Genomic DNA, 72,089 nt, shown 5'->3' with positions numbered 1-72,089 from the left:
CAGAATTTGGTTGTATTTCTATACACCAATAATGAAGCAACTGAAAGAGAAATCAAGGAATCAGTCCCATTGACAATTGCACCAAACCCATAAGACATTCACAAGTAAACTTCAAAAAAGTGGTGAAAGGCTTGTATTCTGAAAACTATAAAACACTAATGGAAGAAATTAAAGATGACACAAAGAAATGGAAAGAGGTTCCATGCTCATGGATTAAAAGAACAAATATTGTTAAAATGTCTATACTACCCATATCAATCTACACATTTAATGTAATCTCTATCAAAATAACACCAGCGTTTTTCACAGAGGTAGAACAAACAATCCTAAAATTTGTATGAGACCATAAAAGACCCCAAATAGCCTAACCAATCTTGAAAAAGAAAAGCAAAGCTGGAGCAATCACAGTTCTGGACTTCAAGTTATATAAAAAGCGGTGATAATTTAAAAAGTCTGGTACTGACAGAAAACCAGACTAATAGATAAAATGGAACAGAATAGAAAACCTAGGAAAGAACCCACAACTATATGATAAACTAATCTTTGACAAAGTAGGAAAAAATATCCAATGGAAAATGTCTCATCAACAAATCCAGTTGGGAAAACTGGACTTCAAAATGCAGAAGAATGAAACTGAATCACTTCTTATACCACATACACACACACAGACACACAAAATTCAAAACGTATGAAAGACCTAAGTCTTTGAGACAGGAAACCCTCAAAACCCTACAGAAGAACAAAGGCAGTAATCTCTTTGACACAGGCTGCAGCAACTTCTTTTTTTAATTTTTTAATATTTATTTAGTTTTGGGGGGCAGGGGAGAGGGGCAGAGAGAGAGAGAGAGAGAGGAATCACAGAGCGTGAAACAGGCTCTACACTCTAAGCTGTCAGCACAGAGGCCCGCATGGGGCTCAAACTTAGGAATGGAGAGATCATGACCTAGACCAAAATCAGACACTTAACCAACTGAGCTACCCAGGCGCTCCAGCAACTTCTTATTAGATATGTCTCCTGAGGCAAAGGAAACAAAAAGAAAAATAAACTCTTGGAACTACATCAAAAAACATTTCTGCACAGAGAAGGAAATAATCAATTAAACTAGAAGGCAACCTACTAAATGGGAGAAGCTATTTGCAAATGACATATTCAATAAAGGTTTAATATCCAAAATATATAAAGAACCGACACAACTCAACACTGAAATAACAAATAATCCAATTAAAAAAGTATAATGGGCAGAAGACATGAATACACATTTCTCCAGAGAAGACATCCAGATGGCCAAGAGACACAAGGAAAGATACTTAATGTCAATCATCATCAGAGAAATACAAATCAAAACTATAATGAGATATCACCTCACAGGAGTCAGAATGGCTAAGACTAACAACACAGGAAACAATAGCTTTTGGTGAGAATGTGGAGAAAGGGGATCCCTTTTACATTGTTGATGGGAATGTAAACTGGTGTAGTCACTCTGGAAAACAGTATGGAGGCTCCTCAAAAAGTTAAAAATAGAACTACCCTAAGATCCAGCAATTGCACTACTGAGTGTGTACTCAAAGGAGACAAGAATCCCAAATACAAGAACCCCTGGTTTGAAGGGATACATGCACCCCAAATTTTATACTAGCATTATAAATAATAGCCATAATGTAAATAATCCAGGAACCATGGACTGATAAATGAATAAAGAAGAAGTGGTGGTGATGGCTGTGGTGTGTGTGTGTGTATAAATGCAATGGAATGTAATTCAGCCATAAAAAAAACAAAGAATGAAATCTTGCCATTTGCAACAACATGATTGGAGTTAGAGAGTATTATGCTAAATGAAATGTCAGAGAAAGAGAAATATCATATGATTTCACTTATATGTGTAATTTAAGAAATAAAATAGATGTACATAGGGGAAAATAGAGGTAAATGAAGAAACAGACTCTTCATAATGGAGAACAGTGTGAGGGTTACTGGAGGCCAGGTGAATGGGGGCATTATAAATATGTGATGTGTATTTGGAGGGCACTTGTGATGAGCTCTGGGTGTTGTATGCAAGTGATGAATCACTAAACTCTATACTTGAAACTAATATTACCCTGTGTGTTAACTAACTGCATTTAAATAAAAACTTTATTGAAGGCAAGGGAAGCAAAAGAAAAAATGAACTATTGGGACCGCCTCAAAATAAAAAGCTTTTGTACAGCGAAGTAAACAATCAGCAAAACTAAAAGGCAACTGACAGAATGGAAGAAGATATTTGCAAGCAACATATCAGATAAAGGGTTAGTACCTAAAATCTATAAAGGAGTTATCAAATTCAACACCCAAAAAGCAAATAATCTAGTGAAGAAAAGGACTAAAGACATGAAGAGACCCTTCTCCAAAGAAGACATCCAGAGGGCCAACAGTCACATGAAACAATGCTCAATGTCACACACCATCAGGGAAATAGAAATCAAAACCACAATGAGATACCTCCTCACACCCATCAGAATGGCTAACATTAACAACTCAGGCAACAACAGATATTGGTGAAGATGTGAAGAAAGAGGGTCTCTTTTGCGCTATGGGTGGGAATGCGAACTGCTGCAGCCACTCTGGAAAACAGTATGGAGTTTCCTAAAAAAAAACTAAAAATAGAACTACCCTACGACCCAGCAATTGCACTACTAGGTATTTATCCAAGGGATATAGGCATATTGTTTCAAAGGGGCACATACACCCCAATGTTTATAGCAGCACTATCAACAATAGCCAAAGTATAGAAAGAACCCAAATGTCCATCAATGGATGATTGGATGAAGAAGATGTAGTACATATACACAATGGAGTATTACTCAGCAATCAAATGGAAGGAAATCTTGCTATTTGCATCTATGTGTACGGAACTAGAGGGTATTATGCTACACAAAATTAGTCAGAGAAAGACAAATATCATATGACTTCACTCATATGAGGACCTTAAGATACAAGGCAGATGAACATAAGGGAAGGGAAGCAAAATTAATATAAAAACAGGGAGGGGGACAAAAACATAAGAGGCTCGTAAATATAGAGAACAAACAGAGGGTTACTAGAGGGAGTGGGGAAGGGGGGGATGGGCTAAAAGGATAAGGGACATTAAAGAATCTACTCCTAAAATCATTATTGCACTATATGCTAACTAACTTGGATGTAAATTAAAAAACTTTTTTAAATAAATAAATAAAAATTTAAAAAAAAGAAATATACAGTCAAAATCAGATTATCCTAATACTGCAAAAATGGTGTATAATTTAATTTTATGTCTAGTTTAAAAAGTTGAAAAACAATAATATTTAAAATAACTATACTTCAATAATTTTTAATAATACATAATATAAAAAGATATAGTATAATATCACTGGCATTAAATGTGGAAAAAGAAGAACTAAAAGTTTAAGCTTTTGTTTGTGATTGAAGATCAATTGTTATCAGCTTATAATAGACTGTCTTCTATACCCAATGCTTTATGTAAGCTTCATGGTAACAGCAAAAAAAAACACATAGTAGTTACATAAAATATAAATAGAAAGGAATCAAAGAATACCACTGGGGAAAAAACACAAACAGAGGAAGACAATAAGAGAGGAAGAAAAGAATTCAGGAACTTTTAAAGAGGACAACTAATGAAATTATAGTAGTATGTCTTAACTATCAATAAGGATTTTAAATCAAAATTAACTAAATTTTTCAATCAAAAAACATAAACTGGCTAAATGTGTAAAGCAAACAAACCAAGATCTAACAATATTGACTGCCTACAAGAGATTTACTTTCATGTTCAGGGCACATATAGGTAGAAAGTGAGGTGATACAAAAAGACTTTCCAGACAAATGGTAACCACAATGGAATAATGGTGGCTATACTTATCTCAGGTAAAGTAGACTTTCCATCAAGATCAGTTACAAAAGACAATGAAGGTCACTACAAAGTATTAAAGGAGTCAATTCAACAAGAGGATATGGGGCACCTGAGTGGCTCAGTCATGGCTCAGGTCATGATCTCATGGTTTGTGGGTTCGTGGGTTCAAGCCCCAAGTCAGGCTCTGTGCTGACAGTTAGCTCAGAGCCTGGAGACTGTTTTCAGATTGTGTGTCTCCCTCTCTCTCTTACCCTCCCCTGCTCATGCTGTCTCTCTCTCTCTCTCAGAAATAAATAAAAACATTAAAAAAATATTTAAAAAAAACAAGAGGGTATAGCAATAGTAAATGTACACATACCCAGCAATGAAGCCCCTAATATTAATGCAAATATTAACAGACCAGAAGGGAAAAATGAACAGCAATAGGTTAATAGTAGGATAATTCAATATGCCACTTTCAATACTGGATAAAAAATCGAGACAAAATTAATAAGAGAAGAGCAGTTATCCTAAAGCCATCTATAGATTCAATGTAATTCTTATCAAAATATCACTGGCATTTTTCACACAAATAGAAAAATAATTATAAAATTCATGTGGAAGCACAAAAGATCCCAAAGAGCCAAAACAATCTTGAGAAACAAACAAAAAAACAAGCAAAGCTAGAGGCATCACACTCCTGGTTTTAAACTATACTATAGAGCTACAATAATCAAAAGAGAGGTGCCTAGGTGGCTCAGTGCATTAAGCGACCAACTTGGCTCAGGTCATGATCTCATGGTTCATGAGTACAAGCCCCACATTGGCTCCTACTGACAGCTTAGAGCCTGGAGCCTGCTTCAGATTCTCTCTCTCTCTCTCTCTCTCTCTCTCTCTCTCTCCCCCCGCTCTCTCTCTCTCTCTCGCTGCTCCTCCCCCGCTCACATTGTGTCTCTCTCTCAAAAATAAAAATTAAACTTAAAAATTTTTCTAAAAAAAAAAAGAATACGCTACTGACGTAAAAATATCATCAACGAATAGAATAGAATAGAGAGCCCAGATATAAATCCATGTTTATGTAGTCAACCAAATTTTGACAAGGAAGCCAAGAATACTCAGTGGGGTAGCATCTAGATGGCTTAGTCAGTTAAGCATCTGACTTCTGCTCAGGTCATGATCTCATGGTTCATGGGTTTGAGCCCTGCATTGGGCTCTGTGCTGACAGCTTAGAGCCTGGAGCCTGCTTTGGATTCTGTGTCTCCCTCTCCCTCTGCCCCTCTCTGGCTCATGCTCTGTCTCTCTGAAAAGCAAACATAAAAAATTTAAAAAAATACTCAGTGGGGAAAAGATAGTTTTCCAGTTTGGAAAAAGTTGATATTCACATGCAAAACTATAGAATTTGACTCCTATCTTATATCACCCACCAAAATTAACTTGAAATGGATTAAAGGCTTACATATAAGACCTGAAACTGTAAAATTTTTAGAAGAAAACACAAGGGAGAAAAAGTCCTTGGCATTGGTCTTGGCAATGATTTTTTGGATATAACATCAAAAGTAAATGCTATAAAGCCAACAACTGGGACTACATCAAGCTTAAAGGTTTCTGCACAACAAAAGAAACAATCAACAGGATGAAGAGGTATCTACAGAATGGGAGAAAATATTTTCAAACCATATATCCCATTGGGTTTAATATCCAAAATATATAAATAATTCAAACACTTACTATAATAATAATAATTTTATTTTTAAAACAGGCAGAATATTTGAATAGACATTTTTTTCCAAAGAAGATGTACACATGACCAACAGGTAAATGAAGATATACTCAACACTATTAATCATAAGGGACATGCAAATAAAAATTACAATAACATATCACTTCACCAGTATCATAAAATGTAATACTCTTCTTAAAAATTTTTCCAACATTTAACTTTTAAAGATATTCTGATACGTGTAGCTCCTCTTTATCTAACTACTATGTAATTTTACATTTTATAAGCAAATCACAAACTTATTTATTTATATCTCTATTGAAGGACAATCTCCCTCCAACACACACTTTTTAAATATTTTAACCATCACCATTATGAACATACTTCCTGTTTACTTATGTTCAACTTTTTCTGCAAATTAAATTATAGCAACATTTATGCTTGGTGTTAAAAGACCATTTTAATTAATCTTATGGCACTTTAATTTTTATTTCTCTGAAACTAGTGAGATCTAGTATTTATTTATTATTTATTTATTCATTCATTCATTCATTCATTTAATTTCCCACTCAAAGTTATTCTTCCATGAATTTATATTGCTTATCCTATTTTTTCTTTTTATTATTGATTATAAGTATTTTTGTATATTTATGATACTAATTCTATGTCATTTATTTCACTGCAAGCATCTGCTACTATCTGTTGTTTCTTTATTCTGCAGGATGATCATGATTACTCTGTGTTTGAGAAAGAAAAGTCTGCCACTTCATGGGTAATAATAATTGGGAAGCAAAAGTGGAGTTGTTTGGCTGAGTCTGCCCTGCAGATGAGTCATATAAATACAGATCTTTGTTGGTAGAATGACCATGGTTTGACTGGTTAGAAAGCATTCAAGTTAGCAAGTTCTCAAATCAAACTCAAATGCATCATCTTTTCCAATTTAACAATTTGGTTACCCAAATCTGAGGCAGAGTTAAATCAACCATATTTCATAATTCTTAGCAAAGCACTTGCTACCTTTTTATTTTTTTTTTAGTTGCAGCAGATGAAATGATTATTTATCTCATTCAAATAAATGCATTATGCCTATTTTCAGTGAGGTTTCCAGTAGCCGTTAAGGAAGGATATTATCTTTGATTGATACTCCTATGGGTATTCTCACATACATCTTCTCCCTAGAAGACCCAGACATGAATTTGCCCCTATCCAGTAGATTAATATGCAACTACTTTGTCAAATAGCTTTACAAATATGGCTATTCTCAGGTGCTAATACTATTTTTTCTATTGATCTACAAGTAATCACATTAAAACAGATATTGAAAATTTTGCTTATTTTGTTGCCTTCAATGTTTAGTGACTGTATCATCTAATTTATACATGTCACTTAACTTTTCTAAATGGTTTCTCTCACCTCAAAAAGCCTTTGAAATACTTCTAAAACCAAGCCTACTTAATGCCCGTGCCTTCAAATTGGATCCACAAACCAGGCTTTTAAAAGAAAAGCAGCTTTAAAAAATTATTTGGCTTTATATACTGAAGAAAATCCTCAAAAGGAGCTGTTATGATCCAAGCAATAGTATTTAGTCCCCAAGAACACATGTACACTATTTGATGATGTGCTATTTTGCAAAGAAATAGAACACTTTAGTTGTCTGGAAAAAAATAACTTTGTGTGTTATTTGAAGTGATGGAAGTCATCTGAATGAGAACTTACATTTAAAGGAAAAATTTGCTAAATCGTGCAGCTGAAGAGGAGAATAATTTGGAATGAAACAGAAAACTATTAGGGGAGGCACAGGAATTTAAGGGCTAGTTATTGCTAGAAAGAATGGTAATAGAGTTACTAGCACAAGAAAGAGGGGGGTTGAAATATTATGGCCTAGAAAACATGAACCTCCCATGTAAAACAAAATAAAACAAACAAAAAAAATGTTTGAGATTATGCCAATTGTGGCGCTAATCTGTGAGAAAGTGGATGATACATACATGACAAAGTCATTTCCCAAGTTTCCCTAATATATACCCAACTACCCATTTATTTTGTGAATATTGCAATCTTCCTCAAGGAAGTTGATAGCCTTGTTGAGAACATATACTGGAACTCCACGAAGCTGCTGGAGGACCCTTTAGAAGACCATACAAAGAGTGTGAATCAAAATTTTACAAACTCTGCATGGGGGGGGGGGTATAACAAAGAAATGATCAGAGTGCTTCCTTGAATAAAAGCTTCATAAGAGGCAAAATGAGTCAACAGAGGTGCTCAGATATTGGCGATCAAATACTGGGGGCTAATAAAATGAGACTGTTAGAAATGTCTATTTTCCAAAGTATTTCTTTCCGGGAAAATATTTCCACTGGAGTTAAAATTTGTGGACTGTGCTAGCGGGAGGATTCTTAAGCATTGGCAGTCAAGTGAACAGACGGGACACAACTTTAATCAGGTTATGTAGAAGAAATGTTTTAAAGATGCAGCGAAGCACAAATTCAAATGACACAGCACAACTGTGTGCTATAGGGCAGCAACAGCTGCAGCCAGACCTCCTGGCAGTTACTTATGGTTCCTGTCAAGCAGTTGCTATCAGACAAATTTGATTTGTTGCAGTTAAATGATGGTGTCAAAAAGAAAGCAAAGGTGGCTGGGGAGCTAACAAGGCTAAAGGCAAAGTTCATTCAGAAGCAAAGCTGTTTTTTTTTTTCCCTTTACATACGCATACCCTTTATATAAACTTCCTTAAATTTTTGACTTGTGTTACACCTACATCTTTTCTCTACTGAGATTTCTTTCGTGAAGTAAAATGACTTAATTTATTATTAATGAGAAGAACTAATTATTGCTGCCTCACTTTTTCAACTGATCTACCTTGAACATTGTTTTTGAAATGGCTCATCTACTGTTTCAATTCTCCTGTGCTCTCATTAGTCCACCACATTTTTGGAGGTAAGAATTGAAGTGTCCTCTCTCATAGTGAAATCAAATATTCCCTTTTATACTTTAAGAAATCTATAATAGCCACTGATATTTTTTCTAAATAAACATTTGGAAATACATTATCTTAAGGATTCCGCAAGCAACATGTTAAAATATAAAGAAATGTAATACCTACACATTTATATTGCATAATTTACACAAATCATATTTATTCCAGTGAAAGAGATGCATTTGTGGGTGACGTCTTAACAGTTCACATTCTTACATAAGCCAAGGATTTATTTCTGATAGTCTAAGCCAGTGTTTGACCATTAAAAACTCTCAAGATGTTGCTATGTTTGATTTATGGTTGCTCTGTCTCTAAAAAGGTCTTAATAAATTCTAGACAAAGCACTCAGAGTGATCATTTCAATACTTAAGTCAAAAGATTCTATTCCTCTACTCAGAATCTCAGAACCAATGGCTTCCATCTCATTCCATTATGAGGCTCATCCAATCTTGTCTCCAGTTAATTCCCTAAGTCCAACTCTTGCCATTCTTTCCTTCCATTGTAGCTATACTGGCTTTCTCAGTGTTATGGCAGTGTACTACATATATCCCTGCCATGGGACATTTGAGTTCTTCTCCCCTCCACTAGCATACTTCATTACAGACATTTTGCATGTCTTGCTTGCTTCCTTTAACTTCAAGTTTGTCCTCAAATGGCACCTTCACAGTTCAGCCTTCTCTAACTACACTGTTTAAAATTACAGCCTTCACCCCCACCCCACACTTCTTCATTCTATCTTCATATTATTTTCCCCCATTAATTTTAACAACTTCTGGTATATGATAATTCATAGTTAATGCTCTTCATGTATATTGGCTATCAATATTGGATAGGTATGGCTACAGGAATGTCTATAGAGATTTTGTTGGCATTTTTAGCCACAGGCTAGATAATTACATGATCAGAGAGATTTATGTTGCTAAATTCTAAAATCTTTCAAAAGAAAGAAACCTGGTAAAGTATCCAATTTAATCCCTTTATTTGACATCTAAACCTAAACCGAATAGGTGAAATGACTAGCCAAGGTAGCTATAGATGGATCTATTAGAAATAGCACCAAAAGTTGAGAGAGTTTTGGTTATAATATTGCTGATAAAGAAATTCTAACCAGTATAATTATGTCATAATGTTATTTCCTCTGAGGATATGCAGTCACAAGAATAAAACTCAGTATTAAAGCAAGGATAACTCTTTATATAAGTTTTGTCTAAAAGACCAATAATACTGCAGACATATGTTTTATCATCTCTACAAATAAAAAAAAAGTAAAGCTTGCAACAACATAATTTTATTCCAAGGACAATGAGACATGCAATTTCTTCTCAGATTATATAGCTAAATGTGAATGATTGGAAACATAATTTTTATTATTAGACAGTATTTTAAAAGTTTTAAGAATTTGGAGAGATTGTTATTTATTCACCTTTTAATATAACAAACATGTCAGATAAATATGAGACTTGCAGATTAAGTTTCCAAAATTAACTGATACCAGGGGAAGTTAATGAGTATTTTACAAGTCATGTTCACTGTACTACTTGGCTGATAAAGGATGTTCCTTAGAAGCCAAACTAGAATCTGAGAGATTGGCTATTTTATGACTTATACATCTAACTATAGATTTTCAGCTCAGTGCTTCAGTGCCCTTGATGGAGGGGCAAAATACTACCACATGTACAGTTCTATTTAAATGGACCTTGAAAGGTAACCCCCACTGACATTAGCTCTTTTAATCTTCTTTGACCTAGGCAAATGTTGCACAAGGCAGCAATTCTATAAACAGGGATTCCCATCATGATTCCAGTGAATACCACTTTGATCAGAACATGTGGCTTAAGAGATATATGCCCTCAAGTCAGAATTCATACTGTCAGCAAGAAACACACCACATGGGGTTTCAATTACTCTAACTATTACCTTATTGAGCTCAACTAGTTGTTGTTGAATATAACATGGAAATGTCTTGAATCAACTATGGGTAAAATTCTGGAAGAAAATCTTAAGTTTAAAGACCTAGAAATATTCTAAAGATTTTCTATTAGAGTCAGCTGAAGTGCAACTGATATACTTTCTGTTACACACAGTATTTCAGATAACAGACATTCCAGCTCTTTCAGCAACTATAAAAGATCCAGTGACACATAAAATCCTAGATTGCAATGCCACTGATTCCTACTATTTACAAAGTGCAGCTTAGATGTTGAGAATCAACAAGAATGATGTGTCTCATCTCTAGGACACACAGATTTACTGTATTTTATATTCCATAGTAGGAAGCACATATTCTTAAGCTACAACATATATTTGACTTTTATGTACATATATTTAATATATAATACAGGAGACCATTTGTAATCCCATGTTTCAATGTCAAATAGTTTGCTTTTTATATTGCTTCTAGTTTCTTTTATATTTTGATCTCTGTTAAAAATATTAAAGTAAACTTATTTATGAGGGCACATTGAAATGATAGGGCTCTAAAGATGGTATGAAGTAGACACATAAATCGTTCAGTCCCTATAAAATACCTACTTTGCTCTGTAAAGTATAGCTATAAGAGGAAATGTGGTAAAAAAAAAAAAAAAGAATGTGGTGGACATTGAATCAGACAAGTATGGGATCATAATCTCCATTTGGATCTTTGTGACCTTAGGTGAGTTCCTTAACTTGTCCATATGTGTCATCAATCAGTCATTGTTTGTGGGTTCCAAAGCGGGTATACTTTCAGATGAGGCAGCTCCCTTCAGATATGGGCAATTTCTGAGGAAGGAGGTGACACAAGTCTGTAGCAGGCAGCACTCACTGTGGACAGTAGAGTGAGTACCTATATTCTGAAACAAGATCTAAGCAAAGCACCACAGCATCAGGATTGTCAATGAATTCTCTCTTTCAAATATTTTAGCTTAATTCAAATATTTTTGCCCAAAATTATCAGCTTTCCTCTCTAAATCTTACAGATCACATCTGCACAAAAATTGTCCTCCTTTATTGTGATTATTTTACACTGCTTTCTAATCATTGTCTTCTTGCAGAGGACAATATAGTAAAATAGAAAAACAATGGCTGAGCAGTTAAGAGTGTTGGATTTGGGTCTAAACCGTCTGGATTCATGCCTTAGTTCCCCCAATTACCAGCCATAAGAAATTAGTGACAGTGTATCCCTCTGGCCTTGGTTTCCTAATCCACAAAGTGGTGATAATACTAGCACTTCATAGGTGGTGAGGTTCAGATGAGTTGAATAACATGTGGAAAGCTCTTACCAGCTCTTGGCATAAAATAACCATTATGTGTAAGCTTTTATTACTATTTTATTTATTTATATGTCTCAGTATTTATCACCAAAGTTTGCATGTTTTATTGTAATAGAAGAAAATGAATTCAAACTCCACTATTGTCACTGAGTTTTATAACTTTCTTTCTTTCTTTTTTTAATTCCTTTTTTTTAATGTTTTTATTTATTTCTGAGAGAGAGAGGCAGCGTGAGTAGGGGAGGGTCAGAGAGAGAGGGAGACAGAATCTGAAGCGGGCTCCAGGCTCTAAGTGGTCAGCACAGAGCCCGACGTGGGGCTCAAACCCATGAACCATGAGATCATGAACTGAGCCGAAGTCAGATGCTTAACCGACTTAGCCACCCAGGCACCCCTATAACTTTCAAATCCCTCCCGGAGTTATTTTATTACATGAAAAATGTGGGAAGTGGAGAACACCTGTGAGACCTAAATCTAACTGACTCCATTTTAGGAAAAGCCTCCATCTTGAGGGTGAACTAGGCTCGAACCCAGTCCCAGTAAAAACAGCAGGAAGTACTTAGGTAGCCTGCCCTTAGTTACTTCCCTAGCAACAGCAACAGCCAATCAGTTTAAAAGAGGCACCTATGTCCCAAGATGTTCCTGTTGGCAGTTTGCGGTTAGGCCAGATGGGACGAGCCAATCGGGTACTGACAAGACAGCCTGTACTAAAAATCAGCCTATCCGGGACTGCCACGCTGGAAAGCCCCCGAATCCCACTGTAACCGCAGTAAGAAGCCCTGCGACCCTGAGTTCAGGGCTCCATCGCTGGGGTGCGTTAGAGTGCCTGCTGGAGCTTGAAAAAAGACCCTCCTGTGTTTGCATCGGAATTGGTTCCTTGGTGTTCTTTGGGGTCTCGCGACCCGGGCATAACACACCCTTTCTGCCTGGTGAGTTTATTTTGAAAAACACATACGATGATATATGTGAAAACATCCCAACCTGCAGCCAAGAAATTTAAATGTTCCTAATATGCCCTGCTTTCTCATGTCACAGATCTTTGGCATGAAAGCCAGTCTGCCTAGAGTTTTACCTTGTCTCTCTCTTTGACATGTACTTGCTCATCAGGTTTCTGGTTCCTCCTTCCCTATCAAAGTTTTTTATGGCTCCTGATAAACACCCACCCACCCCCGCGTTCCCCTGACACAGGTAGCTAACAACAACGTCGCTTTCATCCCACTTTTTTTTGTAATGTTCTGCTTTGTTAGGAGCTTTTATTGTTTTTTAGCTGCCTTGGCAAGATCGTTCTTCTAAATGAAGATTTTATTCATTGTTCTGGTATTTCCAAGCATAGCCCAGCATTTGGATCACTTATTAATGAGTAGAGCAGGACAGGGTGGGACAGAATGGAATGGGAGGGGTTTATGGACTGAACTGAATCTTCCACAAACAGTTGGATCTCAGGAAAAGATTTTAGGTAACTAGCAAAATATTCATTTCAACTTTACAAGTAGAAATTGATCTCACTTTTCCGCCAAAATTACCACAACTAATTTTTCCTAGATTGAATTTGTCAACCCTACTTCAAAATTATTTCTATTGTTTGGCTTTGTAGCTCAACACAGATTGAGGCAAATTCCCCTTTGTATCTCTAACGATCTTCTTTCAAAATATCTTCACGGTGCAGGTGATTTTTTGAATGTTTCTTATTAAACATGACAAGAAAATACTTAAAGGTAAGAAGAAGACCACCTGAAGTGACTTAGTGTTTTCTATAAATTACGTCTTCTTAGCTGGAAATGCACACAGACATATCTCACAGGTGATAATATCAATGGTGATTAAAGTTCTTATTTTTATGTGTTGTGAGAGTGACTGAAAAATTCTGGCAGATCTGTTCTTTCTTACATTGTATTCATGTTTATAGATGAAACTGTGGAATTTGGTTCACCTCATTTCCTGAGGACGGCACCAGAGTGAAAATCGGAGAGTAGGACACAAAAGCATTATAGATGATAGATGTCTCAGCATTAAGGAACCAGAGTCATACTTAGAAATAACTATATTAGTCAATCAGTATTTGTTTGCAGTGGGGGGAAAAAAAGACTGTTTTGGAAGTAGGCTCTGCTTGTATTATAATAGCTATGTCTCGTCCTTTCAGGGTTTCCCTCCTAACTTTATGGTGATCATTTTTGGGTTATATGGCTACTACAGTAATTTTTAATTAATAATGCCTTTGACGTTACATCTATTGTAAAAAAGATTGAAATATGATAATATGAAGTGCAAGAAAAAATAAAACCCACTAATGGACCAATTAATGGATAGTAATGCATTCTTTCCCTTCCTTTTACCTTTTGTTGACTTTGCAGAATGTAGAACAGTGCTTCTGGGTCAAGTAAAGTTTCACATGCAAGGTTGGGCAAGTTTCATTCCCATTTAAACCTTCATTAAACCCCCAAAGTTAGCTATGCTCTTCTAGATTCCAGTGGTCTATGCTTTAATAAGTAAGGGTAGCAATACTGCTTAGTGACCCACACATGTTTTCACAGAAATATAGGGATAATGATGTTGCCCCTTACTTTCAGTGATACGGAGTTCACTGTCAATTATCTAGGACTGATTGTCCATTTTGCTCATTATTTCTAACCTTTACTTCTTCTTTTTCCCCTGTCCTAATATTTTTGGACTTTGCATTGTGCCAGCAGAAAATGAAGAGAAAAAAGGATGAAATCCAGAATACAAATGAATATTGTGTTGTCATTAAAAAAAAAAAAGTAATTACATCAATTTTTGATCACTTGGCTTGCTTTTGTGGACTTTTCCTTGCATTGTCACCAAAAGAAATATCTGAGTAAATTAACAGGAAGAAGATTCCAAAGGAAACAATTAAACATACCTAGTAGGAGAAACATAATAATTTTAGCACATCAATTATTTATATTATTTATATGAAACAATAGATTTCTAATAATTACAAATTAGATATGTATCAATTAAATCATTCCCTACAGAGTGTCTTTGTGAAATCATTTATTAGACAAATTTAAGTTACTACATAAAGCTAGAATCAATTAAATTTATGTAATTTACAATTATGAAATTTCCTATTTTATATTTGAATTCCTCTCCAATTATTTTGAATTTATGATTTTTTCCAATGCAGTTTAAGCATATTAACCATTCAGTTACTATCCTTTATCCATATGCAGCATAATGACAATTTCTTTGTCCCTCCTACACCAAAATAAATTGCATACTGATGCAAAGCCAAATTCCCTCAAGTGTTCTTTCAAAGAAAAGTCATACGTAGTCACTATGTTTTATGCCTGAAACTAATTTAACATTGTGCATCCATTTTACTCAAAAAATAATGGAAAAAATGTCATATGCATTTCAATCTCAGATCAGTAGAATGTGGTCCTGACATCTCTGTCAAACCATGCTTCCCACTCTTGTCTGATCTCTATATCCTGTACTTTTTTAAAAAAATAATGTTTGTTTATTTTTGAGAAACAGATCACAGGCAGGGGAGGAATAGAGAGACACAGAATCTGACATAGGCCCCAACCTCTAAGCTGTCAGCACAGAGCCTGACATGGGGTTTGAACTCACAAACCATGAGATCATGACCTGAGCTGAAGACACTTAACCAACTGAGCCACTCAGGTACCCTTATATTCTGTACTATTTAGACCACTTTCCTCACTTTCTTACAAATATACCATGAAGTTTTAAAATCCATATTCTGACATAGTTTTCATCATCAGTAATAGACTTGCTTCAGTTCTGTGTCTTTCTTCCGAAAGTACATAATTATGAAGCCAGATAGACATGGTTGCCTATAATAAAAAGTCATTGTGATAAAAAACTATGATATCAATAGAAAGTAAACACATATAGTAATTACAGCAAATAGTGTTTTTTGTACATTGTCTCATTTAGCTCCTCACCACAACCCTATTGTGAAGTACATATTACTATTATTATATAGATTTAATTCCCAGGATGTTAATTAAGGTCTAGTGGTTGACAGCCTTGCCCAAGGTCACAAATCTAGTAGCTGAAGGATGTTGGAATCTTTTTTTAATTTTTTGTAATGTTTATTTATTTTTGAGAGAGAGGAGAGAAAGAGCATCATTGTTGGAGGGGCAGAGAGAAAGGGAGACACAGAATCCAAAACATTTCCAGGGTCTAGCTACTAGCACAGAGCCGGACACAGGGCTTGAACTACAGACTGCAAGATTATGACCTGAATTGAAGTTGGACACTTAACTGACTGACCCATCCAGGTGCCCCAAGATATTGGGATCTTAACCCAAACAGCCTGATGTAATGTTTCTCTTTGAACCAGAAATCTGTGCTCTTGACACTTATTTGCTTGTGACTTTGTGTAAGTAATAAAACCTCTCTGATCCTTTATTTCTTCCTTTTAAAAAGGAATCTGTATTTGTGTGCATATTTTATATCAATCATTCTCCAAGGAACACTAGAAAACGGTATATTAGAAAACAAGATTTGTGGGCTAGGTAGGTTCAATGTATCAGTATTTCTTAACTTCCAAGTGCTCTAGGCAGATAGAGCTAGAAAACGTACACACAAACATCTAATCTGCTTCTATATCTATATCTAGCAATTCTATTACAGCCTACAAGTTTGTGCAGATCCCTTCAATGTGTATCACACACTGGACTATATTCTAGTCCTCTCCCTTTCCATATTTGTAACTACTTTCTCCAATGTTTGTGAATTCCAATTTAAGTGTATGTCAGCCTATTATTAGTTGTGAAGACTGATATATAATTAACTTCTATTCAAGTAGCAATGAGATTACTATCTGTTTTAACCTGGTATGATTAACGTCACATTTTGGGAAAGGTATTTTGAATATTTTGAATATTCAATATTTTTAACTTTTTCAAATATATTCAGCTTTTGAATATTTACTGTTGAATTTTAGATTTGTGCTTGCTTTTGGTCAACATGACCACATGAGAATTTCATTATTATTAGATTTAAATTAAAGTTGAGAATGCAAGAATAATCTACACAAAGCAACAAGTTGAGTGCATGTTAAATATTTGAGCTTAATTCTGGAATTTTACTTGGGTAGTGGAAGAAGAGATTCAGCATTTTAGACAAATGTATTTTCCCTCTTATTTTAAAATTTAAATTCCAGTTAGTTAACAAACAGTGTAATATTACTTTCAGATATAACATTTAGGGATTCAAATGTTTTTTTTTCCATTATGTGTTTAAAAACATTATTCCTAATCCTAAGACTTACTTAGGATCATATAAATATCTGGTAGGTTTATCAGATCTAGGGCCTACATATTGCATTTTAGAGTCACCATAGAGCACACATTTGTGATCCATGTTTAAGAAATGAGAAAATACCAATTAGGCCCATCAAATAGACAAGCACTATTCCCATGTCTATGTACCTTTGTTAACAGTGTGACCCAAGGTTTTTCAAATTCAGTCTAGTTCTCAAAGGTCCTAAATGCAGAGGTTATTAAATTTACACAACCTCAGATACAGCCCAACCTTAACTAATGGGATTTAACAAATATTTTCAGGGCTGGGGACACAAGAAGAGCAGATTTATAGCTGGAATGGTAAAGGTCTATCTTTATATCTAGAGATGCCTAACTTTTTGACCCTTGTCTCAGATAAAGGGAATAGGTTTTATGATGTGCTGTATAAAGCCCAAAATTGTCCTAGTGATCTTGTCCTATACATGATTAGCTTCTTTACAGAGCGCTCAACTGGTTCAAACAGTTTGAGGAGGCTGGCTCCACCATGTGAGGAACTACCTAAAGTTGTTTTTTTTTTTTTTTTTTTTTTCCTAGGCTGCTCCTTTGAAGCTAAGATGCCTCATACAAACTTGGCGGTGTAGCCAGAGACTGAATCTCAAGTGCACAAAGACTGTCTCTCAGACCTCTGATGGTTGCCTGAATTCTACTTCTATTGATGTTCCGTATGTTTTACATTTAAATGAAATCTATGCATGAATATACTCTAGAGGGTCTGTTAGGACTATTAAATATCCAAAGGGGGTAATACAACACAGCACCACACTTCTCCAAATAATATTGGAATATTATTTCAGGCAATCCTAATATGGATTGAAGCTGTGAAAAAGTTGGTAAGCAGCTCCAACCTGGTTGAATGAAACTCCAAAAAGTAAGATCCAACATTGGATAAGTAACTCAGAACAAACCAAACACATGGCTCTTTTCCTCCCTGAAGGTAAAAGTCTTTGCAAGATTCAGAGAGCTATTCTGATTCAGCTGAAGGAAAACCTGGTGTGATCCTCATTCTCTTTTAGTTGGGAAAAGTTATATGGTCCCCATGATGCCTGATTCTGCTGCTTTTCCTGAAGGAAAGTTGATCCCTGTAGGGAATATTTGTTTCAATACTGATTCTGGTAACTGGAATAATAATGTTATCTCTGTATTTTCACTTACTTGTTGCTTCTCACCAATGTGCTAATTGTAGTAGGTCCAGGAACATTTGTAGAGAGGGGATGATTCAGAGCTCAACTTCCATCTCTAACAGTAGCTAAATGATCTTTTGTTATATTATAGTCCTTACCTATAAAATGTAAGGCATTAATACAGTGCTGGCTTATAGTACTGGCTTACAGTGCTGGTGTTAATAATTGTAAGCTTATTCAATATATCTAGTCACACACCTCGACAATCTAAATCTTCCCCACAAAGTTTGGCTAAACAGACAAAATTTAGCACTAAGTTAATGTTAAGAATACCTAGTCCATGTGCTCAGACTATCTAGTCCATAAGTCATAGTTAATGAACTAAATTTAACATATGTAGTACCATCAAATTCCAGGTAGGTCTAAAACGAATGATGCTTGCATTAAACATCAGTAGGACCCAGGCCAACTGTGTACCTGGTGTCAGAAAATGTCTTTATGACCATCCAGCTTCCTTTTTTTTTTTTTTTTAAGAAGGAATTCTCCAGCAAAATGGTATTCCCAGTCCCATTCAGACATTACTGGCTGCTCTTTCTGAACTGTAGAATGTAGTGTTTGTGTATGTACTCTTTGCAATATTTGAGCTAAAATTATTGTAATTCAAATTTTAAAGGGATTCTTTTCTCCTAAGGTGAACACTTGAATAATGCTTTGCATTTTATATGTTGTCACTCCCATACCTCTTGAAAATTTCTGGGGAAAGGAAATAAAAATAAAACTACTTATAGAATTAATAACAAATATAGAGGTTCTAATCTGAAATGTTCACTAAGTTTCCATTTGACTTTGAAATCAGACATCAGAACACTACAAATACTCAGTTGCTATAACAAAATAAATAAAATGGCTACATTTGCTTTAGAGTTAGAAAACATAACTGTACAGCAAAAGATTTAAGTATGCCTGACCTGTGTTGTTCATTTTAAAATACTTCTTTGTGTTAAAAAAGGAGGGCATTCCACATGATTATTAGCTTCAGAGCCATTTAAAGTACTTGAAAAGAATTGCATTATTTGAGAATAGGACATAAAAAAAGACTGTCAGGATGGTGAAATTTTATTAATGACTCAGGTGATTTAATAAAACATTCTACCTACTGAAAGCTCAGATGTTTGGTAAGAATGATATTTTAAATTGACAATTAGATATTTCTCAGGTGATTTTGCCTTTTGAAAGAAATAGTAGAAGAAACTCTACCTACCTTTCAATATTAAATTAATGTCACCAAAGTCACTAGTACCTTCAGTTTCTTTGCAGAAAATCCAAATAATTGGAATTGTAAGAACTTTGTAAATTAAAAAAATAAATAAATAATGGAATTTATGTGTGAGATACAAAATTTGAGAGAAATCTGACAATCACAAAAATGTAGTAGGGCAGGCATATATTAAAATGAATAGCTATTTTTTTAAACCTAAGTGGAATAAAAACTTGGTTTCATCTCCTATATAATCTATAATAATGATAAAGTTTTATGAAAAGTGAGGTAGGAAGGATTCTAAAATTATTTTTTAATGTTTATTTTTGAGAGAAAGACAGAGCATGAGTGGGGTGGGGGCAGGGGGACAGAGAGAGAGGGAGGCCCAGAATCCGAAGAAGGATCCAGGCTCAGAGCTGTCAGCACAGAGCCCGATGCGGGACTTGAACTCATGAACTCTGAGAGCATGACCTGAGCAGAAGTTGGTCACTTAACCAACTGAGCCACCCTCCCCCCCCACAAGGAAAGATTCTAACATGATTGCCACGATTCCCACCCTCCTGGTGAATGGATCCCGTATAATCCCTTCCTGTTGAATATGGGCAGAGCAGTAATCTTGATAAGATATAACTCTTATGATTTTGTTCCAATCATTTGCTCATAAGACATGCCGGTTTTTTTCTCTCTTACTTCTCTTCTTTAAAATATGGACATTGTAGTGATCCATTCTTGACTAAGACTGCTGACTAAATGAAGGATTAACATAGGACAAATTTTATTCCTTTCAATATCTTGCAATCTGCTGCTAAGAACAAAACAAACAATTCAAGCCAACATGTAATCAAAGTTGTGTAGACATGAATATACTGAATGACAGAACATTACCAATAAATTCATCAGAAAGGTACTATTAGCTCCATAATACATGTACACTAGAATATCCAAATGAACTGTATGTATTTTAGAAATATTCTATTAAGAATACCAAAGCAATGAGTTGTTTAGTTAACTTCAGTTTACCAGACAATTAGTAGAACATTTTGATTAATTATGGGTTTGTAACAGTATTTTTATTTCGTCCACATGTTCAAAGGCATTAGTTGACTGATGTCTCACAACCAGTCAATTCATTTCAATTCGGAGTCATGTATTAGGTAGCCACTCAGTGTAGGATTATACCAGAATAAATAAGGAATCATCACCATCTACATGAAGTCTATATATTAGAGACACTTAAGATGAATTTAACATAATGTGGCAAAGGAGAATAGAGAAAAGACACTTGACTCAGGCTAAGCGGTGAAGTAAAGATCCTGGATGTGACATCTGACAATTGAGGCAGAAAATTAACTGAAAAGCAAAAAACATTCCAGTGGGATCAAAATGGATCAGCAAACAGGAAATATGATGGAAATCTTGGGAAAACATATGCAGTTTAGTCATATTTAGATTCTAATAAAAGGCAGAAGTTGGCAAAGATAAGAGAGAAAGGAAGATAAAGTCCAGATAATGAATGGCTTTATATGTCACATGACAAGGTAAGATTTTTATGCTGCAATAAACGGGAATCATCACAAGAACATAAAAGTCAAATGTGGGGAGAGGGACGGAGTAGTGATTAATCTTCCTTAACTGTGGTCTTGTTTACACTTTATATTAACAAATGTGAGAGCAGTGTACACTTTAATTTGATACTAAAATGTAGTTTTGGTAAACTGTGAGCCTTATGATAAGAATGAGAATCAATAGACACTGTATTAGAAGAGAAGAAATTCTGAAAATTTAGGCTATGCTATTTAAATGCATATTCACGATAATAAAAATGAAGTTCATAGCAACAGTGAAAAATACATATAAGTATTAAATGATAAGTTACTTTAATCTTGCAAATCTAGAAGATTTAGGCTATAAAATGTTCAGATAGTATCTAAAGCATCCACAAAAGCAGATCCTTTCCAGAGCTGTGAATGTTCCAGCAAACACATGTTATGAGCTGCCCTAGATTATCCAACGAACAAGAATGACAAATCCAGGATGAAGGGCAGAGCAGCTTCAAATTTAATACACGATTCTGTATAGTGAATCATGCACTTTCGCAGAAGCTCACTAATTCTGTGGGAGCTTCTGTTATGTGAACTTATGTAATTGCATAAAAGACAAAAATACTGATGGCTCAGCACTCTACAGATCTGTGGCCATTGTATCCCCCTGGATAATTGCATGAGCAAAGAAAAAAAGACATAGCTAAGACATAGCTTCCTCCTCAGGCTCTCCTTAAACACCAAAAACAAAGAAAGAAAGAACACACAAAAGAATTACAATCTTTTGATAAATAAAACTAAAGGCCAGCATTTTTCAAGTATACTTTTATACATTAATCTTATAACTGGAGTTACATGTTAAAACAAACACATCATTAAATTATTGCACTTAAAAACTTGCAAGCTAATTCCATTTAAGTTATTAAATATATTCAGCTCCTAGAAGAAAACACCCAGATACACACACAAACTTTGGAACTTATTTTATATGTTTTTATTGTGATTTGCATTCAAGTGCTTCTGACCCCTAAAGTATACTAAGCATAGTGTTTGGAAGCAAAATGTTGATAGATACCATATCTGTACATACAGTATTTGTGTAATGTGCTCCAGTTTAAGGAGTTAAAGATATTTATAAGCAGAGATGGAAATCTGAAATTTGTGATATGTATAAAAAGGTACATTAAAAAGTATGGAATTGTAGATGAAATGCATGTAACTAAAAATAATTTATGGATTTTTAGAAAACAAATGTAAATGATCCTGAGACTCAACAGAACTAGAAATGTCAAAAGGAATCATTACTACATAAAATCACATCAAATTTACAGAAGGCTGAGATTCATTATCTATCACACAATCATTTATAGGGAAATAAGAAAACCAAAGGGCAGAGTAGGAATTTCATCTGTCTCAGAATTTTACAAGCAAAGAACCCAATGATTCACTTAAACAATTTGATTTCCAAAATATTAGTCATAATAATTAATCAACATGGCTCTTACTAAACAAAAGTTGTGCTTGTCAATGTGAGTAGGCAATATATATATTTTTTCCAGTAGTTATATTTAGTGGATCATTTACAATAGCTATTTTGAGAAAAAAATTTCAAGAAACCTGAGATTCCTACTTAGCGCTGAACCATCAGTTGTTTTATGGAGGTAGACACATAAAACTAGTTATTTTGAAATTACAGCTTCATGACATATGTTTTTCAAATTATGTTTGTAAAGTGTCTTCAAGTGCTGCAGACTAATTGTACATAAGTTTAGATACTCCAAAACAGTCTCTGGAATACTGTCAGGATTCAGATAGGTATATATTTAGCAAATCTTTGTAAATTTACATTGAATCTTTCAGTAGGATTTAAAATTTTGAAGTACCATTACCAGTGTATTTTTAAGTAAGATTTTTTTTTTTAGATTAATGATTTTTTGTGCCTGTGATGGACTACAGTTTCTTTTCTTTTTTTTTAATATTTTTATTTATTTTTTTTTATTTCTAGGAGAGACAGAGAGAGAGACAGCGCGAGCAGGGGAGGGTCAGAGAGAGAAGGAGTCACAGACTGAAACAGTCTCCAGGCTCTGAGCTGGCAGTCAGCACAGAGCCCGGCGCGGGGCTCGAACCCACAAACCGCGAGATCATGACCTAAGCAAAAGTCGGATGCTTAACCGACTAAGCCACCCAGGCGCCCCTACAGTTTCTTTTCTAAGATAAGATCACCAAAGAGGTTCTATACTCACCACAAGAATGTTCAAAACTCCAAGGAAAACAAAACAAAACAAAATAAAACAAAACTCCCAATCCACATTCCATTTGTCTTGGGCACAGGAGCCATCAAACATTCCAAGAATTTTCTTGCCTTGAGGCCTTCATACATATACTTTTGCCTGGTTAACACTACAGTCTAATCACCCAGGTCTTAATTTAGTCATTTACCCCAAATGAAAACCAGTGTAAATATCACATATGCTACACCCTATACTGTAACTTTACAGCAATTACTATTCTATTGTAATTATGTAATTTGATGGCATTATTTAATAATTTTCTCCCCATTATCGAGAAGATCCATAAAGGCAGTAATCTTGCCCATTTGCTCTTCATTGATTGTCTCAGAGTAAACCGTAAGTTTAGTAAACAGTAATCTACTAAATAATTATTTGTTACATGAATAAATAAATGTGGAAATTGTTCCAAATATAATTGTGTCAGAGTAAACTGTAGTTTAGTAAATAGTAATCTACAAAATAATTGTTACATGAATAAATAAATGTGGAAATTCTTCCACATAAAATCAAATAAATTTACTTAACACAATGGGAACAGAAAACAAAATTTCTATTCTTACCTCCTATCTTATTAAAAATGCCTTATTTGTCTTTGTGCCCATATAACTACAGCACATGTAGTAGGGTTTCATTGGGTAGAATTCATGAAGGTATCAGCGTGATGAGGGTGGAAAATAAGTCTCTGTAATTTTTCAAAGTCTCTAACAGAGTCAGGGTTAGCACTGAGATTTTGATCAATGGTCATGTTTTCTGTCAATGGAAAGAAAAATCCACAGGATGAGCAAAAGACTCAAGAATGTTTTAAAATGAATTTCATGTTAGATTTTTTGGAAAAGATTGTGTCAAGTTCATAAGGCATCCTGTGAAAAAATTCTAACCTATAATCTGAAATGTGAAACTATAATTCATGGAATGAAAGAGTGAAAGTGAGAGGGAGGGAAAGAGAAGAGAGAGAGAGCGCGCTGATTTGCAAGAATTTGGTCAAAAGCAGAAAATAGTAGCATATATTCCTGTTGTGTTAGAATCATTCTCCCTGGTTACAAGAGCAGAAAGCTGTGGAGCCACTGTTTTCCTTTGCAAAGTCCCTGGAAGGTTGAATGGTTGGGCATTTTCAGAATAACAAGGTAATTCTGGTTTATCAACATTACATAAAATTGAAAACCCTGGTGGGGGAGGCAAACTTCTTGTGACTTGTCACCTGAATCTAGATCATAAGAACACATAAAGTCAGATGTTAAGAATGAAATTGAGCAGTTGAGAGACATGGATCAAGAAACTCTACCAAATAAGTGTCTTTTGTAAATACTGAAATGATAAAAAAGGAGAAAATGAATAAAATAAAAGCAGTGAGCATGAAGGCTTTAATAAAAGTCTAGTTTGATTTGGCATGCCATAAATGTCAAAAGGGACATCAGCCAAAGACATTTTATTACTAAGGCCCTATAGCTCAAATAAAATCTGCTAACTATTGGCCTTTGAATAAGAGTAAAGAGAGAAATGAATAATAAATACAATCCCAGCTATCCCAGAGCCATAGATTATAACACAACAGTTTTCCTTATCTATTATTTTGCAAGTGGAAGTATGGAAACAGAAAAGGTCTTTGTTATTTCTCTATGCTCTGAAGAAAGCCACCATCTGCAATATGTTATAGCTTTTTGTTTGTATGTATAGTTCAATACCTATTGGGTGTAAACAATATATAATCATGAAAACAGCAAGGGAAAAAAGTCCTTTATCTATAAGGAAAGACAGATCAGGTTTGCAGCAGACCAATCCACAGAAACTTGGAAGGTCAGAAAGGAATGGCAGATTATATTCAGTTTGCTGAACTGGAAAAATATGCAGCCAGGAATTCTTTATCCAGCAATGCTGTCATTCAAAATAGAAAGAGAGAGAAAAAGTTTCCTAGACAAACAAAAGTTAAAGGACTTCATGACCACTAAACCAGCCCTGCAAGAAATTTTAAGGGAGATTCTCTGAGGGGAGAAAAGTAAAAAAAAAAAAAAAAAAAAAAAAAAAAAAAAAAAAAAAAAAAAAGACAAAAAGCAACAAAGACTAGAAAGGTCCAGAGAACACACTCAAAAACTCCAACTCTATAGACAACATAATAGCAATATCGTATCTTTCAGTACTCAGTATAAATGTCAACGGATTAAACATTCGAATCAAAAGTCATAAAGTAACAGAATGAATAAGAAAATAAGATCCATCTATATGCTATTTAAAAGAGACCCATTTTAAACCTAAAGACGCCTTCAGGTCGAAAATAAGGAGATGGAGAACCATCTATCATGCTAATGGTCACCAAAAGAAAGGCAGAGTAGCCATACTTATACCAGCCAATCTAGATTTTAAAATGTAGACTATAATAAGAGATGAAGAATGGCATTATATCATAATTAAGCGTCTATCCATGAAGAAGATTTACCAATTGAAAGCATTTATGCTCCATACTTGGAACACCCAAATGTATAAATCAATCACAAACATAAGGAAACTCATTGATAATAATACCATAATAGTGGAGGGACTTCAACATCCCACTTAGAGCAACGGACAGATCATCTAAAGAGAAAATCAATAAGGAAACAATGGCTTTGAATGACACACTGGACTGGATGGACTTAATAGATATATTCAGAACATTCAGCAGAATACACATGCTTCTCAAGTGCACATGGAAGATTCTCTAGAATAGACCAGATACTGGGACACAAATCAGCCCTCAGCAAATACAAAAGATTGAGCTCATACTGTGCATATTTTCAGACCACAACGTTATGTAACTTGAAATCAACCACAAGAAAAACTTTGTAAAGATAACAAATACTTGGAGACTAAAGAAGATCTGTTAAAGAATGAATGGGCTAACCAAGAAGTTAAAGAAGAAGTTAAAAAGTACATGGAAGCTCATGAAAATGATAACACACAGCCCAAAACCTCTGAGATGCAGCAAAGGCAGTCATAAGAAGGAAACACATAGCAATCCAGGCCTTCCTAAAGAAGGAAGAAAGGTCTCAGGTGCACAGCCTAACTTTCCACTTTAAAGAGCTGGAAAAAGAACAGCAAATAAAACCTGAAACCAGCAGAAGACAGGAAATAATAAATAGTAGAGCAGAAATCAATGCTACCAAAACCAAACCAAACCAAACCAAACAACAACAACAACACAGTAGAACAAATCAATGAAACCAGGATCTGGTTCTTTGAAAGAATTAACAAAATTGATAAACCCCTAGCCAGCTTGGTCAAAATGAAAAAGGAAAGAACCCAAATAAAATCTAGAATGAAAGTTAACACCTAGTTTTTTGAAGCTGTTCCAAAAAATAGAAATGGAAGCCAGCATTACCTTGATTCGAAAGCCAGACAAAGACCCCAGTAAAAGGAGAACTACAGACCAATTTCTCTGATGAACATGGATGCAAAAATCCTCAGCAACATAGTAGCCAACCAGATCCAACAATACATTAAAAAGAATTATTCACCATGACCAAATGGGATTTATACCTGGGATGCAGGGCTGGTTCAATATCTGCAAAACAATCAATGCAATACATCACATCAATAAAAAAATAGGACAAGAACATGATCCTCTCCATAGATGCAGAGTAAGCATTTCACAAAACACAGCATCCTTTTGTCTGATAAAAACCCTCAACAAAGTAGGGATAGAAAGATCATACCTCAAGATCATAAAAGCTATCTATGAAAAACCCACTGCTAATATCATCCTCAATGGGGGAAAAACTGAGAGCTTTCCCCCTAAGGTCAGGACCAAGACAGCGATGTCCACTTTCACCACTGTTATTCAACATAGTTATTAGAAGTCTTAACCTCAGAAATCAGACAAGATAAATGAATAAAAGGCATCCAAATTAGCCAAAAAAAAAGTTAAATTTTCCCTCTTCGGAAATGACATGATACTCTATATGGGAAAAACAAAAAATTCCACCAAAATGCTTCTAGAACTGATACATGAATTCAGCAAAGTCACAGGATATAAAATCAATGCACAGACATTGGTTGCACTCCTATACACCAGTAATGAAGTAACAGAAAGAGAATTGAAAGAATTGATCCCACTTACAATTGGACCAAAAACGATAAAATACCTAGGAATAATCAAAGAGGTGAAAAATCTATATATACACTGAAGACTCTAAAAATCTTATCAAAGAAATTGAAGAAGACACACACACACAAAAATGGAAAAATATTCCATACTCCTGGATTGGAAAAACAAATATTGTTAAAATATCAATACTACCCAAAGCAATCTACATATTCAATACAATCCCTATCAAAATAACACTAGCATTCTTCACAGAGGTAGAACAAACAATTCTAAAATTTGTATGGAATCAGAAAAGACCTTGATAAGTCAAGCATTCTTGAAAAAGAAAACCGAAGCTGGAGGCATCACAATCCCAGACTTCAAGTTGTATTACAAAGCTGTAATCATCAAGACAGTATGGTGCTGGCACAAAACCAGACACTCAGATCACTGAAACAGAGAAAGAGCCCAGAAATGGACCCACAAACATATTTCCAACTCATCTTTGACAAAGCAGTAAAGAATATATCCAGTGGAAGAAAGAGAGCCTCTTCAGTAAGTGCTGCTGGAGAAATTGGAGAGTGACATGCAAAATAATGAAATTGGACCACTTTCTTACACCATACATAAATATAAGCTCAAAATGGATGAAAAACCTAAATGTAAGATAAGAGGCCATCAAAATCCTCAAGGATAAAGGAGGTAAAAACCTCTTTGACCTTGGCCACAGCAACTTCTTACTCAACATATCTCTTGAGACAAGGGAAACAAAAGCAGAAATGAACTATTGGGACTCATCAGAATAAAAAGCTTCTGCACAGCGAAGGAAACAGCAAAACTGAAAGTCAACCGATGGAATGGGAGAAGATATTTGCAATTGACATATCAGATAAAGGGTTACTATCCAAAATCTATAAACTCAACATCCCAAAACAATCCAGTGAAGAAATGGGCAAAAAACATGAATAGACATGTCTCCAAAGAAGACACCCAGATGGCTAACAAACACATGTAAAAAGCCTCAATATTACTCATCATCAGGGAAATACAAATCAAAACCATAGTGAGATACCACCTCACACTTGTCAGACTGGTTAACATTAACAACAACAGATGTTGGCAAGGATGTGGGGAAAGAGGATCCCTTTTGCACTGCTGGTGGAAATGCAAACTGGTGTAGCCTTTCTGGAAAACAGTACGGTGGTTCTTCAAAAAGTTAAAAATAGAACTAACTTAAGACTCAGAAATTGCACTACTAGGTACTTACCCAAAGGACATAAGTGTGCTGTTTCTAAGGGACATGCATCCTGATGTTTATAGCAGCACTATCAACAATATCCAAATTATGGAAAGATCCCAAATGTCCATCGATGGATGAATGGATAAAGATGTGCTATATACATACATACACACACACACACACACACACATATGCGCGCACACACACACAATGGAGTATTATTTGGCAATCAAAAAGAATACAATCTTGCCATTTGCAAACTATGTGGATGGACCTGGAGGGTATTATGCTAAGTGAAATTAGTCAGAGAGAGACAAATATCATATGACTTCACTCATAAGAGGAATTTAAGATACAACACAGATGAACATAAGGGAAAGGAATCAAAAGAAATATAAAAACAGGGAGGGGGCAAAACATAAGAGACTCTTAAATATAGAGGACAGAGGGTTGCTGTGGGAGGGTGGATTGGCTAATTGGGTAAGGGGCATTATGGAATCTACTACTGAAACCATTGTCACATTATATGCTAAGTAACTTGTATGTAAATTTAAAAATAAATTAAGTAATTAAAAAACAAACAAACATAAAAGATACCAGATTTGAGGTAGGCAGGAGGATGGGTTAAATAAGTAGTGGGGATTAGGAGTGCACTTGTGATGAGCACCGGATGTTGTAATGTTGTATGGAAGTGTTGAATCACTATATTGTACACCAGAAACTAATATTATAGTGTATGTTAAAACTAGAATTTAAATAAAAACTTCTAAAGCCAGAAAACAAATAAACATAAAGTAACTAATCAATAATAATATTATAAAAGTAGGGAACTTTAACACCCCACTTACAGCAATGGACAGATCATCTAAACAGAAAATCAACAAGAAAACAATGGCTTTGAATGACACACTGGAACAAATGGATTTAACAGATATATGCAGAACATTCCATCCTAAAGGAGCAGACTACACATTCTTTTCAAGTGTACAAGGAACATTCTCTAGAATAGATTAGGACCTGAAATAGGCCTCAACAAATTTTAAAAAGATTGAAGTTATACCATGGATATTTTCTGACCACAATGCTATTAAACTAGAAATTAGCTACAAGAAAAAATCTAGAAATGCTATAAATATATGGAGGTTAAATAACATACAACTAACCAGTGAATGAGTCAAACAGGAAATCAAAGAAGAAATTAAAAGGTACATGGAAACAAATGAAAATGAAAATACAATGATTAAAACTCTTTGGTGTGCAGCAAAAACTGTTCTAAGAGGGAAGTTTATAGCAATATAGTCCTATATCAAGAAGCAAGAAAAATCTCAAACTAAGCTTAGTTAAAGGAGCTAAAAAAGGAATAGCAAACAAAATCTAACACCAGCAGAAGGAAGGAAACAAATATTAAAGTAGAAATAAATGACATAGAAACTAATAACAAAAGAAAACAATGGATTAATAAAATAGGAGCTTGTTCTTTGAAAACAACAAAAGTGATAAATCTCTAGCCAGACTCATCAAGAAAAAAAGAGAAAGTACTCAAATAAATAAAATCACAAATAAGAGAGGAGAAATAACAAAAGCACATGGAAATTTAAATGATTATAAAAGAATATTATTAAAAACAATATGCCGAAATATTGAACAACATAGAAGAAATGAATAAATTCCTAGAAACATGTAACCCATCGAAACTGAAACAGGAAGAAATAGAACATTTCAAGAGACTGATTAACAGCAAAGAAATTGAATCAGTGGTCAAAAAATCTCCCAATGAACAAAAGTCCAGTACCAGTGGCTTAACAGGAAAATTCTATGAAACATGTAAGGAAGAGTTAATACCTATTCTTCTCAAATTATTCCAAAAAATAGAAAAGGAATGAAATCTTCCAAATTCATTTTGTGAAGCTAGTATCATCCTGATACCAAAACCAGATAAAGACATCACCAATATTAGAGAAATATAAGCCAATATTTCTGATGAACATATACGCAAAAATCTTCAACAAGTATTTCAATAACAACATGAATCCAAATGTACATTAGAAAAATCAATGGCCATGATAAAGTGGGATTTATTCCTGGGTTACAAGGGTGGTTCAGTGTTCACAAGCCAATCAACTTGATACATCACATCAATAAGAGAAAGGGTAAGAGCCATATGATCATTTAAATAGATGCAGAAAAAGCATTTCACAGAGTACAACATCCATTCATGAGAAAAACCCTCAATGAAGTAGGTATAGAGGGAACATACCTCAACATAATGAAGGCCATATGTGAGAAACATGCAGCTAATATTATCCTCAATGGGGAAAAAACTGAGATCCTTTCGCCTAAGTTCAGGAATAAGACAAGGATATCCACTGTCACCAGTTTCATTCAACATGGTAAAGGAAGTCTTAGTCATAGCAATTGGACAGCAAAAAGAAATAATAGGCTCCAGATTGGTAAGGAAGAAGTAAAACTTTCAGTGTGCAGATGATATAATACTATATATGGTGTAACTACATACTGAAAACCTGAAAGTCTCCACCAAAAAACTCCAAAAAATGATTTAAAAAATTAAGTAAAGTCAAGGGATACAAAATGAATCTACAGATATCTGTTGCATTTTTGTACACCAATAATGAAACAGGAAAAAGAGAATTTTTTTAAAAATCCCATTTATTTTTGCACCCAAAGTATGATACCTAGAAATAAACCTAACCAAACAGGTGAAAGACCTGTACTCTGAAAACTGTAAACACTGATGAAAGCAATTGAACATGACACAAAGAAATGGAAAGATATTCCACGCTCATGGAAGAACAAACATTGTTCAAATGTCTGTACTACCAGTACATCATGCCTGGGTGGCTGTCGGTTGAGAGTCTGACTCTTGATTTCAGCTCAGTTCATGATTCCAGAGTCGTGGGATTGAGCCCCACATCAAGCGCTGTGCAAAGCATGGAGCCTGCTTTAGATGTTCTCCCTCTCTTTCTCTCTCTCTCTCTCTTTCTCTCTCTCTCTCTCTCCTTCCTCTGCCCCTCTCCCCTGCTCTCTTGTCCTCTCTCTCTCTCAAATAAAACATTTAAAAAATATATTTATTTTTAGCAAATCTCCACATATAATGCAACCCTTTTCAAAATATCAATAGAATTTCTCAGAACTACAACAATCCTAAAATTTGCATAGAACCACAAAGACCCTGAATACCCAAAGCAATCTTGACAAAGAAAAGGAAAGCTGAGGGCATCACAATTCTGGATTTCAAGTTATATTACAAAGCTATAGTAATCAAAACAGGAATGACACTAACACAAAAATAGACCCATAGATCAATAGAACACAATACAAAACCCAGAAATCATCCCATAACTATATGGTCAATTAATCTCTGACAAAAAATAAAAGAATATCCAGTGGGAAAAATCCAGTCTTTTCAACAAATGATGTTGGGAAAGCTGTACAGTAACATGCAAAAGAATGAAACTGGATGACTTTCTTACACCACATATAAAAATAAATTCAAAATGAATTAAAGTCCTAAATTTAAGACCTTAAAACATAAAAACCCTAGGAAAGAACACAGGCAGTAATTTCTCTGACATCACCAGTAGCAACTTTTTTCTAGATAAGTCCCCTCAGGCAAGGAAAACAAAAGCAAAACTGAAGTATTGAGACTTTATCAAAATAAAAAGCTTCTGCACAGGCAGGAAACAATCAACAAAACTGAAAGGCAACATATGGAATGGGAAATGATATTTGGCAATGACATGTCCAATAAAGGGTTAGTGTCCAAAATATATAAAGAACTTATCAATCTCAACACCCAAAAAGTTAATAATCTAATTAAAAATGGTCAGAAGACATGAAAAGACATTTTTCCAGAGAAGACATTCAGATGGTCAACAGACATATGAACAGATGCCCATCATAATTTATCATCAGAAAAATACAAATCAAAATTACAATGAGATATCACTTCACACCTGTCAGAAATGGCTAAAATCAGCAATACAAGAAACAGCAAGTGTTGACAAGGATGTGGAGAGATAGGAACACTCTTGCACTATTGGTGAAAATGCAAACTGGCCGAGCCACTCTGGAAAACAGTATGCAGTTTCCTCAGAAAGTTAAAAATAGAACTACTCTATGATCCAGCAATCACACTAATGTGTGTTTACCAAAACAAAACAAAACAAAAACAAAAACAAAAACAAAAAAAACTAATTCAAAGAGCTACATGAACCCTGATGTTTATAGCAGCATTATTCATAATAGCTAAGATATGGAAGCAGCCCAAGTGTCCATTGATTGGTGAATGGATGAAGAAGATGTGGTATATATATAATGGAATATTATTCAGCCACAGAAAAAAGAATGAAATCTTGCCATTGCCAACAACATGGATGGGGGTTAGGGAGTATAATTCTAAGTAAATAAGTCAGTTAGAGAAAGAGCAATATTATGATTTTACTCATATGTGGAATTTAAGAAACAAAACAAAGGAGCAAAGGGGAAATGAGACTCAGAGAGAGAGAGAGAGAGATAAATCAAGAAATAGACTTGATTAAGGAATGCAGTTACACTATATGATTAAAGTTAAAAACTTAAAAAAAGTTTCAGTGTATTGTATAGCTTGGAATGTGTTTTATCTTGGTGTACGTTGCATATAAGGTTGAGAAGATGGTATATTCTGCCTTTTTTGAGTTACATGCTTTATAAATGTCTGATCTAAATAATTAATACTGTTGATAAGGGAAAGATAAGATAAAACTGATTCTTATGGGAGTACACATTAAAAATGCAAATACTACTATTCAAGTAAACATGAATTGAATATTAAGTAAATGGATGGTATGATGGGATCCAGGCTTCTTACTGTTGGAATGGAAATTTATAGCTGTGCAAGAGGAGGCTAAATGATGCAGTTGAAAATGGATTAGAATTACAGACATTAGTTAAGAACTTACATTTAATATGGATATAGATGTATTTATAGATAAATAATTATAGATAGGTGTATTAACACATATTAATGTAATTACATATAATTCTTGGCTTTGTCAGTTGAGAGTGCCTAAAAGAAATGACACTGGAGTAACAGCTGTGGACACATTTAGCACTCTGATTGTGGTTTCAATTTTCCAGTTAAAAAAAAAAAAAACAGTATTCCTTGGGAAATCATTGATTCTATGCCAGGGGTAGGGAATATACAACAGGAGCTTGAGGCATTTTGTAATGTCAGAAAGAAAGGCATTTTCTCTGGAGCATCTGGGAGGCTGATTCAGTTAAGCATCAGACTCTTGATTTTGGCTCAGGTCATGATCTCATAGTCCTGAGTTCCAGCCCCATGTTGGGCTCCCTGCTGAGCATGGAAATGGCTTAAGATTCTCCCCCTCCCTTGAAAAGCCTGAGTGGCTCAGTCGATTAAGCATTTGACTTCAGCTTGGTTCATGATCTCACAGCTTGTGAGTTCCACATTGGGCTCTCTGCTGACAACTTAGAGCCTGGAGTCTCCTTTGGATTCTGTGTCTCCCTCTCTCTCTCTGCCCCTCCCCTGATCACACTCTGTCTTTCTCTATATATCTCAAAAATAAATATTAAAAAAAACAGATTCTCTCCTTCCCTCTCCTTCTGCCCCTCCACTACTTGAATGCAGGCTCTCCTTAAAATAAATAAATAGAGAGAAAGAGAGAGAGAAGTTAAAAAATAAATAATTTTTTTCAGGGTTATGTCAAAGGAGCACAGGAGACAAATGAAAGAACTCCCAATGGCCAAACCAGAACTATTAAGGCAATCACATAAATATCATGAATCCACATTTGCACAAATGAATGAATGAGTAAATAAAAAATAAATGGAGGAAAAAACATGAATGTCTTGTGCAGACAAATTCCAAATAAATTACGTAGATATTTTATTCTATCAAAGGAGGAGCATAACATCTACTCCTCAAACTTGGGCTCTGAATACCAATTTCCTTACAAAGAGTCTGGAAAGAGGGAATAAAGAGAAACTATACAGTGGAAAAACCTGACAAACTCTGCCTCAGTCACAGCGATCAGGGTCAACTTTATCAGTAACAAGTCAATTTGATCGTATATACCCTTGATATAATGTCACAAAAATAGTACTGTACCTCTGTGTTTTTTCCCTCATAACTCCAGTCTGATAGTGAGAAAAACATCAACCAAATTTCAATAGGGGCTATCCTATAATATACCTATCTAATAGTACTCAAAACTTTTAAAGTCATCAACAACAAGGAAAGTCTGAGAAACTGCCACAGGTCAGAGGAGACTAACAAGACTTTACAACTGAATGGAACATGGTAGCATGGATGGGTTCCCAGAGCAAAAAAAGGCATTAGATAAAACCTAAGGGACTCTGAATAGACTACATATTTTTGTTAATAATATATCAACATTGATTCATTAATTGTCACAATTATGCCATATTAATATAATGATAGTAGAAATTATTCTGGGGGTGGTGCGGAGTTATATGGGCACCCTTTATTATCTGCTCAGTTTTTCTGTAAATCTAAAACTTAAAAATAAACTTTATTCATAAAAACACATCACTAAATCCTATAATACTAAAAATTATAAGTATCTAAAGAAACTAAACTGAGGAGTGTCCCAGTTTAGTTACTAACATTAAAAAGAAAATTACTTGAAATTTTCAGAAGGTTGCTATGGGGTTTGCTGTTAACAATTCCAAACTGATCTTTCTTTTTAATTATTTACTGTAAATAAAATTAAGAAAACTTACTATTATTGCAACCATGATTTACTTTCTGTTAGTAGATATCTCCTAGTAGACCCAATGAAAATTTCCTACATAGCTGATAATTTAACATGTCCATAAGAAGAATCCCAAGAATTATTTGTTTTCAACACCTGGTATAACAAGAAATGAACACTTACAATCTTTTATCATCTCCTCCACTCTATAATTTTAAGCTCTAGGTATGCACTTAATATTGCCCAACATATTTTTGGGTTTGGAAAGAGAATAAAGGAATATAATGCCTATTTTCCTTCCATCCAACTAACTTATAATAAAAAAGTAGAGACTTCCACAATAAATTGCAAATTACTTGCATCGAATCTAACGTATTGATGAGCTTACATAACAACAAGGCTAAATACAGTCTAATAAAATTTTTATGTAAACATTTATTTTAGACTTTTTCCTTGACATCTCTGGAAAATAATTATGTCATGTGAGTACCTGATAGGCCTCCTAATGTTATATAAACCTATATATATAAATATATAATTTTCATCTTGATTTGTATACCAGCAAGCTTAGAATAAACCTTTTACCTCAGTTTCCTATGCTCTCCTCCAGACTGTTTTTTTGTAAAGTTGTTTGTAAAGCTTATGTTGCCTCAAATAATTTTTAGAAATAAATAGATAAGTTAGAAATAAATGTACAAGCAAAATGAACAAAGATTTCTAGAAAACCATGTATTACATTCACTTCTGATTCTGGCATAACACTTTAGGTCAGACAGTTATCTGTGATTAGAAAAGTGTCCAAAAAAATACTTAAGTTAAAAAACAAGTCTCTGGTTCTCTTGAAATTTCCTGCTACCACTGGTAACCATGCAACAAGAGATTTCAGTATTAAAAGGACCTAAGATTTGATCCAACAGTTTAAACAGGGCTTCTAGAAGCAAACTGCCCAGGCTATTGACTACAATTTTGACTTGATTCCTCTTTTTTTTTTTTTTTACCACATCCTGGGTACATTTATCCATGTCAGAAAGGAAGCAATACATCTACAAGTGCACAGCAATGTTCCATGTTCCTATCTAACAGAGCTTGCTGAGATTGGCAGCCAGACTGACATTCCATCTGATGCGTACTCCGAAGTAAAACCGGTTAATGATGACCATTAGCAGGTGCAGGACTCAAAGATTTCAAAGCTTTACTTTACTTCTTTTATCATCATTCCAGGTTTTATAAATGATGAAGCTCATCAACCCAATTCCTACCCAAATCTCCTGGTAAATCTGAGTATAGTCAGACTTTATGAGGTCCCAAACATTTTTAACAAGGCTTTGAAGCATCTCAGCACAGGACTTCCAGATCAGGATGCCCCATCAGGTCAGCCAACAACTAAGAAAAGTCACTGAGTCATATGATTCCTCTTGAGAATGTAAAATTGCAATGTCTTGTTTAGCTTAATTGTCTTAGCCAGTATCTAAGAAAATGTCCACATATCTTTCTGAATCTTTGCGACAGACAGATAACAACAATTGATTATTCTGTCTTAAATGTTATTTTTATTTACAGAACCTAATTGACTCTTTTATTAGTCAACTTGATTTGACAGTTCAAGGTTTATTAGAATTTGTAGGAACCTGGAATGTTTCTGACAAAAAAAGGTACCCATCCAGACGTAAACTTACTCAGACTTTTACAAAAGTTTGAATGTTTTTCCATCAAATTGGTAACAGAGTTCTGAAACTTTTTAAGTTTAATTTATATAATCTCAAAAAACTTTTATTTTGAACACTATTTTTTCCCAAAATTAGTCAGAAATATACAATCAAAATCTTCTCATGTTAGAAGAATTGAAGTCAAAATGTCTTAAAATCCAGGCAGGATACATCTATATGAATTTTCCTATATTTCTTTGTGTCAAATATTGCTGAGTAAATCCATTCATTCTGACAGATCTAGCCAAATGAGTTGCACCAAATCAAATGCTGGTAGTAATCCCTAAGTTTCCAAAGATTTCTCAGAACATCTGGTAGAGTTGAAAGCACGTATATGCCAATTTCAGTTCATGTACATCCTGGATTAATTTCTAAATCTGGGAATTGGTAAATACCTAATCCTCAAATTTAACTGTGTAAAGTCTTTAATGATTAGGGCTTAGCAAACCATTTAACAACAGTTACCCTGAAAATACAAAGAGAAGGAAAAAATGAACTTTTCCAAAATTCTAAGACTAGTGTCTATTCTTTTCAGAATCCATTTGATTCTGAAGTGACAAAATAATGAATGAAGTCAAATGTATCTATATCACCTTTCCCACTTTGTAGAGAAAAAATCCTTTGTGTGAACGGAAAGCCCACTTATCTTGGATGCTTGATAGTTTTAGCATCATCCGTTACACAATTAAAGACACAAGATAAAATGTCTTTAGGTCTGATAGCACTTTGAAATAAAGTCACTTGAAAGCACATAAAAATCAAAAATTTTATGAAAACCAATGGGTGGAAAAGAATTCAAGAAACCTGAAGAATGAATATTTCACCCTCACCCTTGAAATGTGGATAAGTGGGCAAAGAAACAAGAGACAAGGGCTGTTGACTTCAATTTATTGATAGTTTACATGTTTAGCTAAACTTAGTTTTCTTCTTTTTTATATTTGTGCATTTATGATCCTGTGTTCTGTCCTGTGAGAAGGAGGATTTTTGTGTTTCATGTATGTGATTATGGAAAATGTCTAAAAGACCTCCAAAGTAGAGGAAATGTATACTTCATTTCATCCCTGCCCTTAATTTATATACATGATGCCCAGAGGTGCATGGCAAGTGCAAATGAACAAGGTTCTAATTGATGTATTGATTGACTGATTCATTCATTCATTCAATCATTCATTCATTTATTCATTCAGTCAGGTGTTCCAAAAACACATGTTTTTCACCTCCTATGCACATGAACTAGAAATAAAATGGTGAATTAAAATGACATGTTTCTCACTTTGGTAGAATTTAATGGAGAAGGTAATTATAATAAAGCAGCCATATGGGTATGGAAGATTTAGCATTTCAATCTGTGCTCATTGCTACAAAGAGAATACAGACAGTGAGTTTATCAATATACCTGATTTAGGCCAGGGGGCAGTGGGCAACAGAGGCTTATGCCGAGAAATGAAGTTTCAGCTGACATTTCTGTTCTGTTGTTTCTAAAATAGATAAAAGTTAAACATGCAAAGGTTTAATGCCAGGATTTATTTTCAGAAGCAGGAGAAATTCAGATAAATTTATTCCACTGCGATATGGGAAATCTACAGCACTTGTGCACAGAATACATGCAGGGTAAATTGCTTTGGGCAAACTGCAATAAGTCCATTAAAGAAGATTTATCTTTCCTTCTTTGCTTCTCCTTTTCTCTTCTGTGGTTCTCCTTACAGGGAGAAGCTTTGGTACTTAAGGCTTTTACCTAATTTCCCAGCTTCAGCTATTATCCCTACATGGCTCATTCTTATATCTATAATTTCGGCCCAGACCCATCTTTCTGATTTCAAAACTTCCTGATGGATGTTTTTATTTGAATATCTTTCTCTTTCTTTAAATATTATACATCTTATGAAAACTTCTCATTTTTCCCTCCATCCCTATCACAGATGGTTGTTTGAAAGTACTGAGTCTGGAAAATTTAAGATAATATGGACCCTTCTCATTTTCATTCATTCATTCTCTGCCCCCACCCTCTGTGTGTGCGTATGTGTGTATGTGTATACGTATCTAGGTATGTAATTTCCTTGACTTTCATTATGAGTTTCTTAATGTACCAATCCAATCAATATAATACAATTTTGGTTCTTAGATTTGGGTTTTGGTTGGCCTTTACATAATTGGAATTATTATCAAGTGTACTCATTTAATATTTATCCAGTGTGTTGGGAATAGTTCTAATTTTTCATTTTTTTGTGGTATAGAATTGCATGCCTATAGCATAACTGTCTTATTCATTCTAAAATTTTGGACCTTTCAGTTATTTCTAGTTTATGGGTATCATAAATAATATTGTAAAGGTTATTTTTATGTCTCTTAGTAATATGAATGATGAAAATGTTCTAGTCCTTGTTTGTGCAGTCCAAAATGGTAGCCATTAGTCACATGTCATATATGAACATATAATACTTGAAATGTGGTTTTAGTATGATTTTATTTAAATTGAAATTGAAATCACCACATATGGCTACTGAACATTGTATTGGACAGTGCAGCTCTATAGCATATACCTAGGAATGGAATTTCTGGGTTGTGTATTATGTTCATTGTCAAATTTTTCTAGGTAATGCCACATGATTTTCCAAAATCATTGGGAAAATTTTCACAATAATGTAGCAAATTCCCTGTTAACATCTTTGCCAGAATTTGGTTTTGTCAGGCTTTTACATTCTTCTCAATCTGATCAGTGTAAAATGGTATTTCACCGATATTTAGTTTGCATTTTGAATTACTATGAACTGATATGTCTTTAATTGTTATTTACTTTCTTAAGTGTGTGTGCACATGTGTGCATGCTCATGTGTGCATGTTAAGTGTTTTTTTATCCCCTTTCTTTTTGGTTGTTTAACATTTCTTTTTTCCATAAAGGAGATATTCTGATATATTTTAGGTATTAATTCTTTCTTTCCTTCTCCTTTTCTTTTTCTTTCTTTCTTTCTTTCTTTTTTCTTTCTTTCTTTTTCTTTCTTTCTTTCTTTCTTTCTTTCTTTCTTTCTTTTTGATAACATATGCTACAAATAACCATCTTATTCCTCTCTTTGGATTCTCTTTCCACTCTTCACATGTATATTTAATGAGTGAAAGTTATTTTTAACATAGGCGAGCCTGGGTGGCTTAGTCGGTTAAGCGTCCGACTTTCGCTTAGGTCATGATCTCGCGGTTCGTGGGTTCGAGCCCCGCGTCGGGCTCTGTGCTGACTGCCAGCTCAGAGCCTGGAGCCTGTTTCAGAGTCTGTGACTCCCTCTCTCTCTCTGACCCTCCCCTGCTCACGCTGTCTCTCTCTGTCTCCTAGAAATGAATAAAACATTAAAAAAAAAAGAAAGTTATTTTTAACATAAACAAGTATATAAATAAGTTCCTATTAAGTAGATATACATTTGTGTTGAGTTTCTTCAGATCTTTAAACACTGTTAATTTGCAAAGGTTCCTATAAACTTAGTCAGTGTCATCTCAACCCAGCCTCATTTCTCATTTAAACTGTTTTCTCTTAATTGTATATCCTCATTACTCTCTCCCACTCTCCCACTCAGGCTATATCCTCCTTGTCTGCAGAGTATGCTCTGTTAAGCTAACTGAAGCCCATGAGTAAAATTTAAGACCCACAGAGCTAGACTATTATCATACTCAAAATATGGTATGGTCTCCATGGATCTGGGATTTACTAGAACTAAGAAATCCAAGAATTAACTAGTCTTGAGTGCATTCATTTGTTAATATTATCAGTGAGCCTTCTATTGCTTCTATTTACAACTCTTTTTCAAGTTTACGATTCAGACTGACTCCATCTATTGCCTTCTGAGAGATGGGTTCCTCTCATCAGAAAGTTCATTCAATCTGAAAAAAAAATCATGATCTTAGAATCCTTGAAATTTAGTTTGTAGTCTGAGTGATACTATTATTGTCTCAGAGCAGTTTGGACTATTTGTAAATAATTCATTTGTTTCCATCTCCCACTCAGAGTACAGACTGTATCCCTGTCATGTTGATATTAGGCTTGGATATTTGACTTGCTTTGATTAATGCAATGTTAATACAGGTTTTCAAAAAAAGTCCTTGAATCAGTTTGTGATCTTGTTTTCCTCTAGGAGAAGCACATACTTAAGAGAGCCACATCTCAGTCTAGAGCCCAGAGCAAAAGCAGTTGCATCCCTACTGCAAGACAATGGATCTACAGTCTAAAGCAGCATTACCCAGTCAATCCAATCCTAGGTCAGCTGAACCACAATCCAGGGGCAGAGTGAAGGATTTTGTTGTAAACCATTGAGATATGGAATAGCTTGTTATACAGCATTACTACAGCAACAACTGATTAACACTAATAATAGTAGTAAATACTAGTTAATATTATGTATCGACTTGACTAAACATGAGGTACTCAGATCGAACATTTCTGAGTGTGTTTGTGATGATATTTCTGGATATTAGCATTTGAATTGGTGACTAAGTAATATAGATGGTCCTCTCCATTCTTCAGAAAGGCTGCATAGAACAAAAAGCAGAGGAAACTTCCTGCCCTCCTGCTTGAGTCTGTACTTTCATCTCACCTTCTCAGCCCTTAGACTGAGATTTAAACCACTGGTTCCCCTGGTCTTCAAGGCTTTGGACTTGGACTGAATTATATCACTAGCTTTCCTGGGTCTCTAGCTTGCTCAGCAGGCTGTGGGACTTCTCAGTCTCCATAATTGCATGAGCTAATTTGTCATAATAAATCTCCTTTAATTTATAAATAAAATGTTAATTATATTTTAATACAAATACACATGTATTATATATACATACCTACTGATAATACCTACTGATTCTATTTCTTTTGGGAACATCTGTACAGATGTAGGACAGTTATATCTGATAGTTTTGGGGCCTCTATTATCTATATTCTTTTATCAGATTCATTTGCTCTACTCTTCCTCTTTGAGTACTGCCCTCTCTTCTCCCTTAAACCCACTTTAATCTATGTATTTGTTCATTATACAAAACTCTTAAAAAAGAAAAACACTAGCATTGATAACACATTAAGTCAAAAATTGCCTAGTAAATTCTTCAGTAGTATAAAATATGAAATCAAAGCAGCACAAAATGTCTGTTAGTCAGACAAATCCTAATCTTATAACCTGTCTTTGCTGTATATGTCTACAGTGGGAACACTTCAGTCAATCTAAATTTTAACTTAGTTTTGGAACTTGTTATATGGTTGCCTGTTCACCTTGTGCTTTTTAAATCTGAGTTTCTGTCAACAACTTCTGTATTTACTGATTGTTGTCTGAGAGAGGCTAACCGAAATTCCCAGTCTTCCCTCCACAGATCCATTCAGATATGATATAAATATCAAATGTAGCTATCCCAGTCATGTCAGAAAATTTCTTTAGTTGCTTCTCTGCTATTGACTTCCTATCTTAACTTTAAGAAAAAGTCTCTCAATAACACTTTGGAGAGGATTTCCCTCTAGGGAAACATTTTTGTTTACCCTCTGAGATCTTCCTTTTCCCCTCTGTTAGTTTTCTCTGAGCCCAAGAAATCCTCACTGATTTTGTCATGAATAAAATATCTTCCTCTTTCCTTTTTCCGCATTTGAAAGCTTTTAGTTCCAGATACATTATTCTGGTTCCATTTCTGTTTCCTTTCACGTAAGACTAGTTCAGCCTTCAAGTTCTCCAAGTAGTTTCCTGGTTTTCTTCATTCCCTGATACTTTCTGGTTTTCTCACTGACATTTCTAAAGCTAAGATTATCTATTGTGCTACAGTTTTCTGTTCATGAGAGTGTTTAAAGAATCATTTCCTACAATAGAACCTTTGGTATCAGAACATATGCGAAGTAATATCTATGTGATGTTTGGCAATTTATTTAAAATCTATGTCTCCAATGACTTATCTGTTAGACGGAGATAATAATAGTATACACTTACTTCATAGGGTTCTTCTGGGAAGTAAATGTGATAGTTTATTTATATCACTTGGAATAGTCAGGGCATTTGAAACATTCACTAAAATGCCGCTGCTAATATTATTATCCTTATTCAGGTGCTCTGAGGAGTAAATGAGATATTCCATGTAAAGCATTTAGCATAAAACCTGGCCCATTATAAGTACTCTATGAATATTAATTCTTATTATCATTAAAATTAAAAATACCTTGCCTGCCATTCAAGGTCTGTAACCATTTACAGATACTTCTGGCTCTCAAAGCTGAGATTCTTCTGTAAAAAAAAACCCTCCTTATTTAAAATAACAGACACACACATTCAAATTTTACCCTTACCCTCTCAGGTTTGTCCCATAGTATTTTGTAATTTGAGATATAAATCACTCCTGCTCTTTTCTTTTATTTTGGAGACATAACTGACCTATAACATTTTATTAACTTCAGATACAGAACATAATTCAATATTTTTATATGTCACAAAATGATCATCACAATAAGACTAGTTAACATCCATTACCACACATTTTTTCCTTGTGAGTCATGCTTTCTTCTAACTAATAAAATATAAAGAGGAAAAAAAGATGAAATCCAATAATCCAAACTATTGCCTCTGTTATTCTACAAGCAAATTTCCAATAACCCTTAACCTACAGCGGTTCTTAATAAAACAGGTCAAACACCATGGCATGTTAAAACCTCTTTCTCTATGCCTAAAAAGTAGACCATAAAAAGTAGAGCAAAGTCAATCTGCATGGTAGACTCAGTCCAGTTAGCTACTATTCAGTGCCTTGGAGTATTGAGCATTTGATTAGCATCCAGTTTCTGGTAGAAGAGTTAATGTAATAGAACCCATGACCTTACAAGTCAGTGATCCTATCTCCTGATAAACACATGTCCCAGTGAACACCCTAGATTTTAACCATTCAGATTAGCATTGCTCCTATTTTGTGGAAGAGTGAGGGGTGAAAAGACTATGATTATGTTCATTTCAAAACTCCCTTTGTTCAGAATAAAGTAGATTGCATTCCTTTCATTTTTATTGTTTATTTAGTTTTATTTTTAGAGAGAGAGAGTGCAAGTCGGGGAGAGAGGAAGAGGAAGAAAGAGAGAGAACCCTAAGCAGGCTTGACACTCAGCACAGAGCCCGACCCCGAAGCTCAGTCCCATGACCTTCGGATCATAACCTGAGTTCAAATCAAGAGTAGGATACTCAATTGACTGAACCACCCAAATGCCCCTCCTTTTATAATAGAAGGAAAGGAAGCATTCTACTCAATATTTACCAGGGTACATTATAATCCTTTATTTATATAACATATCTCACTATATGCTTTATTCTTGTGTCTTAGTAATTACTAAAGTATCTGGCATACAGTAGAGAATAATTGTTGAGGAATAAATAAATATATTGGTGTTAAAATAGTCACAGTTTGCTGAACCCCTCTGTATAAATTGATCAGGTTTTATCTTTTCAATTTCTTTTGTACAAAAATTATTTTGCATTTTAAAATCTGTGGTCATTAACAAAGTCCATTGTGTGGCTCACTGAAATTCTTTTAACTTTTAATCTGCTCATAAGTGAAAGGAGTGATTTGTAATATCCTTTAAGAATACTGTAAATTCACATAATTAATACCAAAAAGAGACAGCAAGATATTAGATAGTTCTTAAAGCAATATGTATATAAGCATATGCTTTCTGACAAAGCCTTTTTAAATTTGGCTCAATGCAAACAACTCAATAAGAATTTCTGAAACTGAAAGGAGAATGCTGAAAACATTAGGAGGAGTCTTATATCTATAAAACTGGGTGCAGATTCATACACACAAACACATACAATTATGCTTGACACCTTATGTTCCATTTAAAGAAACTTCCTTGGACTCAAACTCTGTTGGACTGAGCATAGTCAGATCAATCAGCTCCACTCTCATTTTATTTAAGAAAGTCTATTCTCATTTATTGTAATACACAGCCTGATCTTCTGTCCACCATTTTTTAATGGGTTAGAAAATTTATTTAGTGTACATTCGAGTCATGTATTTCAATCTAACATGTATCACTATTAAAGATGATAATCTCTACTCCTCTCATGCTTTGTATCTATTAATTAATTCCAAAACTATGTGGAGAAAATTCATGCTCTTTGAAACTCTTAAAATTTTAAACACATACATATGTACACACACACACATATTCATGTATATAATATTTTGTGTATTATGGTTGTGTGGTATGAACGTGTGTGCCTTGCACAAAAATAATTATATTGAATTGATTTTGTTATTTATTAATTATTAAATATATTCTTCAGAAAACTAAAATGGTTTTTTGGGCTTTTTAAAATTTTTTAATGTTTTATTTATATTTGAAAGAGAGATAGAGACAGCGTGAGCAGGGGAGGATCAGAGAGAGGGGGAGACATAGAATCTGAACCAGGCTCCAGCTCCAGGCTCTGAGCTAGCTGTAAGCACAGAGCTCCTCGTGGGGCTTGAACCCACAAACCGTGTGATCATGACCTGAGCCAAAGTCAGATGCTTAACCGACTGAGCCACCCAGTTGCTCCTAAAATGTTTTCTTTTTTGGGGGGGGGGGGTTACAATTTATACTGAGAACTTGAAGCTTCAAAGCTTGCCATCCTGTGTGTGTGTGTGTGTGTAAGCACGTGTATTTTAAATTCTAGATTATTTTATGCTGAATTCTACTATGATTTCAATAAGTTGTTTATTTCACAGTTTCTCATAAATACTGTATACCCTAATTTTCCAAAAAAGGAGAAACCAAAGCAAAACCTAGGGTCCTAGAGGCATGTTGGTGTTTGATCTGGTAGGTTGCCCATTTTTGTTTTTCTTCCTGAGTGCTCTCCCAGATCTGTACTATTTCCTTTGATTGGCCCTGGATGAGCTTTCAAGTTCTCCTTCTATGGTCTGTTCTACTTGAGCAGATTCCCCTTTACTTGTTCTTTCTGGGTGTATCTCTTGGTTTTGGCACAGTATTAATATTAATATTCCATTATAAAAATTCATTGTTCTATACAGTAGGTTAGACCTACCAACTAAGATTCTGTCCCAGAGGGACAGAAAGTGTAGCAAAATCAGTTTCTTGGGAGAACAAAATATTGAGCAAAGTAGTATTAGTGCAGATACACTGTCTAACTAAGTAACATAATGTTGTATCCTGAGCTAAAAGCACTTTCTGTTTTTTTAGTTAAAATGTCAAATTCCTTAAAAATAATTAAAATAAAATAAAATAAAATAAAATAAAAATAAAATATTTTTATGTATGATGTGAGAAAATGATCTAGTGTCATGACCTGAAAGAAATTTTTTAACCTCGCTGCATATGTCCAAAATAGAAATAATAATAATATTAGCATTCAAAATGCATGCCTGGCTATAAGCAATAAAGAAACTTATATTAAGCCATCAGGGGGTGCAAAATATAATTTTACCACAGCTTTTAAAAAGCTCTGTGTAGGGCACTTGAGTGGTTCAGTCAGTTAAGCATCTGACTCTTGGTTTCAGCTCAGATCATGATCTTGCAGTTGGTGAGTTCAAGTCCCACACTGGGCTCTGTGCTGGCAGTGTGGAGCCTACTTAGGATACCTCTCTGTACCCCTCCAACCACAAAATAAATAAACAAACGTCTAAAAAGCTCTTGTTGATCTTAGGGAAAAAACATGTAACTTATAGGAGGACACACAACACTATAGAGAAACCAGATACTAATATACTCTAAGTGATGTGAGTGTTTTAACCTCATGCATTGATTTATGAACATGTAATGATGGCAAAGGAGTAGATCATATGTTGGGTTACTTGAAAAGATAAAGTATGGGGGCACCTGGATAGCTTAGTTAGTTGAACTCTGACTTGGGCTCAAGTCATCATCTCACAGTTCGTGAGTTTGAGCCTTATGGCAGGCTCTGTGCTGACAGCTCAGAGCCTGGAGCCTGCTTTGGATTCTGTGTGTGTGTGTCTCTCTCTTCCCCTCCTCTGCTCTCTCTCTCTCTGTCTCTCTCAAAAATATGTAAACAGTAAAAGAAAATTAAAAAATGAAAAAGATAAATTATGGATTGTTCATGGGATCAACACCTGTAGAAAAGAGAAGAGGCATAATTTGTTCAGATGGAGAAACAGAACAACAAAGAGGTCCAATGACAGAGCCAGCCAACCCCTAGGAGAGCTCTATAGTTAGAATGGCTCTTCAGAATTTTCCTGAGTAGAAGCAAGAGGGACAGTCTTTATTTTTTCATGTGCATTAGTTATGGATCCCCCAGGAAGGCATTTTGCCATTGACTAAGGTGGCTCTCCTCACTGAGGCAATTCTTGAAATAGCTGACAGCTGAGGGTGGTTCTCCAAGAGCATGCCCAGCAGATAGAGAAGAGTTCTCATAAATGGGAACCTTGGTTTGCTGTACAATTTCATGGCAGGTTGGATATAAGATGCTAATTCTTTTGTTTTTTCAATGTTTATTTAGTTTTGAGAGAGTGACAAAGTACAAATGGAGGAGGGGCAGAGAGAGACACAGAATCTGAAGCAGGCTCCAGGCTCTGAGCTGTGAGCACAGAACCCAACTCTGGAGCTGGAACTCACAATGGTGAGACCATTACCTGACCCAAAATCGTACACTTAACCAACTAAGCCACCCAGGTGCCCCAAGATGCTAGCTCTTTATGAAAATCGTATGAAGTGGAATTTCCCATAGTACAAATTAAAATATTCTTGGGAAATCATAGGAAGAGTATGACTTTGTGTATTACAACAATGACTTTTTTTAAGTGAAGGTGCCAATTAGCCTAAAGGACCACAAATAAACAATGAGTCTCATTGTGTCTATAACTCCACGTGAAATATTTCAATATAAAGGGAATATGTTTATATGCCCAGTATTCATATAAATAATAATAAATGGGTACAGCTACAAATCATTGCCATACTGGTCTGATCTGATATTTAAAATTTTTTTAATGTTTTATTTATTTCTGAGAGAGAGAGAGAGAGAGAGAAAGAGAGAGACAGTGTGAGCAGGAGAGGATTAGAGAGAGAGGGAGACACAGAATCTGAAGGAAGCTCCAGGCTCTGAGCTGTCAGCACAGAGCCCGACATGGTACTCAACCCCACAAACCGTGAGATCATGACCTGAGCCTGCCGGACACTTAACCGACTAAGCCACCCAGGCAGCCTTGATCTGGCATTTTAAAAGACCTAGTTACAAATTCTACTTAAGATATAAATACTAGAACTCTCTTTATAAACAGTCAACATTAAAGAGGTTGTAAATTAACACAGTGATAATTAGAAATGATTCTTTTTTGTAAAATAAGCAGCAGTAAAATTACTCAGATAAGGGAGAAATACTAGCAGAAATTTTCATTCTGATAAGTGAAAGAATGTAATGTATCTCAGAGTCCACTTCAGAATGGAGTCCAAGGCTTCTGACCCCATCCCTCCTTTGTTCAAATAATAGAAAATTCTTCCCTCTGATCCTCTCCAAAAGATAACTAAGTCCTGAAAAGAGACTTTCCAGGCAAGGCACTTAGCTGATTGATTAAAACACAGAGAATAGACACTTCACAAGATTTGTAGAAAAGGTTGTATGGGTGTGTGTGCAGGTCTTCATGTATGCACACATGCTTGCTTGCTTCAAAGTCTGACAAAATTTGATTTGAGACATTGTATTAGAGCATACCTTGTGGTAGTAAGTTTCTTTGAAGAGAAAACATTCAGCTCCAACTTATTGGAAGCTACCGAAGGTTACTCAATCAATCTCATACATCTGAAAAGCAAATTCAGTTAGGTCAATTTGGAGTACAAACTAACAAAAAATCAGATCATTAACAGATTGAGTTAATATTTGAATACTAAAATGTAGGGGTTTTTTAGGTGTAAGAATTGATATGAGAACTTCCATTATACATACTGACAAAAATCACAAAGTTATGTATTGCTGCCTTCCAATAAAGATTTAAGGGACATTTACAGCAAAGTTAAGCAAAACACAGACACACACTGTTTAGCGAAAAATTAGTGAAACAATCTGAATTCAAATTATAGCTGAAGGCTGATGTCATTTTTTTATAAAACATAAGGGGAAAGTCCTCATGTGTTTCTACTGAATAGAAATATCTTTGGAGAAGCAAACATCAGAATATTTGGAGGTCATATTTTAGGGATAGGATTACAACTGTTTTTTATTCTTGTCTTCACACTTTTTACTTATGAGTTTTCTTAGATGAGTAAGTATGACTTGTGTATTTTGTAAAAGTGATTGAATTTGAATGAAATAATGTATTTGAATTTGTTTTATTGATTAAACCTTTGCCATCTCTAGATCGCTCCCACTGACCTCACTAACATTTTTACAGTGCTTATAGTCTTTTTCTCAAATTCTTCAACTATGTTCTAAAAGCTAACTACATTCATCTTCCAGACTTCACATCCACTTTAATTAATCATCTTCTACTCCTTCATATGAACCCCTTATCAAAGCTGATCAATGCCTTTTATTTCTTTACCCACCCCTGCCTCTAATCCATGTAAATCTGTAATTCTATAAAGCACACCAGTCAGGTTTCTTCCATTATTCAAGGGGTACAAGAAACTACACATCAAATCATTCATGGTAAATTTTGAGAGCATTTACTCCTGCAGCTTTCACTATTATTTTTATCTTCTGGAAAAGGAAGTTGGAAAGTTTCTGTGTCCTTTATTTCAGGGAAAGTGAGAGTATCATTTAAAACTACATGGTGGACTTTTTTTTTACAGAAGAATAAACTGAATAAACGTAGTGCTGGCCAAAAGCAGATTTTCTATTTAAAGTATTTATTGCCAATATTAAGATATACATTTTCATCTGATACCATGAATATAAGATGTTACAAGATAGTAAATCTAGAGATTAACAACATACAAGTGTTTAATTTTTTCAGGGCCAAACTATGAAATGTTAATTAGCAAAACAAATATTGAAAGTCAAGTCCATTTCTATACCATTTTTGGCCATAATGGGTTTATTTAATTTCAGAGAGCCCATCTTGTTCCTCTTTTGTACCTAATTAACATATTGAAAGTCAAGTCCATTTCTATACCATTTTTGGCCATAATGGGTTTATTTAATTTCAGAGAGCACGTCTTGTTCCTCTTTTGTACCTAATTAACACAATACCTAATATAATGTTTTTAAATAAAATATCAGGGAAATAATGAAATACTGGGTAAATGAAAAAATTAATGAATGAATGGATATTCAAAACTATGTGTTATACCATATATTCAGGTATGTCTTTGATATCTATCACTCTATCTTTTTAAAAAATGTTAATATTTATTTATTTTTGAGAGAGAGGGAAGGAGGAGTGGAGAGAAAGAAAGAGAGACAGAGGATCTGAAGCAGGATTTGGGCTGACAGCAGAGAGCCCGACACAGGGCTTGAACTCACGAACCATGAGATCACAATTTGAGTCGAAGATGGATGTTTAACCAACTGACTGAGCCAACCAGGTGCCCCTGATTTCCATAAGTCTATCATTTAGGTGTTATGCTGACATCAAATTTCAAGGCATTTCTAAAATTAAGTTACATCACAGAATTCTAAAGACATTTATATTTGGTCTAAGAAAAAGAAAGTTAAATGAATAATAAGGATCCCTTTTTCATCTTTCTTCCTATGTCTTGAACACAGCTGTTACTGTGTTTAATTATATATCTGTTTAGGATTCCTTATTCAGTAGTCTGAACATCGAATGCATGTGTGATTCCAATGCATGCTTTATTCCTCATGACATCCACCTTTGATTAGAATCCCTAAGAGTAATTATGACAAAGAGCATAACATTGTTTGAAAGAAGAAATTTTATCTAAGACAAAATGACAAGTGGAATGCATTTCCAAATGGGAAAAAATAATTGAAAGAATAATGGTTCATAGAACATATAGAACACATTTGAAGTTGTGTTATATGTTCATAATGATAAACAACCATTTTCCTTGTTTTACAATATCCTACTTGCTAACCTGTTGATGTGAGTTGAAAGATAAATACAAAGCAACAATGGAGAGATGCTTTATAATATTAAAACAAAATTATATTTTAGAATTTAGAAAAGCTCACCCACATAAATATTGGTTAAATATGTTAATCACTGTAAACAATATGTGGTACAAAATATGTGAAACAGTAAGTATCCCATGTAGACACAGTGAGCTAATTGATGCCAATCAAGATATTTTTAATAATTCTAAAAAAATGCAGGCAAATTTTATTCCCTCCATTTCTACAGACCACATTTTCCCCCTGTATTTCGAGGATATCCAAGATACTGTAAGATTTAGTAATTGTATTATCAATGCATAGTAATCTATTTTTTTACCAAAATACTTACATCACTTTAAGTATTTATGAGGACAATTATTTTATTTTTATAGTTATTATGTGAAACACCTCAAAGTTACAGACCATACAAATTGTACTTATGTGAATAAACTAGTAAATTCAGCATGTTTAGCTACATTATTATTAAAGCATTCCTAATTCTTCTTAAGTTATTATTAGGTGTTATTTATTTTAGCATCATTTAGAAGTGAAATGCGTCATTTTAGAAAGTAGAATAGAAGGACACTGAGGGGGAAAAAGTCATTCCAAATACCTATACAAATCATGGTAATATGTAATTTCATTCTGTTTTACTTGTTTTATTACCTTTGCCTTCAGACTTTCAGTAGCTATGTATACAACAGAAGGCTGCTTCAAATTGTGGTTGATTATAATAGTCAAGTATCTTCTCTATCTACAGTAATGTTCCTCTAGTGGGCAGCAGTAAAGATCACATCCCTCTTGTTACACATATCACCACTGACTGTGCTACAATTCCCATTTCTAATCAGTTAAGTGCGTTGCACAGAACACCATGGCTTCAGATATTCTACGGCATTCAGCCTAGGGTTCTTTATACATTGGAGCTCAGAAAATATTCATCGAATACGTGATTGACAAAAGTAATTTGCCATATTTTCATTGAGTTGTTGTTTTTATTTATTTAGCCATGTAGTTGTCCTTGCAGAGAGGGAGACACAATACTGTAAACTCTAAAAAGAAACTCTTTCTCTTTTTTATCACAAATTTAATCCTTCAGTCCTTTTGGAGGATTTATGCACTGGAACACATCAAGTTATCACTTAGCCAGCATACTGTGTGAATTTATATTGTAACCTCTGTATTTATTCCTCTGAGGGCATACTATTAATTACATAAAAGATCCTATAACCCTCCCCAACACTATTGATGTACCAGATCATTCACTACCAAGGAAAGAAGACCACACTGAGAGATACTGAAGCTTCAGGCTAATAAGGATTAGTTCTAGCAGAGACTTTTTATTGTCCTATTGCTCTAAAATACCCTCAAATTCAAGCAGTGGAAAAGCACAAAGGGCAGAAACATTCAGAATAATGAATGATGGTCAATCCACTAAAAAGGGAATATTTTGAGTCTAAGCTGGTGAAAGTGGATTATGTCCAGAAATGTAAACTAAGTAGAAACTGGATATAAACTAAAGTACTTCTTTTGAATCAGAGAGATAGACCAGCCTCAATTTTCCACCTTGATTGGGTGCCTGGGTGGCACAGTTGGTTAACTGTCCAACTTCAGCTCAGGTCATGAGCTCACAGTCCATGGGCTGGAGCCCTGCATCAGGCTCTGTGCTGACAGCTCAGAGCCTGGAGCCTGTTTCAGATTCTGTTTCTCCCTTTCTCTCTACCCCTCCCCAGCTCATGCTCTGTCTCTCTCTGTCTCAAAAATAAATAAATGTTACAGAAAATTAAAAAATATATATTTAAAAAAATTCCCACCTTGTTAAACTCTGTTACTAAGGGTAATTTATTTAAATTCCTTGAAACTCCATTTCTTCTATAAAATGGGATAAATGATAGTAGTTGCTTCTTAGAGTATCTTGTTTGTTTTTATTTTCTTTATAGAATTGCATGAAGGAATGCATTATAACATAGCACTCATTACCAACACAGTGTTTATTAAATAAAATCATTAGAATTATTCAGTAAGTCTCAGTAGGCCGAATTTTAAATAAAATACAAACATAAGCCTTGAGAACATTGTTTGAAGATTTCTATCATCAGGCAGAAATGGCTGAATCTATGCCATGGTGAGAAAAATATGGGAACTGAAATAAAAACTGAAATGGGAATAAAAAAAATCATGTTGTGGTCCTAGAGCTGATTATAACTCACTTTGTGACCTTGAGCTAGCTACTGAATATTTCTGGGCTTCATGTTTCCCAATGTAAAAATGAGGAGATTGGCCAAGATGGTTTCTGAGGACATAAATACTTTCCAAATGCTAGGCTTTATAAACATTGTTCTCGGATGATTTTCCAATGATGTCACTTGATACAATCACAGGATTGTGCCGGTCCCACAAATCCAAGAGGAGAGTACATAGTCTGTAAGCTTGTGAGTAGGTTAAAACACAAGCAGACGGTAAGTCTCCTGCAAACTCATCAGAGTACTCATAACTCTGAAGTCCCTGGGTCAGTTGACATTGGTAAGTTTCATTCTGCTCTTTGCTTTCACATGGCTTTTTACTTCCTTCATCAAAGTAACTATTTTTCCTTACCATGAAGAAGAGATGAAGTTCAATAATATTCCCTTACAATGGCTTTCCTTTCTCCCACAGAAAAAGCCCTAAAATTTCAGCAAGAACAGAAGGTTCTAGAAGATGTGTGGAATGGATTGATATAGAGTTCTACATTGTTTCTGTAAATATACTTATCTGGGGGAAAGAAAATTAATTGTTCCCCTTTCCTTTGTAAGAAACATTAAAAATTGTAGCCTTTGTAACTTTTCAAAACAGCCTTAATATTGTTTCCAGAAACAGAAAGAATAGGTAACATAACATAGATATTCTATAATCATTTTAGGATGAAAAAAGGATAGAAATTGCTTAATAATTTTTACATACATATATGCATTTTAATGTTTTATTTTAAAGTATGTGTTTTCAATTTGTGTAAATTTAACTCCGATAGTAAGCAACAGGAATATGTTTAGCTTACTTCTCTTGGTATGGGCTTTTTATTTTAAACCCATGCAGGAAAGAAAAAAAATGAAAGAAAATTTTTCCAAGAATAAAATAAAAGCATCAAGATGAAGTGAGAAGACATTTATGATACTATATCAGGTCTAAAAGCACCAAAATTTCTAAAGACTCAACTTATTTATGCTAGATGGCTGCTATGGTATCTACTGCAGGTTCCTCATGTTTCTACTTTGGTTTTGGTTTTGTTTTCACCTTATCTCCTTTCCCCTCACACTTCTCTTTATTCTTGATGTCTACTGTGAAATGGCTTGTCCTGAATATTTTCTCCATGTATCACTTAGAGTTGCGGATGTGTCATACAACTTTCTGTAAAAATTTCTTGTATGTCTTATGTTAACCAAACCACAAAAGGGAGATTTGATCCGGTAGGTTAACAGAGTTCCCAAATTAGTCTTTCTCATAAAGCCACTGGTCTTCCTTTTATTTAATGTACGTTTTTGTCAGACAACAATCAAGTCTGAGGAAATTCTTCAGAAATCAAACCCAAGGCATGGCAACCCACATGTAAGGAATTGCATCTGAGCACTTGACCCAAAAAGCAGCTGCAGATGCAACAAGAATGTAGAAGGCCATTCACCATACAGTACTCACACAGAATCTATTTTTAGTAGGAAAAATACTAATAATTACCTTTAAAATATCTTTGTGAACATGCATACAACATACACGCAAACATATGTACTATGAACATTTATTTATATATTTAATGTGATAACAACTGTTGATGACATCTATTTGCACTTGATCCATTGATAATACTGTTATTTTATAAATAAACAGAAAGTTGGACAGATAGAATGAACAAGGAGTAAAGTAAGGATAACAGTATTCCTAAAAGTCTCCAATGTTACTTAGTTTTCTATACACACATACACCTAATTATCTTCAACAGATAATTTTTAGAAAGTTAAACTTGAGGTATTTGTTTTCCCTAGGGTGTGACTTTAATTTCATTTAGTCACTAACTTGTTTCAAAAGTCATCACCACGTTGATCAGTCACTATGATGACTGATGTGCCAACGGGTAATATATCATTTTTTAAATTAAAGCGTACATTTATATGAGTACCTAAAAATATGCCCACAAATACACTATCTGGGGCAAAATAAATTCTTAGCAATGGCTTATTAAATAAGTGTTGTCTATCTTACTCATCTTCAATAAAGAATATGCCCCTTCTGTCTACCGGCCTCATAACATTTTTTTAAAGCAAGATTAATCAACACAATTTATGAAATTGAACAAATCAGCAATGATATTAATTCAACCTTTCAAGAATATTTCCTAAACTACTGAATCATCCAAAATGCATTTAAGACCTCCCAGCCATTGGTTAGTAAACAGCTTACCAGTCCTAACTTTGGTGTCTCCTCTCTGGTTGCCATGATAGTAGCTGTAGAATTGCTACTTGCTCTGTTTGCTTTATTTGTAAATACTTAGAAGCACCAAAGATCCCTATATTTGCTGTTATTTCCATAAACCAAATGTTAAGACAGCTTAATACACTAAGAATGGCTTCTATTCAAAGCATAACCACTTAACTCAGTGTTGTTTTTAATTATGTTAAATAAATAAACTTTTAAAATATATTTATTTCCCTGATTAAGACTTATGTAAATGATATATTTAGTTAACGTGATTAACAAATGAAATTGGTAAGCTCCTAGAAGTTGGGCTTACTCTTGGTTTCACCTACTCAACAAAAAAGTATGTGTCTTTGGACAATTTGCTTAATGTTTTGGGTGCCTCTGTATCCTCATGAGTTAATGTGGATAATGATAATATTCATTGTGGTAATGTATGCAGCATGCTTTATGTAATTCTTGGTAGTTCCTTAATTAATGTGAGCTTTTGCAGTATCAGAGAGATCAGACAAAAGGAATTACACTTACTTTTCATGCCCATTTCCCAGGCCTCATCTTTGGTGACCTTTTACTCTGACCCACTTCAAGTATTCTCCTCTACTGCTAAGAAAAAAGTACAGAGAGTACAAAGCTAAAAAAGTAGGGTAATCATACAAGTGTCACCTTTAAATAGGAAGAGGAGGCAATAAAACCTATATTTTTAAACAAATGTTTTAGTGTTCAGGGCAGACTCTCTTCCAGGCCATTTTTATTCTAAAGGAAAGAACTTAGGTACTCAGTTATATGGAGGAGTTCAAAAGTGCCTGTAGCATGGTTTTATAGCTTGTTAATATTTTCCAACATGAGTGGTCAATTGAGGAAAGTGCAAATTAATGTGTTGCATTTAAGTTTAATATGAATGCAGTGTTGGGATGCAGGAGTTTGCTCAAACCAGCTTGTAGTAGCTTGTGAGGGCCATTTGTAAATATTCTGAAAATGTAGAGGCCAGTTTTTAGATATAGTTATGTTTAAAAATTTAAGTATGTATCAGTTCTATAAACGATATTTTGAAGTGATTTAAATACTTGAAACACATGATGTCCCAATTATTTTATATTTTTCTCTTACTTGTGCTCTTGTATTTATATCTCTTGCGTTTCTGTAATTGTGGTTGCTGCCCATCACTTTTCAGCTCTGTGGTAGGCCACATTTCGCTGGAAGCTTAAAATTGGCAATAATAGAAATATATATACCAAGAAAATCTACAAGCATTACAAATCAGGAATTGTGATTGGTTTTTTTAATTGTATAGACTTAAAAACGAAGAGTGTTAATAATGGAGAGTAAACTTGAGTATTGCATTTTTGATCATTAACATTATGAATACATTCCCCCCACGATCACTGGTCAATTTAGAATCCTATAAAACTTGGCATCAAGCCTTTATTTGCATGTAAGGTCTGAAAGGTCATTCTTGTTCCACAGCTACTTATAACATTCGCTAAAATTTCTGTTGCAAAAGCATCACAGTTCTACTGTCCTGTCAATATCCGCTTCTCTCATTCTTTCAGGGACATTGTTCCCACGAGTATTTCCAAATAAATTTACTGTATACAAATCTCTAAGCATCTGTTTCCTGAGAAACTCACACCAAGACAGTTGGTATCTGGAGTGATTTGAAGAAACAAGTTACAATATGGGATTTTGCAGCAAGTTGACAATGAGGACACATGTGATGGCATGTGGAATGTGGATAACTCCAGGTATGTGGTCACGGTCCAGATGACAACTGGGGATTAAATAGAGTGAGACATCAATATAAGTGTATGAATTGTCATGTGTAGTATCTCAGGACGTTGAAAAGTACAAGAGAACTAGTGGTTGTAAAGACTATGTAATGATATGGCTGTTGTTAGATTCATTCAAGAAAATTAAAGATTGAAGGTAACTAATCACCAGTTCATGGCAAAATTTGAAAAACAGAGGGACTAACTGGTAGCATATATAGATATAATCCTCCCCTTCATCAAGAGGGCAAAACAAAAATAAGAAGCAGTCCTAGGATTTAGTTAAAAGGGTACCAAGTGTCAAAGCAGTTTAAAATCTCAAATATAGCAAATCTGTTTAAGCCATGATTAATGTTTTATAAGGAAAAGTGGAAACTGTCCAAGTAGAAATAGGGGCATGTGGATTGATGCTCTGAAAAATCATGAATCCTTTGATTCTTTGGAAATACTTTGGGTCTACCAAAGTGGCTGAGTCCTCTATATTAGTGTGCCACACCCACCCCACTCCCAAAATTTAAAGACAATACAAAATCTCTGTTTTAAAATAAAACTGCACCTCTCCATTCCCACCTGCCCTCTTGGCCACCAAAGAAGGAACTGGGATGAAGACTCTCTAGAATCTGGCTGAGAAAGTGCTCAGTTTGATAAAAGAAGAAAAGGGCTATACACTGAAGAAGTGGCAGGACGTAGCCAAAATGCTCTGGCAAAAGTGAGGGGACCATATAACAGATTGGATCTTGAGGATGCTGGGAAATAGTATAAAATTGGATAAATTCTATATATGGTAGCACTCTCCTATCACACAGGATTTAACACCCCAACAAAGATTTGGGGAGATATGCTAACATCCTGCTAGGAGGACTTTTGAAATCTTGGAGAAACAATATTCCACAGTAAAACTGATAAGCCAGAAATTCATGGCAGATGGTAGAAGAATGAATCAGATAAGATTCAGACAAGTAGAGTTAGTTATTAGAATAAATATACCAACAGAACCCATCCACCTACTCTCTTTGATGGGAAGACACAGAGGGTACTCTGTTCACTAAAACTATAGGGATGCAGTGTTGAAAAGAGAGCTAGCCTCTCTTATATGTTTGTTACCTTTTTTGAAATTGTTCCATAGTTCCTGGATATTCCTTTTAGTATTATTTTTATTTTTCTTTCTTTGCATTTTAGTTTGAGGAGTTTCTATTGATTTATCTTTAGGCTCATTGATTCTTTCCTATGTCTAGGCTACTGATATATATATGATAAACATTCTTCATTTCTGTTAAGGTACTTTTTTCAGTTATCTCATTTTCTTTTAAATTTTTACTCAAAATCTCTAGCTCTTTGCTTGTATTTCCAGTTTATTGTTGTATGTTGCTATTTTTCCCCATTCGATTGGTAAGCATGGGTCATAATTGTTTTAACATCCTGTCTGATAATTCCAAAATCTATCATATGTTAATCCAATTCTGCTACTTACTTTACTTCTTCAAACTGTATTTTTCTTCCTTGCCTTTTGGCATTAGTTGCAATTTTTTGTTGAAAATCACTCATGGTGTATTGGATAATGGGAATGGAGGACTAAAGGAAAACTGTGTTCCTCTGTGTCTCCCTTACTTTTGGTCCTATTGTACCACGCTTATGACACCAGATGTGCACGTTTTCCAAACACCAAATAATTCTGCAGCACCAGAGGGATGTCGCCCAATTTAACCTAATTATGGCAGTATCTGGAATAGTGTCAGTCCCACAGCACTCCCGGTAGCCAACCCCACACTGCAGATGCCAATCACGAATACAGAATACAGTTATCTGTGTTTCAGACTGACCAGAGTTTCCCACAACCCCCTCTTTGGGCTTGATTAATTTGTACAGTGGCTAGTAGAACTCAGGAAAGCAATTTACTTATTGGATCCCTGACGTATTACAAAAGATTTTAGATGGTTCAAGAGTAGCCATATTAAGAGACATAGGGCAAGTTATGGGGTAAGAAGAGTTCAACTTCCATGCCCTTTCCTGGCATACCACCCTCTCCTCATTTCCACATGTTCATCAACCCATAAGCTCTCTGGACCTATTCTTTTGGGATTCTTAAGGAGGGCTCATTGCTAAGCATACTTGATTAATTAATTGGTGGGTGGTGATTGAGTCAACCTCTAACCATTCTCCCCTCCACTGAGGCCACGGGGTGGACTAGATTGAATCCTGGGGGTACCAGCCCCAGAGCTATTTGAGGAAGAGATGATGTGTTTGTGTGTGTGTGCGTGTGAATGTGTGTGTGTGTGTGTGTGTATGTGTGTGTGTGTAAAGAAAACGAGGTCCTCCAATTGTTTTTATTACTTGGAAAATTCCAAGTGTTTTAGGAGCTCTGTGCCAGAAATGAAGGCAATGACGAAATATAACCAAATATATATACTTCTTATTATAAGTTGCAATATCACTGGAGATAAATAAGTATTTGCTGTGGTTTCATATTAATATTAATAGGAGTTCCACTGTGTTTACTGTTTTTTGTAGCTATAGGTGACAAGTTTCAATTTCCTCTAGTGTCCTTGTTTATGTTGAGTTCATGCTTCCCTATGTACTTCTCCACTGAGAGATTTTTGCATCTTGCAACATTTTCTGTTGTAATTTGCTGTTATTATACCAGAGCATTGTTGTTTTATTGTGAAAGTTTGAAGAAATTGAAACCTTCTCTAATCTTATGACTAAATGTGAGTACGTATTTTAGTCAGTGAGTCTGGGTCCCTGAGATGTGAACTGCACAATGGTATCCTAGCTTCCTTTCTCCCCCTCAACCACTTAGATGAGGTAGAAAGACTAGATAGGGCTACAGTATGAAAATGCCCTTCCCTCAGGTAGGATAAACTCCAGTAACATATTTCTGGAGAGTGAGCCTTTGCTTGTTTGTTTGTTTTTTAATTTTTTTTAAATGTTCATCTATTTTAGGAAGGAGAGAGAGAGACAGAGTGAAAGTGGAGAAGGGGCAGAGAGAGGGAGACACAGAATCCAAAGCAGCCTTCAGGCTCTGTGCTGTCAGCACAAAGCCTAAGCGGGGGTCTCTAACTCATGAACTGAGAGATCATGACCTGTGCCAGTCGGACACTCAACTGACTGAGCCACCCAAGCATGAGAGTGGGTCTTTGTTATGGAAAGTGTTCTGAATTTATTTCACAGCTATTACTCTGCCCTTCCCCTGTGATCCCAAGACTTGATCTTTCTTGGCTCTTCACTCTCAGGACGTGGTGGGGATTCTGGTTGTAAAACCCGCTGAAGTGTGGGAGGTCCTCTGACACTTGAGCACCAGAAATTTCTCAGTCTCCTGATGGTCCACATTCTGCCTCCAGCAATTCATCCAGACTGACATTTAATTGTCCATAGCAGTTTATGGCTCTAGAAGCTTCTTCCAGTAAGCAGATTTCATCTGTGACTCTCTGGATTCACTTCTCTCTACAGATTTCAAGGTGGCATTTTGCCCTGTGACCTTTTCTCTTATGGCTTAGAGAAAGTCAATGACTTTGTTCAGCATTTATTTGTTGTGAAGATGAGACTGATGACTACTAAACATTCTACACTTTGGAGCTGAAACCAGAAGTCTTTTCATACCCTTTTAATAACACTCTAGTTAAGAGCTGAAGTGGTAAGTCTTTCCTTTTTTCTTAATTATGCTCATCTTCTCTGTACTCATCAGTGTCCCATAATGTAACATCCTTGTGTGCTACCTAGGTATAACTTTTCACATATGGTGTCCTTCTAGGCCAAATTTCTCAAAAGGAAGATAGTATTTCCTTTCCCCAGTTAGTCTTGTCACAGGCATATGTTCTAGTTGTGACTAACAAGATGCTGCTGTTAGGTATTATGAATCTTGAGGCAGTGATTCAAATGTCCAAGAACAGCAGAGAAATCGCATGGCTATTGTAAAGCATTTTGTTTGGAATGAAGTGGAGAAAAATTAATATCAGTGCTATAGGCAGAGGCCTAAGCAGTAACTTTGACTTGACCTCTTTTTCTATTGCAACCTACTTTCCCTTAGCTCTTGACTATTTTCTAAGTTTGTGAATTTTTCAAACTAGCTTTTGTCTTTCCAGCTAATTCATTCTTTTCTCAAGCTAATCAGGGTTAATTTTTCTTACATACAACCATGAAAATGGACTGATACAGCAAACCTGTATTCAGAACATTAGAAGTATTTATTTAATTTGCCTATTAAAAACGTAAAAGCCATGATAATAATATCTTCATTATGACATCATAGTGGTTTTTTTTCTTTTTACCTTTTACTTTTCTGATAGGAATAATACAAGTAAAATACCTAAAATCTAGTATTTACTGAGTGCAAAAAACTATAACTTAGTGAAAGTTAATTTACAAGTTAGGTAATTCATTATTCACCTTGTCTCTAATAAGAGAGTATTTTACTACTAAAAATAAGTACTGGAAGTTATAACTACAATTAGTTATTAAAATATTCACTAACATAATATATCCATCAGTGAAATATGATCTTCTAAAATATAGTAAATTGATATTCATTTCAAGGCAAAGCTATTTCTTGTGAGGTTAATTTCATATATACACTGTAGACACACAAAGTTTAACTGTTCTATATACATATTAGACAAATCTAAAATCCCTAATTGATATGTTCGGAGAGAGCAGAAATGAATGAAAGGAGAAAGCATCTTGAATAAAAATCCCTGCACTTTTGTTAAAATACATTTATTCTATTAAAGTTTTACATTATTTCTACTGTTTTTTTTTTCAGTCTGAGTGAACACTTAGTGATATTTAGCATAAAATAAGGAAATGGAAGTCATGAAGTAATGTCAAAGGGCAATGATTTTTAAAATAAAATATCCATGAGCACTATTTTATAAATCACAATTTATTAATTACTAGGTTTTACATTCAGTTTAAAGTTCCTTGTGAGCTGAATTAATTCACAGTAACTGAGATTACCTAAAAAGATCTACAGAGACAGTGAGAAACTAACTAGGGCTACATGGAAAAAAGGTACTTTGTCATAGGTATTCTATTAAAGTGAAACATTCAAATACATGCTAAGTGATGAGTGATTTTTTTCTGTTTCTTAAGGCACTCCTTACTATGCCATCTTACTTTGATTTTAAGTACAAACATACCCACATACATGTGCAATATAATTGTATGCTTAAATCCATATATATATATACATATATATATGAATACTTGGAATTTATATACTATAGAGTTATATAAATACATATGTGTATATATATTCCATCTATGTATTCATTTTTAAATTTCTTATATAATTTGACCACAGAGAGATTATCAAATGAAGTTAGCAATGGCGATTGGGAAACATACATTCAATAAATAGTGAGAAATGACATCATATGTCACTAATTCTTTATTTAAAAGGAATAAGATTTAGAGTCAACTGGAAATTAGGATAAAGTTAAACTAAACAGCAATAGTGCAACATGATGCAAGGTCATTTTGAAGACCAGGAAACTGGCTATAAATTAAAATTCACTGGCATGTCAAGCAGTTCTGCAAAGTTAGTTGAGCTGATTTCAGTGTTAAGAAATCTTCTTTAGAACATGTGAATCTTCACGCAGTGTTGTTATCAATGTTCTGATACAGGTAGTTCTTCAGTTGTTTTTGGTGGTGGTGGTGGTGACAGTGTATAAATAAGTAGGGAGACTTTACAGAGAAAGTTAAGTTATTGGAAAAATAGTTACTGGTTTTTGTATATTCAAATTCATGACATATGAAAGATCATAAATGTTATACTATTTTTCTATGTTTTTGTTAATCACAAAATCATAATCTTTAGTCAAAACAATTTATTTCAAGTAATTAAGGTTTGCATTTTTAAATTTAAGCCAATGCCATACCTAATTTAATATTTAATTTCATTGAATTTGTCTTGTTTTCCAACCCATATCTTTCCACTTTCTAACTTTCACTTTCTAAATTTTCACACCTTCCTCATGTCTCACAGACAACATTACAGCAGCCAGTATATCTTAAAGTCAATGCCCACCTCACCAATTAAATTACTCTGAATCTGGGTGCCTGGGTGGCTCAGTTGGTTAAGCATCCGACTTCCACTCAGGTCATGATCTTATGGCTAGTGAGTTCAAGCTCCATGTGGGGCTCTCTGCTCTCATTCAGTGCAGAGCCCTTTGAATCCTCATCTCCCTCTCTTTCTGTCTCTCCTCACTCGTCTCAAAAATAAATAAACATTTATTTGTTTATTTATCTATAATTTTTTATGTTGATTTTTGAAAGAGAGGGAGAGACAGAGACAGAGCATGAGTGAGGGAGGGGCAGAGAGGGAGGGAGACAAAGAATCTGAAACAGACTCCAGGCTCCAAACCGTCAGCACAGAGCCCGTGGAGGGGCTCCAACTCATTAACTAGTAAATCATGACCTGAGACAAAGTCTGACCTGAGATGAAGTCTGACATATAACTGATGGAGCCACCCAGGTGCTCCATAAATAAACATTTAAAAAAATTTCTCCGAATGTTAGCAAAATTTCATTCAAGTGATTTCCTCTCTCCCATTTTCTAGCTCTTGTAATAGATCTGCATACTGCATCCACATAAATTTTCTCAATTTTTTTTTTTTTTTTTTTTAGTTCAATGCTCTTGTTAAGCCTTTCCAATGGGCTTCATTACTAGGAAAAAAGTTTTTCACAACTTTACATCCAACTATCTTTTTCATTCTAAAATGAATTAAAAAGTTATTACTTATAATCCTGGAATCCAGTTGCTGTTTTCTTTTCTTTTGTGCCTTTTACTATTCCCTTATTCCTAGGATAAGCTGTCCCCTCACCCAATATATGTTTATTAACATAGAAATTTAACTCAGAGTGATCTAATAGCATTTTTCTGTTTCTACTTTAAATTTTGGTATGTTTGCCTTGATTAGGAATTCTGGATCTTCTCCCCTTCTATAAAAATCCCTTTAGATCTCTGAAAGTATGTTTTTGTAGATCATACTTAACAAAAGTAATATGATATTTTCTTACAATAGTAGCCAATTATATATTTAATGAATAATTAGTGAATAAAGGAAAAAAGAGAAATAACAGAAAAATATGAATTAGGTTAGTAAGAAAAATAAATGAATCCTGCAAGTTGAAATAAAACTCTTTTTTCTTTCCTATGTTCCATTAGCATTATCCCCTTCTATCTTCAAAAGTGACTTTCTTTGATTTCTCTTTAGAGACAGATTTTTTAATTTTTTAACGTTTATTTATTATTGAGAGACAGAGAGAGACAGAGTGTGAGCAGGGAAGGGGCAGAGAGGGAGACACGGAATCCGAAGCAGAGAACCAGTGTTTTTTGAACCCTCCAAAGTTAAGGCATCTATCTCTACCTCCTCTATCCTCAGTCTTTATAGTAAGACTATTACTATACGAACTCTGGGCCTCACATGGCAAAATTCCTTAAAAATTGGAACTTTGTAGAACTTTGAAAATACAATGCATTATTGACCTGATTGTTGAATACCCAACAGATTACTTTTTCTAGGGCTTAGTTCCCACATTATCTTTTGATGTTCCTGCGGAAGAGGTGAGTACTTGCAACACCAGCAGCCTAATTAGGAACACAGTTGCCACTAGGGGATATCTTAAACCTTCTTCAAGCTCAATCATCATGTCCTGAAATATACAGGGTGGGGTAATGCATCTTATAAATGCCAATTTATTTAGGTTCTAATCACAGATCCTTCATCAACTGACAAAACAAAAACCTCAGTAGGTACACCACTTCAAAATCTGGGACAACTTACATGTAATTTCAGGAATCAGCAGGGACACACAGCTGGAGAAAAATAAAAAGCTTGCTGTAATTGAAAATTGCCTTGCAGCTTGCTTGTGATTAAAATGAAGTTCAGTTCCTTGAAATCTTGTTTAGCAATTAAATCTGTTTTACTTAGGCATTGAAATATTGTCTATTGTCCTGGAATGATCAAACTGGTATGGACATGTTTGAGCACTGAATGTTACATGAAAATGTGAGTTAAAAAAAAAATGTAGCTGAGTTGATCACCCCAAGCAGAAGACTGTCTTTTAGAGAAATGAGAGGAATAACCAGCTCAGTTAAATTATCCATCTAACTTGATGATTCAGAATTAAATTGGATCATTATATTAGCAAGAAAGTTAATAATGACAAAGCTAAGTATCATACCTAGAAATGAACTATCTCAAGGCCAAATGCTCTATACACACACTTCTTTTGTTAAAGCTTTTCTAGTTCACTAATTTCCCTTGCAGGTCTGTTATGCTAGTATATGCAAATAAACTTGTTAATAACATCGATTATCTTCAACTAAGCTCCAAATTTCATTGTTTCCCAACAGCTGCTTCAAATAAATAAAAAGGAAGGTAACATTTACAAAGGGAAGGAAATATTTCCTGCTCTTCTAGAAGGACTTCATTCTCAGCATCTAAATAACAAAATGAAATTTATTTGATTCACTTTGCAGCTCTGGGAACCTGAAATCATCCTCCAAGTTCTTAGGAATATGGCTTTTGACAGCTTTGTTTTTTAGTTAATATTTTTCACTGTTGAAAGGCTTAGGTACATTTTCCTCTACTTTAATCTGTTTTCCCGTAGAGAATGTAATAAATCCTTCTGCAAATATTTGCATGTCTGTGTATCTCTCCTGGTATGCTGTTTACATTAAGGCTCTCATATAAGTTAGATGAGTTCGCCTTCGTAGCTACAGCTTCATTATTAACACAGCCTGAGTGGCATAGTTCAAGATCTTTTAAAAATAAATTTTATATAATCACTGTTATTCTAAGCTCACATCACTGAATGAATGCTGTCAATGTATTTCAGAAAGAAACAGAAGAGTTAATTTAGACTGAGTCTATTAATAGGTGGATTGGTCTGGTTTTGCTTCACAAAAACTTTTTGAATCATTCTCCCTTTCTCTCAAAGGAAGGGTTCTGTCTGATGTTTGATTATTCTTGATACACTTGATTGTAAATCACAAGTGGGCCTGCCTTACCTTCTGAACTACAACTGTCTGCTTGTGCTCACTGGGGATGCTCACCTCAAAAGCTAGTTTTAATCTTTTTGTTAAGGAAAAAACATGAATATATAAAACATAAAGATACCCAGAAAATGAATATATTTCACTGTGGTTCCTAAACTTGAAAAGGATCACATGCCTTGAGAGAGACAAAACAGAGTCTCAGGGTTCAAATGTTTGCTGTATGTCTGTCTCTTCTTTTCAATGTAAAATATATTATGTTTGCATCCATTCCTTTTCTGCTTAACACAGTAGCAGTTTCATTAATATGAGAAGAAGCTGGATGTCATGGTTCTCAAGTATTTGTGTGTTTGTGCCCTTTGAAATAACTGAGAAAATATACAATCATAGCACATTCTAAATGGGAATCTAAAGTTTTATCATAAATTTAGATATTTGCAAAAAGCATAATGTACAATTTTATGTGCTTTAAGTATATTTTTATCACATCTCAGGACTACAAATTTAGCTGATTCTTTTTATGGACAGTGACCACTAACCTAATTAGAAAAATCAATTCGTAAGGTCAATCAGAAAAGAAGAAAAAAAATGGCTAACTTTATTTTTTATTTCTAAAGAACCTATTAATGCATGCTCCCATGACAGACAACCATCTCACATCTTTTGAATGAATTTTTATCATAGAATATTAGATAGATTGGATGGGGAAATTTGCTGAGTTTATTTTTTGGGTGAAATAAGGCACTGACCCCTGCAATATGTCTTGTTTGCTCTTACTAGACCCTCAATCATATGCAAGCTGCTCTCAGATCATGCTTTTTTTCTTTATTCCTCAAGGTTTTTCCATCACTAGGATGGCTTTGTAATGGGATTCAAGATGGAAAATTTGCCTTAATGTTGTGAAATGAGAGCAGACCAGTGATTGTAAAAAGAAATATTGGAAGAAAGAGCCAAGAGACCCAAGGTTTTTTGAGGTAGAAAGTTGGTATCTGAAAAATGATTTCCTAAAAATTATATATGCTTGTATATCTCCTAGAGAGATTTTAAGTACTCATAGGAGTATATATGCCCCAGTTTGACTTTGAAGACTTGCTTGGGACAGTATATAATTAGAAGCCTCTATTTTTAGGTAGGAAATAAGGCTGAATATCAATGAATTACCTGCACCAAAAATTGTGTCCCTTTACAGCCTGCAAAACTGGTTCTTGTGTTGTTTTCTTCTTGAAATCCTTCTCATCTGACTTTATCATATGCATATAGCTTGTTTTCTATAGAACCATTATTTCCTTTTTCAAATATCCAGTGAGCCATTGTAATTACAAACTGAGAAAGAGATGCCAGGACTTGTATGCTCTCAAACCTAGGTTTTGAAAGTTTGCCTTGTATCATTCATGATGGTAGAAGAAGGTCTAAGAACATGAGGTCTTCAGGCACCTTGGAACATATTCAAAGTATATCGTTGCTTTCTAGTTCACTCTGTCTAGAGTTAACACTGAACAAATTGTCCGTTTTGGGTATATTTTGTAATATATATATATATATAACTATATTTAGATTTCTTTAAGTGGAGGATTAGTTATTTTTCCCTCTGATTATTCACAAATAGCTTAGTATATTGGTTTTCCAATAATAGACATTTAATAAATATTGAATAAAGTGTTTTACCAATCTTGATTTTAAAGTTATAGGCTGAAAGATAATTGTTAGTAGGAAAATTTTGCTCCAAGCTAGTTAGTAAAAATGATGATTACAATCCATGTAAACAAAGCATATGGTTAAAATTAAATAGGAGGTGGATATCACAAAACAAAAATAAACTATGTCGGCATGCATTTTTCTCATTTATAAGTGTTTTTCCTTGAAATTAAGCAGAGAATCCTAGGAACTACAACCAGTTGCATAAATATGAGCAAATTCTTCAAGGTTTCTCTTTTAAATTTCAACATTGATTAAATTTTTGAAATTTGACCTGGCTGACAGACAAAATTATTTCTCTTTGTATGTCTCATGATTTTCTGAGGTTTGCTACAAAAGATCTGCCTATCTCCATGTTTTACTAAAGCCTGTTTTCACTTTTCTACAATTTATTTTAATACTTTTCCAACAACAATTACTACTTTTTAACATTTTTGTTGTCTGTCATATCCCTGGCTCTGTGACTATCATTTATTCAAATAATCATTCAAAAAACAAGATTGAGTGACATCCATGTACCAGGCACTGGGGGTAACTCACTTGCTCAGACAGACCTAATTCCTGATGTTTACGAAGGCATGTTCTATCCTGGGTAAACAAACAAATACAGCGTTGCAATAAAATGTGATAGATATTCATAGAACTGAATAAGTAAGCACTGAATAAAAACACCTGTTGTTTTTTTTAAGTCACTGCCATCTGTGACCTATTCTCCATGTCCTTATTACTGTCCACAGATTAGAGCACTTATAATTCACTTCATCAATCATGACTTTCCACTCAGTGGCTAGGTACACCAGTATCAAAGACTAACATCTTCATCCGTGTTCTAATCAGTTCTCTGACAAACTAACATATATAAGGCCTTACAAACTCTTGGATTTGTTTTAATATTAAGATTTCAATTATAAATTGCTTTCTGTTTGCCAGGTATTCTGCTTTGCATTTTATGTATACTAATTCATGTAATCCTTACAACAAACCTACGAGGTTGTTTCGGGTTGAATTATGTTCCCTCCAAAAGATATGTTGAAATCCCTAGCCCCAACGCTTCCAAGTATACTTTTGTTTGATAATAGGGTCTTTATAGAACCTACTAAGATAAAATGAGGTCATTAAGTGGGCCTTAATCCAATATGCCTGGTGTCCTTATACAGGGGAAATTTGGACACAGAGACATGCACAGAGGGAAGATAAAATGAGACACAGGGGGAACATGGTGATCTACAAACCAGAGAGTGCCTGAGGCTACTAGAATCTAGGAAAGAGGCATGGAACCAATTCTCCCATAGTGTCTTCAGAGGGAGCATGGCCCTGCCAACATCATGATCTCAGACTCCAGAACTATCCTCCATAACTATATGAAAATAAAGTTCTGTTGTTCTAAGCCATCCAATTTACAGTGCCACTTTGTTATGATAACCCTAAGAAGCTAATAAAGGTGATGTGTAGTAAAGAAGTAACCTTGTCCAAGGAAAGGTCTGTCTTTTTCTCTCAACTCCTGGAAGGTGATCTCCAAACTTCTGAAATATCTTACCTGGTAAAAAGTATCTTTATTTACTTAGGGGACTTGGCTCATGGGCAGATATTCAATGTCAACAATGTGATTTATTTGAGGATCATAATATCAGCTCAAACTCTGGAAGGCTTAGAAACTAAAGTCAGCTATGTGACCAGTCAACCATGTCTATGTTAACTTATCCCCAGTAAAAAACTCTGGGCATCAGGGTACCTGGGTGGCTCAGTTGGTTAAGCTTCCGACCTCAGCTCAGGTCATGATCTCAAGGTTTGTGAGTTCAAGTCCTGTGTAGGGCTCTGTGCTGACAGCTCAGAGCCTGGAGCCTGCTTCAGATTCTGTCTGTCTGTCTGTCTGTCTGTCTGTCTGTCTGTCTGTCTCTCTCTGTCCCTCAATTGCTCATGCTCTGGTTCTCTCTCTCTCTTTCAAAAATAAATAAGCATTAAAATATTAAAACAAAACAAAACAAAAACCCTCTGGGTATCAAGACTCAGATGAGCTTGCCTCAGAGTATTGATGATACCCTATGCATATTATCACACATCAGGTCTGGGAAGAGTTAGTGCTGTCTATGATTCTACTGGGAATAACAGGAAGTTTTAGACTTGGACCTTTTCTGGACTCTGCCACATGTGTCTCTTCCATTAGTTTATATAAGTCTATATCCTTTTGCTGTAAAAAACATGTAAATGTGAGTATATTAGCTTCTAGTGAGTTCTGTTTATCCTATTAGTGAGCTTTTGAACCAGAAGGTGGTCTTGGGATTCCCCCAAACTTGTAGAAGTGAGGGTGGTCTTGGGGATTTCCTGAAATATAGGGACAGACAGTGTGTTGACCTTTCTGTAGCATTTGGTGAAGAAAAATTCCAGGGGATTATCTCATTGTACTAAATCATGTATCATCAGATTACAGCCTACAGGACAAATTTTTGTTAATCGATTTTATTGACACAAACCACACCCATTAATTTACCTATTGACTACAGTTGTTTTGCACTATTATAAGAGTAGTAACTTAGGGCATTTGTGGTTCTCAAAGCTTAAGATACACACTATTTGACCCTTTATATATAAAAGCCTGCCAACCACTTTAATAAGTCATGATATTGTGTTTGGTTGTGTTCAGGTCTATGAAAGATTTGCCTGCCATATTTGTACAGAAATTTAGGACAACATCCCTTAGTACCATAACCAATTTTCTGAGGCTATTATAATTTCCAGTGGAATCTGTCCTTATATTTATTTGTTAATCTTATCTGCTTTGGTCCAGAGAAAGTACATAATAAATATTACATTGATTTCAAGAAAATCTTATTAGGCTTACTTTTATCTACAGAATTAAGTTCAAAATTATTTCCATGTCATACAAAGCTTTCCATGATTTGGGCCCAGACTTCTTTTCCAATATCATCTACAGCTACTTTCATTCATATAGCCTCTGATTCCATCACACTGAACACGGCTTGAACTTTCAAGGCTCATCTTTCAAGGCTGAGCTGAAATGCCCTAGTTCTTGAATTTTTTACATCTCTTCCAGTGTAAATAATTCACTACTTCCTTCAAACTTTTACAACTTATATATCAACAAAACCCATCACAGTATTTTTTAGTAGTATTACAGATGCTTAAAATGCATAACAAGTGGATGAATAACACACAAGGAAGATTTCCTGAAAGATATACAAGTAACTACTCATCTAAGTCTCACATATTGTGAGTTAAAAATTTAATGGAAGATTAAAATTTATTCCTTTCAGCTCTGACTCCCAGTCATTAATATTACCTCTCTTCTGGTAAAAGCACTCCATGATTTCATGACCATGTCTTGTGATATATAATAAAATAAGACACGGTCATGTCTTATTTTATTACTTGATAACATTGTAGTTGCTTAAAACTCATGATGAGCAAATGAATCATCGTCATGATCACCTTGGTGTACTTGTATCTTTTCCTCCTTTATTTGTGATGAAGCCACTGACTATTATCCTTTATCAAATGCAACAAACTTCATTTTCTCCTTATTTCCTTCAGATTGATTTCACCATAAAATTCCAGATGTTATTCTTGTTTTATCTAGCACACCTAGTAGAAAGAGAAAGTTGGCATTTTTATGACCAACTAGTGTTCTTTAACTAGAAGAATGTTATGAATTGTATGCAGTGGATAGATCATGGGTACTTGGTATTTGTAACAGCTGGGACTTAAAAGTGCTTGGCATTTTTATACTTCTTTTATTAATGACCCTAATCTTTAATGCAGCTGTGACAAACTTTTCACATACAGAAGTAGCTCACCTTTTTCTCCTCACCCCACTATGTTCGTAAGACTGATTCACCAACTATTTAAAATTGTTAGGTCAATGAATTAATCCCCTTATCTGATTATTATCACAAGCTATTAGTCTTTGAGATTCAATATACAAATAAAGTTAATGTTATCATGTTACACATTAGAAAATTAACCAGGTAACTTTCCCTGTGGGGAAATAGAAATAAGACAAACCCTATGTGTATTGTTTGCTCTTATTCTTCAAGTTTTCTTGAACAGACAAGTCCTACAAAAATTTTATATTAAATTCCATCCATTTAAATAGTTTAATAATACTATGATGCAATGGTTAGAAACTTT

General features: G+C 34.7%; 1 long non-coding RNA gene and 1 pseudogene across 2 annotated transcripts; one reads left to right on the top strand and one right to left on the bottom strand.

The window, feature by feature from the left end:
* Window positions 1-12,561: 12,561 nt before the first annotated feature.
* Window positions 12,562-65,821, top strand: LOC144228855 (uncharacterized). Of its 2 annotated transcripts, XR_013334288.1 has the most exons (7): window positions 12,562-12,740; window positions 17,646-17,773; window positions 47,490-47,609; window positions 53,700-53,781; window positions 57,038-57,229; window positions 60,701-60,884; window positions 65,607-65,821. It is a non-coding gene; the product is annotated as an uncharacterized LOC144228855 (long non-coding RNA). The 2 variants fall into 2 exon arrangements; XR_013334289.1 differs by lacking the exon at window positions 47,490-47,609.
* On the bottom strand, window positions 36,500-36,687 carry LOC144228854 (ATP synthase subunit ATP5MPL, mitochondrial pseudogene; annotated as a pseudogene).
* Window positions 65,822-72,089: the final 6,268 nt, after the last annotated feature.

Source organism: Crocuta crocuta, unplaced genomic scaffold (genome assembly GCF_008692635.1).
Source record: "Crocuta crocuta isolate KB4526 unplaced genomic scaffold, BGI_CrCroc_1.0 scaffold602, whole genome shotgun sequence".
NCBI lineage: Eukaryota > Metazoa > Chordata > Mammalia > Carnivora > Hyaenidae > Crocuta > Crocuta crocuta.
Note: the sequence above shows the minus strand (reverse complement) of the source record. Positions and strands in the feature narration are given on the sequence as shown.